General features: G+C 39.5%; 1 protein-coding gene across 1 annotated transcript; it reads right to left on the reverse strand.

Moving 5' to 3' along the window:
- Positions 1–32,894: 32,894 nt before the first annotated feature.
- Positions 32,895–59,213, reverse strand: SNAPC1 (small nuclear RNA activating complex polypeptide 1). The gene is made up of 10 exons (XM_028097691.2): positions 59,015–59,213; positions 56,264–56,423; positions 55,969–56,109; positions 55,303–55,407; positions 50,713–50,871; positions 48,896–48,964; positions 48,121–48,183; positions 44,930–45,080; positions 36,338–36,436; positions 32,895–33,103 (listed from the first exon to the last, which is right to left on the reverse strand). The coding sequence occupies exons 1-10, from the start codon at positions 59,140–59,142 to the stop codon at positions 33,042–33,044; spliced, it is 1,137 nt and encodes a 378-aa protein (XP_027953492.1). The 5' UTR covers positions 59,143–59,213; the 3' UTR covers positions 32,895–33,041.
- Between the last annotated feature and the right edge of the window lie 1,735 nt (positions 59,214–60,948).

A 60,948-nucleotide genomic window follows, 5' to 3' on the forward strand; every position in this document is an offset into this window, starting at 1 on the left:
GAGTAACAGAAGGCAGAGGGAGAAGGAGACTCCTCACTGAGCAGAGAGCCCGATGCAGGGGCTTGATCCTAGTACCCTGGGATCAAAACCTGAGCCAAAGGCAGACACTTAACCAACTGAGCCACCCAGGCGCCCCTAGCCTGGGTTTCTTATACAAGCCCAGAAAGTGGGCAAAATTACCTTAGTAATGATTGAGTTCTTCCCTCCAGCTGGGCAACTAATTCAATGTAATTTAGAGAAATAAAGGAATGTGACCTAAAACAATGATAATATCGTAATCTAAAATTAATACCTACTACACAACGTTCACTCAAATCCCCGGGAAAACTACAAGATCTCCCAGAACATCCTTGAAACAGCTTTGGGACATAACATTGGCCCATTTTGACTTTGGAACACACATTACCTGATATGCCAGGATGCTCTTACACAGGAAATAAAAATTTCTGGCACATATATATCTGTTTAAAACTTTTAGGAAGTCTTCTTTTTGCATGTGCTGTGACATGTCTCTTCCAATCGTACTGGTCCTCAAAGGCAAAGGCAGAAACAATCCAGGGTGACCTATTCCAGCTTTGCAAGGTACAAGGATGTAGGGGGAAAGCAGACATTGGGGAAGTACAGTTCTCCAGCATGGCCACAAGGTGGCAGAGTGACCCTGTCACTAGAAGTGTACTGTCTCCTGGTAACAGTTTGGAACTTAGGATGTTGGAAAATCCGAGAGACAGTTAATATAGGATAGTTGAAAAGCCGGCTCCTAGAAGACTTTCCTGCTGAGGGATTTACCCTCATATCATTAATATTCCCATTTTATAGAGACGATAAACACTTAATTAGATATTGATTTGAGACTAACGTATTCAAAGAAATTTAGAAAATCCTAATGAAAGAAATGAAGACAGACACAAAAAAATGAGGATATGTTACCTGTGACTGACTGCCTAAAAATAAGCTTATTTCCCTGGCACCCTCACGTAATTCTGAAAGCTGCCATCCACTCTACAGTTAAATCCCTTTTTTCTTAAAATAGGTGAGGAGGTTCTGTTGCCTGCAATAAAAACCCTGGTTACTACAGAAGACAAGGAAACAAATGGAATTTCTTACTCGCTCACCCTATTACAAACAACAGCAACAATAGCAGGAGGAGGAAGAGAGAAACATGAGAGAAAAATGAGAGGATGAAGAAGGAACGGCTGAGGATTTTAGACTGGGCACATCTCACGTTCCATTTTAAGTTGTTTGTTTTCCTGAGATATAAACTTCTTCCTTGCCCCAAACCATCATCCTGCAGTTTCCATGCATTCAAATGTCTTTCACGTGAATGGATCGTACGTGTCTGCATTAAGAAAAATGGATTCAGCTCTGCACCTGGGTCAGGGCAATGTAGACCCAAGAACCGCCAGTCCAACTGCCCTACCAAGAGACACCGAGAAGCAGGAATGAAAAGCTAGAAGAGACTGCGATAAATCAAGCCCCAGGAATTTGATTTCTTTGACATGAATGAAGAAGGATGTGAGAGTCAAGAACTGGAGCTGACCTCTGAGTGACACAAGAAGACGCGGCTTCAAGCTCTGTGGTTCTCCAACTTGGCCTTCATCAGATCCACCTGGAAGTGATTAAGGCCAATTGCTGAGTTCCACACACTCCCCACTCAGGAGGTCTGGAGGGGGATCCCACCAAACATTTCTAACAAGTTCCAGGGGATGTTAATGCTCTGGCCCACACTTTGCAAACCACTGTTCTAGATCCAGAAAAGTAAGTCTCAGCCACACGAACCCAGGTTCCTGGGGCGTGTGATAAGTTGGGAGAGATAGCACACATGTCTGTGAGCCAGGCTGAGAAAACTTTTGTTATATTATCTACAGCTTGGAATTTATTTTTGTAGAAAAGTTTTGCTAGATGCTGTGTATCAGTGCAGTGCTAGTGAAAGCACAAGTTGGTGTGATCTCTCTGGATGAAAATTTGGCAACATCAGATTATCAGATAAGCACATCCTTTGATTCAGCAGTTGCCTAACTGGGAGTAAATAATAAATAAATGTCCATTAAAAGACAATTGTTAAATCATAAAATAATCATCTTCCATGATACAAGATTCACAATGTACTACGAAGTGAAAGAGTGGGTCCATGTAGTACCTATCACTGTACCAGTACTAGTACTAGTCAGTCCTGTGGAAAATGCCAGTCTAGGAAATGATTTTTAACATCAGTGAAGGTATTAATTGCACTGCCTCCTTCACTAAAAATCTTTTGTGATAGCAAATAATGTAATGTAACAACTTCTCTTAATCTCAATATCTTCATACGTTCAATGGGGATAAAAGTCAGGATTTATAACAGGTTTCTTTAAGGCCTTAAAGAAATTAAAACAAGTGCTTCGAAAACAGAGACATCATCAAACACCTGCCCAGTTTTATGAAGATGCTAGGATATGTGTCATCATATTAAAACAGCAAATACCATATTGCTTTTTCAAGTAATAGTTAATTGCAATATAGCAATGTGTTTAATAAGTAATTTTAAAAGAAAAAGCAGAGGACCAAGGAGTATTTATATGCCAATACAACGGGATGTATGGACGAGTGATCTCCCCCAAATGTGAATTCAGGACTCTGGCCATAGTATACACACCTGATATGAATGTGCACTTCCCACCACAGGCACATAAAATTACAACAAAAAATAACCAAAAAAACAAATGGAATTACATAGGTGAGCTCCAAAAGACAAATATTCCCCAGATTCCAAAAACCAAAGAAAATCAAAGCCAGAGTCTCAACAATCCACTGGGTTTTTTGTTTTTTCAAAATTTTATTTATTTACTTGAAAGAGAGAGGGGACAGAGAGAGAGAGAGAGCACACACAAGTGGGGGGAGGGGCAGAGGGAGAGGGATAAGCAGACTCCCCGCTGAGCAGGGAGCCTGATGTGGGGCTCAGTGCAGGGCTCTATACTGGGCTCCATTCCAGCACCCCAGGATCACCTGAACTCAAGGCAGACGCTTAACTGAGCCACCCAGGTACCCTTCCACTGGGCTTTAATCTCAGATTTAGGAGCGATAGGTCTACACAAGGAAGAACAGGTATTGAAGTTCCATCCACACCTCCCTGCCAGAGAGAAACCCAACACATTAAAGAACAGTCATGCAAGGGAAAAAATAAGACTGTACAAAGCCTGCTTACTAGCCCAAACAAAGAGCAAAGATGTTTGCTGAGTGCCCCAGACCTTGAATTTAAAAACAAAACAAAACAAATCACCCATGAGAAATAGAAATCCTAAACTTACACAAGGTAAGGGGTCTAATTTTTTTTTCTACATTCATAGTTTAAGAACCCCAGATGGGGATGCCTGGGTGGCTCAGTCAGTTAAACGTCTGCCTTCAGCTCAGGTCATGATTCCAGCGTCCTGGAATCAGGTCCTATATTGGTATTGGGCTCCCTGCTCAGTGGAGAGTGTGCTTCACCCTCTGCCTGTGGCTCCCCCTGCTTGTGCGCTCTCTCTTTGATAAATATATAAATAAAATCTTTAAAAAAAAAAATAACCTCAGATGAATAGTTAATATAAAAAGTGATCCAAGACCACAAAATTCCTAGGGATCCAATAAACACAACATGAAAATCTCTGTCCTTCTACATCTCAATTTTGTTGTGAACGTAAAAAAATTCTTTGAAAAAAAAAAATCTCCATCCATTCATATAATGAAATTGAAATGAAAAAGAACTCTTAAAATCAACCAAAGGGGAAAGATAATGTATCTAAAACTAAATTATAAATTACATTTCTCATCAATGATAGATGCCAAAGGTGTGAAAAATAATATATTAAAATGTTGAGGGGCTGGGGCACCCGGGTGGCTCTGTTGTTAAGCGTCTGCCTTCAGATCAGGTCATGATCCCAGGGTCCTGGGATCGAGCCCCACATCGGGCTCCCTGCTCCGTGGGGAGCCTGCTTCTCCCTCTCCCACTCCCCCTGCTTGTGTTCCTGCTCTCGCTGTGTCTCTCTCTGTCAAATAAATAAATAAAATCTTCAAAATAAAATAAAATAAAATGTTGAGGGGACCACCATTTTTGGACAAGATGAGATAAATGTTAAAAAAGAAAAAAAGGAAAAGAAAAGAAAGGAAAGGAAAGGAAAAAGAAAAGAAAAGCAAAAAGCTCCAAGAAAAGTCTACTCTCCATAGCTCAGGGGTTCTCAACCTTGGCATTACTGATATTTTGGACTAGATCATTCTTTTTTGTTCAGGGCAGGGGTCAGGCTGTATCACATTTAGCAGCATCTCCAATCGCTCGACCCACTAGATGCCAGTAACAACTTCCCACTTGAGACAGCAAAAAATGTCTTCATACACTGTCAGATGCCACCTGTAGGGCAAATCATCCCCAACTGAGATCTCTTCTCTCTAGCCAAAGGACTTGGGGGAGGACAGCCTGAAAGGACAGAACCTCTTTTAATCTACTCGGCCTACTCTAAACAAACAGCATGAAAGAGCCACATCCCCATGCCTCCCCACCAGGCACTGTGGAGACCAAGGGGAGGAGGCCTGCTGTCCCCCCACCACCACCCTACACTAACAAAGCAGGAGCGTGCCTCCTCCTCCCAGGGGGTGTCGGGGGTTGCTGCAGACAAGGCAGAGGGGAGCCGTGTTGACCACCCCTGCTCTGCACTAAGATACCATCAGGAAAGAGGCAGTGGCCCTCCCTGTCTTCACTGGCACAGTGACTACAGAGGCCACAGACCATGAAGGAAGGCACTATCAACCACCACACTGTACCAAGTGGAGGCCAGCAAAGCAGTAGTACCCTGCCTCATCTCAGCTGGGAGGTGTGGGGCGGGGGGCGGTGAAGGTGAATGAGAAGAGGAAACTGGAAAAAGTAAACTTATAAATCTGTGTTTGAAGTCCTGAGCATATCCCTAAATGATCCATGCATAAAATCAATCTTTTTTTTAAAAGATTTTATTTATTTGACTGAGAGAAAGCATAAGCAGGGGGAGTGGCAGGCAGAGGGAGAGAGAAAAGCAGGGAGCCCGACACGGGGCTCAATCCCAGAACCCTGGGATCATGACCTGAGTTGAAGGCAGATGCTTAACCGACTGAGCCACCCAGGCGCCCCACATAAAACCAATCTTAACACAGGAAAGTTGTGAGAACTGAATTACAGTGAGAAACAGAATAAACAGGCCCAACATTCTAGAAGCCACAGGGTGAGGATGTCATCACTCCTCATGTACCCTCTGCCAATTCTGATGAACAGTCAAGAAAAGGAAAATGGAAAGACAAATACAATATTGGTATTATTTTGAAAGTAGTTTTGACCTCACCAACCCTCTAAATAGTCTTAGGGACCTCCACCACCCAGGGTTACTAGGTCCACACTTTGAGAACTGCTGGAGTAAAGTGGGAAATCAAGGAAAAGAAAAGTCTCGCACTAGAGAAAAAGACCGAATTTGGCAACCATGTGAGTATTACTCTTTGCAAGGCATCATGCTTATTCAATAGAATGACAAAATTGAGGAAATAAACTTAAAAGTGGATCTTTCCCTCAAAGAACATATAGACTAGAGAGAAGCCAAAAAAGGAAAAAAAAAATCAAGAGGCGTAGATAAAATGAGCAATGGATTCTGTTGAGAATCTGTTGGACAGTTGCATCTGTTGGAAAGTTTATAAAAGACTTCAAAGAGAAAACAGCATGTGATTTGGGCCACAGTAGGGGAGAGAATCCCTTTTAAGAAAATAATTTCAGGCTCCTCCCTTCTAATCATTTTATATAGGCTGATTTTATCAGATAAAAATGTAAATGTTTTATCTCTAGGACTCAAATCAATTTATTAAAACTAGGATACTCTTACCTTAATTACAAGTAGCTAATGACTGTGATTACATCTCTTTTACTGGAGAATAGCTTTCGGGTGGTAAGTAGCAACCAAAAAGATCAAGATGTTCAGAGTTTCAAGAAAAGGACATGCAATAAAAATCAACATTTACCATTGGAAAAAGAACCTCTTCAGAGTAGTTTCATATTCTAAACTCTGAGTCCACTTTAAAGCAAGAATTCAGCCTACAGTTTGTTGTTACACAGAACAATATTATCAGTAGTCAGGAACTCTCCAGTTTCCAGATATCTGTCATCCTCTCAATAAGTCAAAAACAATAGTTTGAAATGAATAAAATCATTTACAAGAATGCAACACAAATAGATAGAGGCTTAAAACCTTAATCTCTTATCCCCTTAATAATGCTTCACACACTGACAAGGCACCTTCATAAAAATCCATTTGCCCCCATGAGAAAACAGCTTCTCTGTGATAGAGTTCTCATTCCCCTTATTTTTCTCATTCTGGAACATTCATTGACCTTCAACCCTAATTTCATAGTTTTGTCCAACTCCCTTGATTTTTTAACTTTTCCAAAAATGAGACCTTTTGGGTGTTTCAATTTTTAAAAATTTTTAATAGTTTTCATAAAATTAATTCACAAAGCATATAGTCTTCTGCTTATTTGAAGCTCCCCTCAGCACCATCTCATTCAGACATGACTTCCCCAATAACAGCTCCAAGACCAAAAACTACCCTTCCCTGCCCCACCATCATTCCTGTAGCACAACAGCTCTCTGGTAGGAGGGAGGAGAACAATTTCTTTCCTGAGCAAGGCAATTATCATTTCAGGTTTTACCACCCCAGTGTTATCTAAAGTTTTAAAGAGGAATGTGATACTCCAAACAAAAAGCTAATTGAAGTAGATGCTAAAACTTTCACAGGGAATATGGCAGACAGACTCTAAGATGGTCTCCCACCTTCTGATACACCCTTATGTAATCCCTTCTCTTTGAGTTCAAGCAGAATCTATAACTTGCTTCTAAACAATAAAATATGTCAACGGTGATGAGATGTCATTTCCATGATTCTATCAATTAAGATTTTAATACCTATCTTGCTAGGAGACTCTGTCCCTTGCTAGCTGTGATGAAGTAAGTGGACATATGGAGGAGGTTCACATATTAAAGACCTGAGAATGACCTCCAGCCAACAAGAAACGAAGGTCCTCCACAAGACTACAAGGGTCTGAATCCTGCCAACATGTGATATGCAGGTAATATGTCAATGTAAGCCTGGAAGTAGATCCTTCCCCAGTCAAGCCTCAGGCCTTCAGATGAGAACCCAGCCCTGGCTGACACCTTAATTGCAGCCTTGCAGACTTCCGACTCCCAGAAGTCCTGCCCAGACTCCTGACTTAACAGAGCTGGGAGATGGATGTGTTGTTTTAAGGCACTAAGCTTGTGGTAATTTGTTACACAGCAATACGTAACAAATACAGGAAGAGCACAAAGAAAAATAACTATAATTATAATTGTAATTATCACCACTAAAATCTAACAGTTGATTCTATGCTAATGGACCGGTCAAGAACGGCATTATAATGTGCCTCTAAAAAGCCTGAGAACAGGATAATAGAGTCTGAGGGATTAAGTCCCCTCTACTTTCTGACAATGGAGAAGCAGGGGAGGGCAGTTGAAGGCAGCCTAGCTGCTGCGGACTCTACAAACCTGAGGTTGACAAAGCCAGTGTGGTTCAACCAAAGTTCAAAGGAATAATGAAAGGGAAAGAAAAAACAGATTGGCAGATAAGGAGAGTCAGAGCATGGGCTGAAATGTAAGGGAAATGGAATATCAAGATGGGCAGTGGGAGTATGAGACAGTGAAAGGTTACTCTCAGAACCTGGATGGCCAAAGTCAGGACCAGCAGGGACATCAGGGAGATGAGGTCATTGTGGGCATTACTAGAAGATTACACCTTTTTAAAGCTTGATAATGGGACAACCAGAAATTTCTTCAGGCTTATCAACATCACTGGACAGGATTTTTTTTTTTTTTTTTTTTTTTTTTTTGACAGAGAGAGAGACAGCGAGAGCAGGATCACAAGCAGGGGGAGTGGGAGAGGGAGAAGCAGGCTTCCCACTGAGCAGGGAGCCCAGTGTGGGGCTTGATCCCAGGACCCTGGGATCATGACCTGAGCCAAAGTCAGACGCTTAACGACTGAGCCACCCAGGCACCCCTGGACAGGCTTTTATAAGACTTCAGAGCCAGGAGGATATCAAACTCTGGGGAGGCACCCTGAAACAACACCCATCCAGTCCTACAACCATCCATCAGTCATGCCCAAGTGAGGAGCAAGACTACAAAGCCCAGAGAGATCACCAAGAGCAAGTCAGCTTAGAGGATCCCACTGCCCTCTTGCATCTTCCATAAGAGAGATAGCTGTTGTAGCACCTCTAAAACCCCATCACTGAAATCGCCTTTGGTTATCAAAAATTTTATGTGTGCACATGCACCACAAGCCCACATGCTCATGATACATGCTGTAAGCACACTTGTGCAAAACGATAAGCCTTGGGAAAGAAAACACCATTATTTAATACTTCTATTTTAAATCTGAGTTCTCTACTTTGTTTTTTTTGTTGTTGTTGTTGTAAAGATTTTATTTATTTATTTGACAGATAGAGACATAGCAAGAGAGGGAACACAAGCAGGGGGAGAGGGAGAGGGAGAAGCAGACTCCCCGCTGAGCAGGGAGCCTGATGCGGGGCTCGATCCCAGGACCCTGGGATCATGACCTGGGCTGAAGGCAGACGCTTAACAACTGAGTCACCCAGGTGCCCCTGAGTTCTCTACTTTGAGTGATTTCTCCTAGATTCAATTCTGTAGAGTCTTACATTTCTAAACAGATCATTTAATCTTCATTTTATATTCTTCACAAAGAAAAATGGAATCAAAGACTGGGACTCCATTTCTAAAGGACAGATTATTCCTGTAACATGAGGCATACACTATGGGATGGATCTTGTAGAGGGTGAAGAAACATTTATTTAATGCCTACTATGTGCACTATCTCATTTAATTTCTACAACTTCTCAGAGTGGAATAAAACAAAGCCCTGGAAAGTTAAACACTTTACCCGAGGTTCCCCAGACAGTGAGTGTTAGGTCCGGAGTTCAGACTTGGGCATTTATGAAGCTAAGCCTGTACTTTCTTCCACCATCACACTGAGCTCATCAACCTTTTCAACTGTCTATTGAGCTAAATCAATGGAAAATCTAATTTTGATTAAATAGATTGTAATAAAGTAGTATATAAATATACTAGTATGTAAGCCAGGGGAATTTTCACATAGGGTGGATAAAATCATTTTATGTGTCTTAATCTTCGTTTCATTATAAATCAAACTGTAAAATGTGACATTGCATTCTTAAAATTAGAACGCTCTAGAACATTATACTCTTATTTCCAATAAGAAAATCTATCATAAAGGGATGGTATCCATGCATAAATTTAAACTGCCTAAAATCAGATGTGCATAATCCATTAATGGGAGTATAATAGCTCTGTATAAGAAGTTTTTTTTTTGCAATATGTGCTTAATTTACCTCCTTAATTTATTAAGAGTTGTCAAAGAGTTTTACCATCATTTTAATATATACATCATCAATGTTAAATGGCATAATGGGGATCTTTTTATCAACTCATAATGCTAAATAATAGTCAATAATTTAATGATACCCTAGTGACCTAAAAGAACAAATGTCATCCAAATCTACCCTATGCAGAAAAAGGCTTATTCCTCCCAAGGGATCTGGCCCCATTTCTATACAAAACATTAGAAAGTCAGCTCCACAAAAAAGGCTTCTCTGGGCTTACCAAATCAAAAGCCACGCTGAAATTAAAACATACGGAATTCTGGGCACCTGGGTGGCTCAGCTGGTTGGGTGACTGCCTTCGGCTCAGGTCATGATCCTGGAGTCCCGGGATCGAGTCCCACATCGGGCTCCCTGCTCAGGGGGAGTCTGCTTCTCCCTCTGACCCTCCCCTCTCTCATGTGCTCTCTCTCTCTCTCATTCTCTCCCTCAAATAAATAAATAAAATCTTAAAAAAAAAACCATACAGAATTCTAGCCATTCAGTAGGAAGTCAGTCATTCTGACTTTCAGAATATTTCAACAGGGTCACATCAAATAGGTAAATTCAGTCCAGAATACTGTCTCCAGGGGCACCTGGGTGACTCAGTCATTAAGTGTCTGCCTTCGGCTCAGGTTATGGTCCCAGAGTCCTGCGATCGAGCCCCACATCGGGCTCCCTTCTCTGCGGTAAGCCTGTTTCTTCCTCTCCCACTCTCCCTGCTTGTGTTCCCTCTCTCGCTGTGTCTCTCTCTGTCAAATAAATAAAATCTTTAAAAAAAAAAAAATACTGTCTCCATATCCATCTTTATGTTTTCTTCAAGAATTTAATTCTTGGGGCGCCTGGATGGTACAGTCATCAAGCGTCTGCCTTGGGCTCAGGTCATGATCCCAGGGTCCTGGGATCGAGCCCCGCATCGGGCTCCCTGCTCGGCGGGAAGCCTGCTTCTCCCTCTCCCACTCCCCCTGCTTGTGTTCCCTCTCTTGCTGTCTCTCTCTCTGTCAAGTAAATAAATAAAATCTTTTAAAAAAATTTAATTCTTTGTTTAAAAACAGGAGGAGTTTGGAAAACGCAACAAGAACAAGCAGCTTCTCAGATCCTTTTTTCTAAACCATTTATAATTACCAGGCTTAGTCAGCTTTCAAAGTTAAAACAAGCATACAACCCATATATGTCAAATCGATATGCCCTCAGAACTCTGGGTCCTATTCTATAATACCAACAATATCCAAATGCCATCATCTCCCGTTGCAGAATTGTTACTTTTCCTAAGTGTGCTAGCAACATGGGCGTTACGGGAGGGGAAAAGTTTGCACGGAGGCACATTGAGGCATCAATGGTTAAAGGAACATGATAGCTTGCATTTGCTTTCAGAATCCTTCTCCCAAAAAAGTAGTGGAGAGATAGATGCAATAAGATTGGCAAAAACACTGAGTACATGGAGGTTTATTACACTATTCTCTCTTCTTTTTTATGTATATGAAGTTTTCTGTGATTAACAGTTTTGTTAATTTTATGATCTCAAACCAAAATTAGGAGTTCAGGATTAAAGGTCTTTCAACATGATTTTTTTTTCAGAAAGTAAACTCAATAATAATAGACCACGATACCTAGAACTACACATTGTCATCCCACCATTGTCATAAGTTGTTGGGTTTTTTCTTTTTTTTTTTTTAACCAAGAGTTGCAAGAATAGTACAAAGAATTCCTAGATTCCGCAAATGTTAAAATTTTGCCACATTTTATCTTTCTTCCTTGTATAACACACATATACATATAAATGCACACATATGTACATATTTTTCTCCTAAACCTTTTGAGATTTAGTTGTAGACATCATGTCCCCATACCCATAAATACTTCAGTTTCCCTTAAAAATAAAGACATTCGGGGCACCTGGGTGGCTGAGTCAGTTAAGTGTCTGCCCTCAGCTCAGGTCATGATCCCAGGGTCCTGGGATCGAGTCCTGTGTCGGGCTCCCTGCTCCGCGGGGAGCCTGCTTCTCCCTCTACCTGCCGCTCCCCTTGCTTGTGCTCTCTCTTTCTCTGTCAAATAAAATAAAATCTTTAAAAAAAAAGAATAAAGACATTCCCTTCCAAACTACAATAAAAATATCATATTTGAGGAATTTAACTTTGATACAAGGCTATTATCCATTATACAATCTGTATTCAAATTTCACCAATTACCACAACATTGTCTTTTGTAGCATTTTTTTTCCCCCAGTTTAGGGTCTGATCCAAAATCATCCACTGCATTTACTTGTCTCTTTGGTCTTCCTCAATCTGGAACAGTGTCTCATGCCATTTCTCATGTCATAGACTTTTGTGGAATGTCAGTTTGCATTTGTCTGATATTTCCTCTTAACTAGAACCAGATTATAGGGGCACCTGGGTAGCTCAGTCGGTTATGCGTCTGCCTTCGACTCAAGTCATGAGCCCGGGGTCCTGGGATCAATCCCCCTGTCAGGCTCCGCAGGGAGTCTACCTCTCCCTCTGCCTCTCCCCCAGCTCATGCACACACTCTCTCTCTCTCTCCCTCTCTCTCTCTAATAAATAAATAAAATCTTTTAAAAAGAGAGAAAGAAACAGATTATACATTTTTGGCACAAGTGGCATTTGCATCCTCCTCAGTGCTTCATATCAGGAAACACAGGATAGCAGTTTGGTCCCTTACCAGTGATATTAACTTTGATTATTTGGACAAGGCAGTGTACCCCCAGTTTTCTCTACTATAAAATTACCACGTTCCCCCTGCAATTAATGTGTCATCTGTGGGGAAATTCTCCAAGAATGTAAATATCGTGGTCTTTAAGTTTTCACACAATAGTTTAGCATCCATGGATGATTTTTGCATCAATCGTTTCTATGATAGTTGCAAAGTAGTAATTTTCCAACTTTTAGTTGGCCTCTATTTTTTTAATTGGCACTATTTGTAAGCTTTTTAATAATTATGAGAACTGGAAAGAAATTTACTCAAGAATGGGTCCATTTTCACTCAAAGTCAAGCAATTTTCTTTTAAATCCTAACCATCCTAAATCCTGAACAGTAACTCTCTGGCAGAAGCTCCAACCTTCACCTGCTAAGGGCCTGCATTTGATCTTTCCTTTCCTTGCTCTGTCTTCTTTCTATCCTGAACGCTAAGCACAGAGTGGGAATTGCTGATGGGGCAGGTGGGATGGAAAAGAAACTGCAGGTTACTGACCAAAAGTAGAAAGGAGGGAATGGCCACTGGTGGAGTTGGCCTGGGGGAACAGCTTGTGAATGGACCAAGCAAAAATGACACAAGACCAGCCAGGAAACCAGGAGCAACCAGATGGGGATATTTCCCTTATGAAGCCAAATGTTTATCAACAAGAGCCACAAAGACCCATCCACTTGAGACTTGCCTGAGATTTCTGGGGCATAATATAATTACATATTTCCAACATTGCCCAAACATGCCTCGCTGTTCCTGACAAACTATTCTCATAAACAGACTACAGTGACTTCAATAATAAAGACTCACGAGGAGAAATATTAATAATGAAACAAATGACATAAATGGAAGAAAAAGAAAAAATACTTCACTGTGATTTGGAAACACAAAATTATCCGGAACACTCGTTACTGAGGCAATCACGAAACATAGTTCAAATACCTAAGTACCACCACTTTATAGAATAAACTGGGCTGTTCATGCCAAGGGCATTTTTTCCCTACTGGTCTCTTATCTTTTTTTCCAATTACAATTCCTCCCAATGTTTTGGCCTTTTAAAGGTGTTATAACCTGAATGATCCAAATAAAAACATGAATAGCCCAAGGGGAATTTAGTTTGAGGATTACAAGTTTAGTTTAGTTTGAGGATAACTCACTGAGGTCCTCAGAGTCTCCATTCCTCCTTGGGAATGGGCTCTTAGGCTGTCTGGACATAAGGATATTTTCATTCTGTTTGTTACATTCTTTTTTGTGAAGGTTGTAAGTTGCCAGGCAAATATTTTTAAAGTATCTCTCTATTTTATATCCATTTACACACCACATTCATAAAGAAGGTCCTTCTGGATTCCTTCCAGAAATGACTGGTTAGAGCATCCAGATTTTGCCTGACTTTAGAACCAATATTTCTCTCAAGGGGAAATTTCCTGGGGTAGAAAAATGGGGAGAGCAGTTAGCTATAGCCCTAAGGCAGCACTATGCCCAGCTTTGATATGTCTTAATGAGGCCATGTACTCACTGCACAGTGACAGCACAGGAGTGCCGAAGAAGTGATTGTCACTCTATGTGCCTACCTGCCTCTTAGCTGCAGAGGTAGAGAGAAGGACGGGAAGCACAGTAGCTTCAACTTCACCTGGAACTTGTTAGAAATGTAAATTCCCAGGCAGCAATCCAATGTGACTGTATCAGAAACTCTGGAGTGGAGCCCAGCAATCTTTTAACAAGCTCTCCAGGTCATTCGGATACACATTTAAGTCTGAAACTTACTACATTAAAAAATTAGATAGATAGATAGATAGATACCAGAGCATTTTTTTTAAACTCTTGGGGTAATTATAATATGCAGCCAGGCTGAGGACTCTGTGTCTGCGAGGAGCCCTGGGCTCTAGTTTTAGGATCACTTTGATGGTAACTGTAAGAGGACTATGGGACTTGAAGTTGTAAACATGGTCAACAATTAGGGAGAATTTTTCAAGACACTGGCTGAGAATGCTTCCCTTCTCTTCATTTCCATAGTAGAAACACGTAGGAAGTCTCTCACATTACTTCTGAATAAGAACAAAGACAAACTAATTATCCTCTACACTCTAGAAACTTTTCAGATTTCCAGGTCCATCCCAGCAGAAAATAAACAGATTTAAGACTATGCCTAAAAATCAGTTCATGAGATAATCTGGTTGAATTTTTGGAAATTGATTCTTCAGTAGAGTTGAATATACCATGTAAGGAAGAAGAAGAAACAGTTATCTCAATAAATTGGGACAGAAGTATGGCAAGTATATTTTTTCTAGAATACCAAATGTATCATCTTTGCCCAAAATATAGAAAATGAATAATAGAACACTGTCCTACTGCATTTGTGATGCACAAATGTCTATAGATACTTCAAGCTCCTTTGTTTTTTGTTTTCCTTAAGAAATACAATAAGGCCAAATATAATTATCTTCCTCTTTGTTGAGTCTTACTTTGTTAACAAAAGCCTAAATCCATAATTTCTTTTCCTAGACCAAAAAAAAAAAAAATGTTAGCCAGACCACCCTTTTATAAACGAGGAGAGAAAAGGGGAGGCTTGGCCCAAATTAGCTGATGTTATTATCAAGACATGATCTAGATTTTTTTCATTTAAAAATGGGGAGAGCATGTTGGTATCTCCACACATATAAAATGATGGTAAATAGGGTGAGTAGCCACCCTTTACTGAGGGCCAACTCTGTGCCCACCACTGTGCAAAAGTCAGGTCAGCTTTGTCCTGACTTTAAAGATAAAGAAACCGAGGACATCTGACATAGCCCCACTAATAGGGAATTTCAGAGGTTTAAAATACAGATCTGTTTGGCTACAAAAACCCGGGCTCTCTGCACTATACCAAAGTTGTGTTCTCGGCTGGGATAATAGTCTGTTTAAAAGAAAAAGAGTAATTATTGCAGAAATGTGGACCCCCATCTTCTCATCTTTGTCCTGTCTCACCCCTCAAAAATGCCTTCCAAAGCTCCACTCTAACCAATATACCATTCATTCATTCATTCATTCATTCATTCATTCATTCAAGAGTTCCCTAAAATGCGTCAGGTGTGTGATAAGGGCTTTGGACACAGCACCTCTTACAAGGTAAGTATGGGGCAGGTGTGACTGATGGTTTTACTCTGACCTCCCTTTGAGACCCTATTAATATGCATCCAGCTTCCAATACTTCTTACTTAACCAGCTTTCATAGACGTGATTCCATTTCCAAAAGCACTGAGCCAAGAAAGCAGTGGTGCCAAGATGTTCCAAGGAGGCCAGCTCAACGCCTTCCAACACTCCCATTCAGTAGTTTTAACCTATGTCCACTCGCTAACCTCACTCACTGCCCGTGGTGACCATATGCGGTCTCTGGCCAGCCCTCAGTTGCCCGCTGGGGACATGGCCCAGGTGGGGCCACTGGGCAGCGGACCAGTCAAAGCCACCCTTCTCCTCAGAAGGCAAGCGCGCAAATCACCCAAACTCGAGGCGAACCTTGAACTGACAGCGCCAAAAGCTCGCCGCGCCTCGGTGGCAGGGCTCCCCAAAGGCTGGGGTTGGGCCTGGGGGGCACTGCCCCCAAAGGGCTCGATGACAGGCCCCGCGGCATCGCCGTGTCCCCTCCATATCGGAGCACGCCCTTTGGCCACATCCCTCCTGGGCAAGCTGCCAGAACCACCTGCTCCTCTCAAGTCCTGCCAGGCAGCGGAGGGTGATGGGCAGAGGGGCAGGGGTTCGCCCGGGGAGCGAGGGGGGACCCCGGCCGCCGCTCCCGCGAGCCTGGCACAAAGGCAGGCGTCAGAAAGAGGAGAACTTCCCACCCTTGGGCCCCGCGGCCTCCCACCCGGGGCCTCGGCGGCCCGAGCGCACTTACTGCCAGTCGCCATGGTCCGGCGAGGGGGGCTGCTGGGCGGCCGCCGGCTGCTGAGGGACCCGGCGCGGAGCCGGCCGGGCGCGCGCTCCTCGCCAGGCCCCGCGCGCTCGGGAGCCGCGCCGCGCACAGCCCCTCCCGCCGCGCGCCCCCGCCGCGCCGCCCCGCGCCCCCGCCCGCCGCTCCCTCCAACCTGCCGCCCAGTGGGCGCCCGGAGAGCCCAGCCCCGCGGGCAGAGGCGGCCGAGCTAGGGTCCCGGCGGCTGACCCACCCCTCCCCGCCTCGCAGCATCTGGCCTCCCTCCCTAGCCCTCCCCTCCCCCATAGATAATGAAGGCAGCAACCTGGAAACACGCTCCTGGCCACGCAGGGTCTGCTCCCCAGGCTGCCTCTCCAGGCTGCCTTTCCCACTACGTTCCCCATTACATCCTTGTTTCCATGTCACCTTCACAATTTCCACCTCATCTCTGCCCAAGCTTCCTGCCTGCCGCTTGGGACCCAAGAGTCAGCGCTCAGCCCCAGCTGGAAAGCGCAGAGCATGAAAAGAGAGTTGAGAGTGGGAGGCAGCGCTCAGCCAGGTGCCAGACAGCGGTCCTTCCGCAGGAGAACTGCTGGGAAACCCGCTCAGCGCCGCGGTCCCGGTAGGTTCCAGGGGTCCTGTGTCCTTCATGTCACCATCTGTTTTGTCTCCAATGTGAAAATAGCATCTGGCACATAGTAGGCTCTCGCAACTATGGGTGGATGGATTGATTGTATGACCGGAGGCCTGCATGAGTAAATGAGTGATTGACTATATGGCCAACTGATTGGATGCCGACTGGATGAGCAACTGATTGACAGATGACCACGGGCCAAACCACAGCCCCGCCAGCTAAGAATGGACGCTTGGGTAACTGGATCAGCCAGAATGAGTGAGGCAGGCCGTTTTGTGGCCTCACGGGCCATTCATGCATGATTCAGGAGGGCTCTGAGCTGAAGCTGTCTGTGACAGTTGTATACATCTTTTTGAAGTTCACAAACCTATTTCTGATGGATTCTTGGTATGTCAGCGGCAGTGATACATGACAGCCCCAGATCCTTTATGTAAAGAATCAAATAGCTCAAACATACGATCACGTGGCAGGCTATTTACTCCTTCCAAATATAATCTATTTGATGCATTTGAGGATTCACATTCACCCCAATCAGTAGGGATCGCCAGAGGGATCCTCTTAGCCCTGGGCTAGGAGACAACGGGATAAGACACAGTCAGAAGCAGCTCCCATCTGGCTGGGAAGGTGCAGGGAACAACACAGGAGTCCCTTCTGATCAGTCCACAGAACATAGATGAAAGAGGTTGACAATCCAATCAGGTTCTACATCCAGAGCCAGTACCTCTGGAGTGGGACCGAGGGGCATCAGGTTTTTGTTAGCTTTGAATCTTTGTAGGTTTAACACAGATGATTATGAAGCATACGTCTAGTTAACAAGCACAGAGATCTGGCTCATCGGTCTTTCAAAGGAACCCTCCGTGGTAGGTCCCCAAAGCAAAAAGACCTGAAATGGATCAGATGAGGAAAAGAAAAGGAAAGAAAAGACTTAAAAATGCCCCCAGAGTGTGGAACCTATTTGAAGCTCACAAACCAGTAGGTTAAGCTGCTGTGAGGGGGACAATCACGAATTGGGTTTGAACTCAATTGAAGGGTCAGTAGAACATTCATGAGACTCTTTATTTATTAATTGTACTACTTTTCTAAGTCAGAAAGAGTTTGAAAAGTGGTAACTCCAAGTATAAGTTCAATAAATGTTTTCTGAGTAACTGACCTGTTAGAGAGCAGGCATATTAGCCTGGAGCCAGGTGAGGGATGAGAAGGGGTTGAGGAGTCAATGGGGGCCTCAGGTATAGATAATTCTCTCCAAAAGTTTGGCAGTGCAGGGAATGAAAGGGGATGGAAGAGCTTCAGGGGAGGGTGGGATTGAGGTGAGACTGGTTTTTGTTTTGTTTTTCTTTTTTAAGGTAGAGGATTTTTCAGCAGGATTATTTCTGTCCTCGCATTCAAGTATGTAAGAGAGAAACAAATGTTTGCTTTTCCTTAACTGAGTGGACTTTCTGGCCCCTGTCCCCATTCCACCTGGTTTTAGGGAGCTTGATTTTAGTCAGTTCAGGGTAAACTCCATTGATGCGGGTTTTCCTCAGGCAATTCAGTTTTCTCGCTCCACTTTTTCTGGGGTTTGCATCCAGGTTGGAGGAAAGAGCTGGATAGCATCAGGGATGTTAGGAGGTATCTGCCCCTCAGGCACCATCTCCACACTGTGATGGGCCTCTTCTGTCTGGAGTGCAGAGCCCATCAGCAGTGGATGGCCTCCAGGTGTCAGTCCATGAGGGTGCAAGGCTCCTCTGTCCTCTCATCCTCTCAGAGTCTCGCCGGGCCTGACGCTTCCCCTTGAAATTTCCATTGTTCTTGTGGGAAAGTCTGGCTATTTGGCCAGGCCATTCTGGGGCAACAGGGAAATCTATGAAGGAGTCGCAGGCCTTTATGAATGGGCCACACAGCCTCGCCTTTCTTACCATCCCCTTACTGTGGTGGCGAAGAGGAACTCTGCGTGGTTTGCCGACAAGACATTTAATAGAAGACAAATGTCCCTGTAGGACTCAGCTTCTCCAACCTATCTGGAAGTTCTCTCATCTCCCTGGGTCCTTGGCAATGGGACTTTTCTCAGAAGGGGAGTGGGGGTTGGGGTGGGGATGGGTGTAGGATGTTTGCAACTACACCTAACTGCAGAGGGTGGCTTCAAAGGTAGAAACATCTGACTGTCTCACATAACAAGGAATCCAAAGGTGGTGAATCCAGAGTCAGTGAAAACTCAGAATCTTTCTCTCTTCCTACTCTGCCATCCCTCACTTTGTGGACGAGAAGACTGCCACAACACAAACACCTCATATCCTCACATGGCATTCCAGAAATTGGGGGGTGGGGTATTCCTTTTCGTCTCCCTTTTTTTAATCAGGGGAGACAGTCTTTGTTAAAAAGCCCTCAAAAGCCTCCTCCTTCCATTCCAGCTGCAATGGGAGGCTGGGAAAGCAAGTGTTTGTTAACTTCAAATTCTACGACACGAGGTGGGTTCTGTCGGCCAAGGAGAATGGGTAGGGAAGGGCTGTTGGGCACCCCATCGGTGTCTGCCATTGCCTTCTCACAGCTCAGTAGGATCTCAGCTCCTTGTGCTCCTTTATAACCCTTCCTTTCTCCAAGGCTGAGGAAGTTCATCTCCTAAGGGCTGGAAAACAGACTCTTAAAACCTCCTATATTCTTGCAAATCTGTGTGTCTTGTTCATGGACTTTCACTTCTGAAACTCAAAAGCCACGCTTCTGGTTTCTTTGGTGTTCTATACAACCTAAGGCTACAGGTGCCAAACTCTAGTTAGAGACAGGGAGACCCACCTGGTAAGTGAAGTTATATAACAGGAATGAAGAAAACACACAAATCAGTATCAAGCTAGGATATTCGTACAATTTCAAGGGGAGAAGAAGGAGTGCATGGAGAGGAAGGGTCTAAAATCTAGGGGTGCCTGGGTGGCTCAGTCGTTTAGCATCTGCCTTCAGCTCAGGTCATGATCCCAGGGCCCTGGGATCGAGGCCCACATCGGGCTCCCGGCTCGGCGGGAAGCCTGCTTCTCCCTCCCCCACTCCCCCTGCTTGTGTTCCCTCTCTCGCTGTGTCTCTGTCTGTCAAATACATAAATAAAATCTTAAAAAAATAAAATAAAATTTCGAGGCCGGACGGGGTGTTGGTGGACAGGATGGTGGGCACCACCAACACAGGCAGAGAGTTCCGTCTTCGGTGCACTTTCGGTCTCAGAAGCGTAGGTGGAGGAATAGAGAGTGACGATGCAAAGGGATTCTGGGGTTGGAAGGGAGAGGTTGAGGGGCTCGGGCATGCTGTATGGTCCCCAAGTTCTGGATCATGTAAGGGTGTGTGCTTAGTTACCAAGAAGGAAGGAAGCAGAGAGGAGGTGGAGGACGCAGAGTGGAAAGCTGGGAGGGCATCTAAAGCCCGAGGAGAGGAGGCTGCAGGGAGGGCCTACCTGGAACTGGGCCTCGGGAGCAGGGGAGGGAAGGCGGCCACGTGCAGGGTCTCTCCAACATGGCGGAGTAGGGCGGGCAGTGGAAAGGACAGGACTTGAAGCCCAAAAAGAGGGAGGAAGTCTGGGTCGCTGTGCTCCTGAAATGGCCAGCCACGAGGGTCAGGGCGGCTGGAGGGGTAAAGGGAGCCACAGAGGGAGTCCGGTGGGCCTGGGAGGGTGTGGAAGATGTCTCAGGGCCTGGAGACCAGGGGGAGGGCGGGTAGGAGGACAGGCGCCAGGGATCTGCGAGCACATCGGCTCCTTGGACTGAGCCTACATAAAGGGGGTCGGGACAGAGAAAGGTCAGGCCCCGGCAACTGCTTACGAAGGGTTTCAGCTAAGGTCACTTGGGGTGATTGCAGGGCTCTTTGGACTGATTATTTGCCATAATTGTGAGGCACATGCCAGCCCCCACATAGCTTGAGTTCATTTCCCAAATAAGAAAGGACGAACACCTCTTACCCGCACTGCGTGGAAATTACCATCCAGGCTCCCTGACCCTTGGCCTATGACCACATCCTGTTGACTTTATTAACTCTGGCTACAAACAAGAAGTGAGAGCAGGGCAGGGTGAGGGGCTGCAGCCGCCCTGCTGAGCGGGTCTGCAGCACGACGGAGACTATTCTTGGTTGAGATAGCTGTTGCTTTGTGTCTTTGTTAGACTAGGTGAAAACAGAAAAATTATTTTAACTATGATGTGTGCAAGTAGGCTGCGAGCTAATGAGCATTTTATCTGACAAGAGAGGACGTTTTTATTGTTTTGTATAAAATTTGCCTTTGATTTTCATTCAGTCTCTGTATCTGTCCTAAGCCTCTGAACTCAAATACTTCCAGAACATTCCCTAAGATGTGGAGTATGCTAATAAACAAATAAAGCTTTTAAAAAAAAATAGCCATTAGGTAATAAATAGCATCGTGTTCTGATGGAACCCTTGCAAGTCACACTGGAAATGGGCATAAGTGTGACCGGGCTTCTTCGGTGGAAGTCTGGTCTGGGAAGTGGAGGGCAAGGCCTGGTCTCAGCCTGTAGTTCAGTGATGAAAATTGCTGGGGCGCCTGGGTGGCTCAGTAGGTTAAACCTCTGCCTCCGGCTCAGGTCACAATCCCAGGGTCCTGGGATGGAGCCCACATGGGGCGCCCTGCTCAGCGGGGAGCCTGCTTCTCCCTCTGCCTCTGCTGTTCCCCCTCCTTGTGCGCGCTCTCTCTCTCTCTCTCTGTCAAATAAATAAATAAATAATCTTTAAAAAAGAAAAAAAAAAGAAACCTCCAGCAGACACTGGAGAGACTCACTCGCCAGAAAACCATAGCCTCCGGGTTGCCTCTGCCTCGCTGCAGGCTCTTAGCTAGTCTCTACCTGGCGTCCGGTCAATATTTAAGAATGTGTAAGGTAGGAATTCAGAAGAGGTGAGGGAAAATAACCAGTCTGGGAAAGGAGACGGTCTGGAGACCAGCAAGACCAATGGGTCAAAAGGATGGATTTGCTGTTCAAGGCTCTGTGATGTACACGGCGCTAATTTCTTTCTTTTTTTTTTTAGTACATTTTAGCAGTCATTCGAAAAAAAGTTCAAAAATGTTTGATCACCTCATTTCAGAAAGGACACAGTTATAAAATATTAAGAATCTCAAGCAATACATACTCACCCCGGTGTCAAATGTGCTTGGAGGAGGGTGAGGGCAGAGGCAGAGAAATGCATCTGAATAGCTATTCGGTTTTTGCCAAAGACAAGCATAGGCCAGCTCTCATCATCAGCTAAGGGCCTCAGACTCCCTGGCCCAGAATCACCTGGAGAACTTGTTACAAATGCCAATTCTCAAGGCCCAACCAGCACTCACTGGAGCGGATGCTGTAGCAATGGGACCCTAGGATCTGCATATTGAATGAGCTCCCCAGGTGTTTCCAGTACAACCTGAAATTAGCCAACCTCTGACCCAAGTAACAGTGGCTGGTGACAGGGGACTAAAACCACCCGAGAGCCGGAATGTCAGACCTGGGAGATTCTGCTCTGGCCTCCTGCATCTAACAGCAGAGAGTGGAAGTCCTGGTAAGTTAGAAATGCTGAGAATTCAGCCACTAGGAAATGATTTCAGTGTTAACAAACCTCTTCAATAAGTGGCCTTTACTCAGACCTAATTAAAGACATCCCTTTAAAAATGTAAGTCCATTCTTTTCTTTCAGTCCTGCATAAAGATAGAGAACTTGTCACAATTCTCAGTAATTAATTCCTTATATAGTAAGGAAAAGCTCCAAGAGTCATAGGCCCACGGAGTTGCTTTCTTCTCTCCAGGCTTAAGTAACTTCTTTGTCAAAGTACCTGTTTAAGAATAGGATAGGATTTTTCAAAGCTGTGTTTTATGTGAGTAACCTTTGGGCAAGGAGAGGAAATAAGACACCCACTTCACTCTACCTCTGAGCAGTTAATATTTTTTTCTTTGGGGCACAAGAGAATAGAGCCGAATAACCATAAGGGGAAATGGAAGTAAGTTTTAAAACATTGATTTGCAATATTAATGTATTTCAAGCTAGAATACATTTTATAGTTTTAGTAAATCATTTTGTGTATCATTCTCCTTAGTTCTGTCTTCTAAACCTGTAAACATCTTGACCTTTGGATCTTGGGCTTCCCTCTCACTGAACCAGTTTGTCTTCGTTCTCATGCAAACTTCTGAGAACAGTCCCGACTTCCCATCCACAGTGCATGGCTTCCAATTTAATCCTCAACCCACCACTAAAATTAGCCCTTTGCCTTTCTCTTTTTTGGGCTGCTATACCAAAATTATCATAAACTGGGTTGTTTAAATAACGTGTATTTCTCACGGTTCTGGAGGCTGGGTAGTTGAAGATCAAGGCACTGGCAGATTAGGTATCTAGGGAGAGGTCTCTTCCTGGTTCATAAAAGGCCATCTTCTGTGTCCTCACATGGTGGAAGAGGCAAGGGAGCTCTCTGGGGTCTCTCTTGTAAGCGTACTAATCCCATTCATGAGGGCTCCACTGTCATGACCTTCGCCTCCCAATAACCATCACATTGGGGGATTAGGTTTCAACAGAAGAACGTGGGGGGGATCCAACATTCAGTCTTTAGCACCCTTGGTAGAGGGAGTGGCCTAACTGCCAAACTCAAGGGATAATTTTCAATATGGCATCATACTGCTGTGTATGATGACACTACTAACCACTTCATCCTTAAGATTCTACTCCCTTGGCTTCTGTGACACTTCCTTTTTCTCCATTTCCAACCTACATTTCACGTCATCATCAGTGGTTCTTCTCCAGAGTTCCTCAGCCCCTCCAGAGTGCCCTTATATTTGGTGCTCCAACCCCAGTTCATTGCCCCATCCTACACACTCCCTCGGTATCCTATAATCTCTCCCAGGATCACCAACCAATTCTTTGCAATACGTTGCATGATCTCCCCTGAGATTGAGATTCACCTGTGTGGTGGGGTAAAGTGTAGACTCTGGAGCCAGACCACACGGGTCCATCCAATAATGTCTTCATCACTCACCAGCTCTGCGATACTGGGCAAATTACTTACCATCTGTAAAATGATGATAAATAATACCTCCTGGGACTTCTGCTTCTGACAGTATGACAAATCAGATACTTTCAAAGGGCCTTCTCACTCTTCCTGGATACATTACTGTAAAAATACATTTTCATGCATTCCTGCACTCACTAGAAAGTAAGGAAAATCTCCAAGGTGGAAAAAGAAAACAATGAGCTGAAGCCAGAGCAGGAGGCAGTATGTTGTAAGCAAGTGGAATAGACACCAGTGGAGTGGAGTTGACATGACATCTCCGGCAATCGAGAGACCAGACTTGGGGCTTAGCCTGAGATTCCAAGGACCTTACAAGTACCAGAACAGTAGTATTCCTGGCTCACAGCAGGCATAAACACACGTTCTCTCTAAAGAAAAAACATCTCAAATTAGGCACACAGGATTCCCACACGTCGGATTCGAGAAAATATAAGTTCCAAGTACAATGAGGATTAAAACCATCATGAGTGAGAGTTAGCAGAAACAACGAATTATAGACTGACTTGTAGAATTTCAGATACTGAAATTATCAGATATAGAATGTAAAATAATTGTTTGAAGTATTTAATGAAATAGAAATTGAACTTAAAAAACCAAAGAACAAGAGAGTATCAAAAATATCTGGACACATATAAAAATTTCAGAAATGACAAAACAAAGTGGAAGTTAAAAACTCAATGGAATCAGCCGTGGCCTGGCTTGTAATCAGCTGCCCTTGGTGCCACAAATTCTAGCCGAAACCGGCTTCCTGGAAGCCCATGCCTGCCTTGTTTGATTTCACCCAGGCTTTATAAATTACTAGAGATACTCTCCTCATTTCATCAAATATTGGAATCAGGAAAAATGTGTAAATCTACCAGAGGACAAAGAAATTTCTGACTCTTCAGCCCTAAGGAGATATTCTACATTTTTCATTTTCTTCTCTGAAGCAGTAAGTCCCAGTTATAGAGATACAGAAACATAAAGAAATAGGATCCTGATTCTGTAGAGTATATAGTTCTGTGAATTAATTATATTTGTAAACATAAAGGATTTTCAGAAAGAAGAGTAATAGAGTTATTTACCAGTATAACATACACAGTATATGGGTAATTTTGTTAATAATTTGGTATTTTGTTAGGTGTCCATGGGAACACTGAAGAAGATAGGCTATATTTTTTGATTGGTTGATTCATCTTAAAGTAAAAACAGAATGACTTTCCAGACATATGGTCTCTAAATAAAGGACAGCGTATTTCATTGTTTTTGTTTTTTAAAGATTTATTTATTTTTTAGGAAGAGAAAGAGAGACAGAGAGCTAGTGAGGGGAGGGGCAGGGGGAGAGGGAGAGAGAATCTCAAGCAGACTCCCTGTTGAGCACAGAGCCCCAGGCCTGGTGGATCCTGAGACCTTGACTGGTGCTGAAATCAAGAGTTGGTTGCTCAACCAACTGAGCCACCCAGGTGCCCCAGGATATTTCATTTTTAAATGCAATGCTAAAATTGGGGAAATTATCTGGTGGGAAAATTTTATAGGCAACTAGTTTAAGTTTACAAAGAGAATACTTTCAGTTAACCATGTGTAATAAAATGGTGTAAAAAGTTAGCAAGAAAGTCAGTATGCCAATTATGCTACAAGAAACTAAGATAAGTCAACCATTTAAAACATTTAACAAAGGCAGAAGAGTTAACAATTTGTGAGACTTTAAGAAAAATTCATTTCACATATATCATATACACTGTAAGAAGTTCAACAAATCTTTGGGCGTTGACTTCTCTAAAAATAGTTAAGCTAACATAGCCCAGTTAATTAGGTACTATGGTGATAAGGTATTTGAAATCAGCCTGTAGATAATGTAATTACATGAGGGCTTTCCCTTTTTTGTTTTTGTTATCTTAAATAAGATTTTTTAAAGCCTCATATTAAAGCGCTTGTAAGAAAAGACTGGTATACATAAAAAGGTTTCCCTCATAGCATAATCTGTAATTAGCCTGATGATCAGGCTTTACAGCTTGCAACCAAAAGCAAATTAATAACATAATTTGATAAGTCTGTAGTGCTTAGCATTTTGGGAAGATTAACTTCCTTGAAAAATGAGGGATTTTTAGCATTTTCAGAAGTGCACCAACTTCTTTCGAGACATTAGGTTAGTATCACACTAAATTATGATCAAATATACTTGGGTGACCTAAATGAGTTATTAAGTCTCCAAGAATACTAAGTGGAACCTTGGTAACCTGGGACACAGTCAGGGCACAAATCCAGTGAAGAAGTTTCAGTAACATGGGTGAATAGGAGGCTATCACCTCATTCGTTTCTATGATAAAAACGTAGGCAGATGCAACCCTTGAAAGGAGAGATCTGTGTATACGACTTCACCCCTGAGGGCACAGCTCTGTCTGGAACAGGGCAGGTAGAATTCAGGCAGAAATGCTGAGTCCTGCTGACCTGAGGAGTCAGAAGAGGAAGCCTGGGTTGTCAAAGTGGTTAGACATCAAGATGGGAAACCCCCAAAACAGGGCTGACAGAGAGGGCAACCCCAAAATGTGAGTGTAAAATGCCCTTACCTATTGGGCTGCCAGTAGGCAAAAACTCCAAAGATTTCAAGACAAGTTGAACGGCAGACAAGCTCAAAGTTCAAGCCCTGCCAGGAGAGGGTGATATGGCAAATACTCCACATCACTCTGTGAAAACGTCCTAAGGGCCACACTTTACAAGTAAGAGCCACATACCAGGACTGAGGTATTTTCCCTAAAGGTAGGGACAAAACCAAAATAGATCCACCCCAGCAAAGCCTACAATCAAATCTCCACAAGCTCAAGGTGCTCTATCAGTAATTTTAAGTGCTTCCTAGAAAAAAACGTTCTTCAGAGGGAGATAACAGAATCCAGAGTCTCTAACATGTATCATTATATAATAAAAAATTACTAGACAAAGAAGGAAACAGGAAAATATGACCGTTAGTCAATAGGGAAAAGAAATCAGCCAACAGAAATACATACAGTGATGACCCAAATGTTGGAACTAGCAAAGACTTGAAAATAACTAGGTAAGTATATTGAACAATCTGTAGTAAAAGATGGAAATAACAGGTAAAACAAAAATGGACAATATCAGTGGAGATATGAAAACCATGAACAAGAACCAAGGGGACATCCTAAAATTGAAAAAATCCAACACCTAAAATTTAAGTTATTAGAAGAGACTAACTTCGGATTGAATCCATTAGAATTAAGGACTCATCAGCTTGAAAACAAGTCAAAAGGAATCATCCTGTCTGAAGCACAGAGAGAAAAATTATTGGGGGGAAAAAAGCCATGATGACCTGTGGGACCATATCAAGCAGTCAACACACATGTACTTGGAATCCTAGACAAGAGTGAAACCTGTACGACATGTAGGACACACGAAAATAAACCACAGCAGGCACATCCTATCAAACTGCTGAAAACCAAAAATAAAGACAAAATCGTAAAAGCAGCCAGAGAAAGCACATCATATACAAGGGAATAGCAGCAAGAATGGAAACTAAGCTCACATTAGGCACAAGGAAGAAGGCTGAAGACAATAGAACAATCTTTAAAGTGCTTTAAGAAAAAGCTGTTAACCTAGAATTCTAATTCCAGCAAAAGTATCTTTCAAAAATGAAGGTGAAATAAAGACATTTTCAGACAAACAAAAGCTGGTAGAATGTTATCTCCAATAGAGCTGAACAACAAGAAATTCATATTCAAAGTTCTTAAAGGAAAATTATTCCAAATGCAAGCACAGATTTGCATGAAGATCAAAAGAGCACTGGAAAAGGTTCATATGTGGGTAAATGTAATACATTTTTTTTATTTTTTGTTTAAGCAAAAATTAAAATGTATAATGAGGTTTGTAACATACAGAAGTAAAATATATAATATCACAAAGGAGAGAAGGGGGTTTAAATGGAATTATACTGAGTGAATGTACAGGTGGGTTTTATTAAGGCACGGGTCACACTGCAATCTCAGAGCAAACCCAGACAATCTGGCCCCTGACCAATTTTCTCTTCACCACTGTGCCATGCTCCTGTTGTCAAGTGAAATTTTTGCCACTACTTGATTATTTCACTTAGTGGCAATATTGATGATAATGTTATAGCATCATTACCATTTTAATCAAATCATGGATGGACTGAGAAATGCTTGAGATTCAAAAGGCCTGTCCTGCGTGGCCTCTTCTAAAGAAAGCTGCCAGAGTTGGGTCCTTCCACATAATTTGCTGTGCCCTCTGGCTTGTGACCCTGCTCCACTGGCCACAGCTGTTTGCACCAGGACCTATGCCGTCGTTAAGGGCAGCCATCCTTTGGGTAGACATAAGGGAGGCCAAAATAATCCACTAGAATAATCTCTACCCAATCAGGAAGATCTTTTTGGTTTACTCAGATCCTCTTTCAGGAGCAGTAGGAGTAGCAGACAGAAACGCACAGAGAGAAGCTGGAAAACACATGAAGAAGAATATGCATACTGTGACTACGTAGCAATGGGCAGCCATTTCAAAGATGAGGACACAGCCCAGCCATGTGAGCTGCTGTGTCCTTACGTGACAAAGAGCCATTTTTCAGCTCTCCAAGCAGTGCCTTGGAGGAGATGGCTGCCTTACGGTCCTCTGTATTCTGAAAATAAGCCTCCAGCATTTAAGATAACACGAATGTGCCTTTGTTCCTTGCAACCAAAAGGGGCCTGTCCAAATTTATCTTAAAAAAAAAAAAAAATCCAGACCTGCAATATACAACACAGGAAACCAAATAATTCAGGGATAAAAAATACTACATCACTACACGAGAAGGGGCTATACGGTCTGAGGTTTTGGCATTTACTTTAATACAGGGAATTTTTAAAATGTGCAGTGAAAATTACTACATAGCTGTTCAGAAGATAAATGAAATTGTGAATAGTTAAGCACCCACAGAGTCTTCCCAATGCCATTTAAAAAGCAAGCATTCTTCCAACTGTAATTTAACTCAAGAATCAAGGGGAAGTTAGGAAAGTATTAACAACTCTGCTTATTTTCCTAGGCTCTTTACGTGAAAGCAAATTTCAGTTTAAGTTCATTTTTAAAGATACCTCAATTAAAGATATTGTCTCTATATATTTGTGAATCTTTTTGTCATAACCTAATAGGTTATTAGGAAGATGATATATATTGTACCTAATTCAACGTGAAAAAGGAAACCAGGAGGAGCTCCTTAAGTTGTTGATTGAGGTATGAGAGCTGTCTCTTGTCAATCTGAAAATCGGTGTAAACACATAAGCTTCCAATTATTGACTTAAGAAAATTGCAATAAAAATCACATTAAGTAGGGGCATCTTGGTGGCTCAGTTGCTTAAGTGTCTGCCTTCAGCTCAGGTCATGATCCCAGGGACCTGGGACTGAGCCCCGCATCGCATGGGGTTCCCTGCTCAGTGGGGAGCTTGCTTCTCCCTCTCCCTCTGCCCCTCCCCCAGCTCCTGCGCACGAGAACGCGCGCGCGCTCTCTCTCTCTCTCTGAAATAAATAAAATCTTTAAAAAAAAAAATCACACTAAGCACTAATAATCACTCTGGTTTCCTTGGCATCCAAGTATTTTTTAAAAGCGTAACACTTTCCAGCAGTTATTATTTTGAAGTTTAGAATTTCTTTGCACTTTCAAAACACTAAGCAATTTTAAGTATTTGTGACAAGTCTGTACAGTAGTTCGCTATTATCTTGAATTTACAGCTGAGAAAAGATTTAAACAAAAAGGAATTTTTTAAGGATATATAATGAATCAGTGGCAGAACTAGGATACAAATATTTGACTTTCTAGTTTCTAGGTCAGGAAAATTTGTCAAATCATTTAGATAAATGCATTTTGAATACATTTCCCTATTATACCACTGTTCTGGAAATCTCTGTAAGAAGACAAAGTCTTTGCCTGAAAGTTGATTCATTATTTCTCCTTTGGCAGTAGAAAATAGCTTGCAGATGGTACAACTGTGTGTTTCAGGGAACAAGCACTTTAATTGGGTATTTAAGAGATTGGGGATGTTTCCCTACAATAAATGTATCCACTCGCAGAAGACCTTTGAGGCATTAAGAAGGGGTTATAAAACCAAATGGGATCATAGGTGTGCTTACAATATAAACTCAAAAGAGTACCAGAAAAGAAAACAAACATGCTATAACTTACAGAGAACTACACGTTTCCAGGGTAGTTTTCTTCTGAAGACGTAAATTACAATACTTCATTTCCAGTTGAAAATATTTCCCTAATCAGTATCTGTACAACCTCCATTTCCTTTATGGTTCCGCTTCTTTCATTCATGGTTTGTTCTAGATACTCCAAGTAAACCTGGCATATAACATTAAAACTACTATGATTCCAAGTCTCTACTTTGAACAGTACTTTCCTATATTAAGATTTCTGAAAGTGGAAGTTTTAAAATACATCTTGTGGCTACAAACACTGCCACGTAACTCTTCTTCACAAAACACTAGTCATTATTTAATATTAAAATCAGGTATTTATGACTTGGTGCAGTTATAATCAGGGTGACAATACAAATAGCTTAATAGGTAGCTAGTATTATGACACATTTTAATTCTGAAAGCCCACTATTAAACGCAGTATTTTCTATTTGAATTCTATTTAATAAGCTTCAATTTCATATTTAAAGCAAATCAAGTGATTCACACCCTACCTTCATAATATATTCATGGAAAACTTGCTATCATCTAAAGCATACACTGTGTCAGATGTAGCCATATAACACCTCACGACTGTTTAGTATGATTTTGTTACTCTAGGGGCGCCTGGATGGCTCAGTCGGTTAAGCGGTTGCCTTCTACCCAGGTCATGATCCCAGGGTCCTGGGATCAAGACCCATATCGGGCTCCCTGCTTGGCAGGAAACCTGCTTCTCCCTCTCACTCTGCCTGCCCCTCCCCCTGCTTGTGTGCTCTGTCAAATACATAAATAAAATCTTTAAAAAAAAAAATGTTACTCTTAACTGTCTTTCTATATTTTCTGCTGTTAAGATTTAGGCTGTATTTGGGGCGCCTGGGTGGCTCAGATGGTTTGAGCGTCTGCCTTCGGCTCGGGTCATGATCCCAGGATCCTGGGATCGAGCCCTGCATTGGGCTCCCTGCTTGGCGGGGAGCCTGCCTCTCCCTCTCCCAATCCCCCTGCTTGTGTTCCCTCTCTCTGTCAAATAAAAAAAAAAGATTCAGGCTATGTTCAACTGGCAAAAATTACAGATTGGTAACAAGTGTAATGGAGATGTGGAGAGTCCCTTGTAAATACTGGTAGTAGGAATGTAAATTGGTAATCTTTTTGGAGTTCAATTTGGCAATAATTAAAATTTTTTATATATATGTATGTCTATATATACACACATACACTGTCCAACACACAAATTCATGTGTAGATTTATCTAACAGAAATACCAACCTAAAGTGAGCCAAGATACACACACAAAAGTCAACACAGCATTATTTGAAATAGTGAAAAATGAAATGAACCTGTGCAGAGAAGAGGCACCAGCCAAGTCTGAGATTGCAGTCCTTAGGCCTGCTTGCAAGGCTGGCCCTTGGCTGACATCTGGGAACTTGGCTGGTGAACTGTTCCCTACACTGAAATAAAGCTTTCCCTGAAAACCCAAACCTGTATATGAAGCCATTATGGAAATGACCTACTTTACAACCCAGAGCACCACCCTGCACTGAGACTCAACTGGTTTTAACCTTTCCTTACTGCTTAAGTCACTGCAAAATAGGGTTTTACTGCTTGCAGTCAGAAGTACTCCTCTAGCTTTCCATTTCTGTTGGCTTATATAAAATGACACTGAAATTATAGGCAAGAGCCCTAAATTTGTATCCCAGATGCATCACTTACTAACTCTGTGAATGTGGGCAAGGCACTTACCATCTTAAGATAGTTTCTCCATTGTACAAGTGAAATGATACTTTTTCTTTTGCGTAAGTATTATGAAAAAATAGAGGCCAATTCACTGTGTTAGCGGTACAATGTTTGTAAATGTTAATGATCAGACAAGTTTTAGCAAATAACCTAGTACACAAGAGGCCAATGTTATCTCCAAGTGCCTCAACACTAGAATGTTTAAATCCCAGAAGCTCTGTCCAACATCCACATTATGAAAACTGCCCCATCTACTACCAGGAATATCTGAAATCAGAGGAAATAATTTTGTTTAGTAGCTAATGTGATAGCATACATTCTAATAAACAAAAGTTTACTTGGGCTAGCATCAGTATTTTTATTTTAAAAGATTACAGATTTCACACATTTTTACTTACAGGACATTTGCAAAATTCCTGAATATACAATGCTAGAAAACAACATGGAGTATAATCAACTGTAAGACAGCCTGAGCCAACCACATGATGTGGAGATAGTCGGCTAGTGACAGCAATTCAAACATGGCTTAAGTGATCTCCATTTAAATAAGTGAGAATTAACAGAGGCACATCCACAAAGCTTAGAAATCTTTTTCTGTATCATCTATTCTGTACCATAGACACATTCTGGAATTTACATTGCCACTCTTAAAGGTTTTGTTAGAAATAATCAGTATTTAGTATTCAGTCAGTTAAGTGGCCAACTTTTGAGGATTCCCCCACCCTCTCCCTCTGCCCCACCAGCTGCACACGTGCACATGTGCACTCTAAAAATAAATCTTTAAAAAAATTAAAAAATATTTAGTATTTAAATGTTGTATTTAAATAACGTACTGAACTAGTCATACATGTATACATATGGACACATGCATACATATATCTATACATACACAAACATACACATATATATACATGTTAGGCCAAAGGGAGCTTTAAAACAAGCACCAAAGACTATTTAATTGATTGCAGAAGTAGAAACTGGGCTTCCTAAATATCAATCATGTAAGTACTGACCACTGAAGTTTCATATGTTCAAAAATAAAGCAAATAAGGCAAAAACTGTATTGCACTTAACCATACAATATATAAAACAGTTAATACACATCATAAATCCATTACCATACTATAAATGTAATTAGCCACTTGCATGTAATAAACATTACCTCAAGAACAAGTATTTTAAATTGCTAATATCAGAACTGTAAGAAGTATAACATCAGAAAAAGTTATAGGAAACAATAACCTGCAAATAACAGGATTATTTCTATTACATTCTAAATCCAAATTTTATTTCCATTTATGCAGATTTCATAAAAGGAAATGTTAAAATTAAATCTTGAAGTAAATTCTTATTTCTAATTTTTTGTTCCTTTATAAATCTAGAGCAATGTTAAGATATTGCCATTTCAGAGAAATAACCTATAGTTTCCCAGAAGAATTATTTTTAATACTGGCAGTCTTCCTGTTCAATATACAAAATATAAATCTTTTCTTCTGTCAGAGATGTCAAAATTAAGAATTCTTCACCGGGTTCTTTGTTCTGTATTTTCTTCTCCTCTTGGGCACAGTGAACTCTAAAGACATAAAATTAAGTCTGTCAGGTCTACAAAATAATACTTTAACTGATAATAATACATTTAAACGATACAGCTGTTTAATTGGAATGCCCTCACAACAAAGCTCCAACAAGAAATCCTAAACCTAACATATACATGATTCTTTCCTTCAAAATGATACTGCAGTTGAAAACTTGCTAAAGTAGATTCTAGTCTTCCTAAATCCTATTTAATAATAAGCTACTATGAAGTGGTTTCATATGGGTATGCTCTCCCTAAACTACAGGCCGGTGCAATGAGACAGAGTGATTAAGATTTGAATTTCACTTCAATTAAACCTGAAAATGAAACCCAAATCACTAGTACCATATATCTTATTTTTATTATTATGTTCAATTAGCCAGCATACAGTAAAACACAACATTAGTTTTTGATGTACTGTTCAACGATTCCTTAGTTGCGTATAACACCCTGTGCTCATCACCACATGTGCCCTCCTTAATACCCATCACCCAATTACCCCACCCCCCTCCCTTCTGTAACTCTTAGTTTGGTTCCCAGAGTCCAGAGTCTCTCATGGTTTGTCTTCTTCTCTGATTTCTTCCCAGTTTTCCCTCCCTTCCCCTGTGGTCCTCTGTGCTATTGCTTATGTTCCACATATGAGTGAAATCATATGATAATTGTCTTTCTCTGCTTGACTTACTTCACTTAGCATAATCCCATCCTGTACATCTTTTTGGCTATGACAGCAGATGCCACAACCAACACTCAAATAAGTGTTTATCTAGAAACAGCTGTGAACCTAAAAATTACAAATCATTAAAAACAAAGAAAACAGAAAATACAAAAACATGAAAATTATGAAAGATGTAAAGAAACAAAATATTCCCCACTAATGAAAAACAAAAGAAGAGTGATAGGAAAAGGAACGAGAAAAGACAAAGGAGAAAGTATGAAGAAAAAGAGATTCCAGGAATCTTCTAGGTTCCTAGAAGACAGCAGCGGCCAGGATGGAGTGCAGCAGGCCAAGAGAGCAAACTGTCCAGTAAAGCAGGTCAGAGGTCAGCAAAAAAGTTCTTTAAAAATATGAAAATGACAAAATCCCTAATGTGTTTGAATATCCCAAGAGGAGATTTACACACTGAGGAAGAGTTTGAAGATAAATTCATGTTAAGTCTATAGAAAAAATAAATTAGTAAGACAAAAAGTTATCACTCTCTAGGGAAAACAATAAATGTACAGAGTAAGAGTCATAGTACATTACATGGCTCTGTGGTCAATAACGTTCTACAAATGCAGAATACCTACAAAGCTGAAGTAATTATATTGGAAGGCTGGGGCCTGGGAAGCATACATGTGTTTGAAGTGGGAGGTGAAGAATATATTAAAGAAAACTATACCCTTGCCTTCCTCAGTGGAAAGTCAAGATATAATCCACAGAACTAAAACATAAAGAAGTGATAAAATACAAATTTTTTAAAGACATAAGAGGTAAATACCAAAACAATAGTCAAAAGTGATGAACTGTTGAACACTACATCAAAAACTAATGATGTACTATATGTTGGCTAACTGAACATATTAATAAAAAATAAATAAAAATTAAAAAAGAAAGAAATGGGAGTCAAAGTCAGAAGACTGTGGTTTCTTATAATGAATATAAAATTATCTGAATTAAGTCATGTATATGTCATTATAATTTAACCAAATTTTTAAAAATCACAGATTTTATTTATTCTTTTTAAAGATTTTATTTATTTATTTGACAGAGAAAGACACAATGAGAGGGGGAACACAAGCAGGGGGAGTGGGAGAGGAGGCCTCCTGCTGAGCAGGGAGCCTGATGCAGGGCTCGATTCCAGGACCCTGGGATCATGACCTGAGTTGAAGGCAGACGCTGAGCCACCCAGGCGCCCCACAAACTAACAGATTTTAAAATGGGACTTGCCAAAGATTCATAAAGGTGTGTTTGTTTTGTTTAACTGTTTACTCACAAAAAAAGTTACCAATCAAGACTGGAAAGAAACTACAGTCTGAAACTCATCACAAGATTGTAAAGGACTATTCTGACTATTTTATGCTGACATCAGCAAATCACAGAAGCACATTTCTGAAAGAACATTCCTTGTAAAATGTCTATTCTTTGTCTTCTATATACTTCTGTAACACCGTTTCTATCTACCATAATGAACTGGCCTGTTTTTCTCCCTAACTAAATTCTAAGGTCCTCGAAGGCACAGACTGATCTGATTCATTCAACAAATATTTACTTAAGTCCACTATGGGCCAGTCACTGTGCTCAGATCTATAATAACTGTGATCAAAATAAAATGGTTTTTAAATTCCAGTAGTATATATCTTTATACCCTGTACATAGCTAAGTGTTTGAAACATGACAGGCACTCCGCATATGCTTGCTGAATGAATATAAAACCAAATGAAAAAAAGTCATTAGGCATTATTAACACACATTATACTCATTATCATTGATGGATTACCAATTATCAAGCCTAGCCTGCTAAATATAACTTATTCTCTGTAATACTATAATTATTACTAGAGACAGTATTATTTAAACTGTTGTTTAGGGGCGCCTGGGTGGCTCAGTCGTTAAGCGTCTGCCTTCAGCTCAGGTCATGATCCCAGGGTCCTGGGATCGAGCCCCACATCGGGCCCCTGCTCAGCGGGAAGCCTGCTTCTCCCTCTCCCACTCCCCCTGCTTGTGTTCCCTCTCTGGCTGTGTCTCTTTCTGTCAAATAAATAAATAAAATCTTAAAAAAAAAATAAATAAACTTGTTTAATAAACACTACAAATTATGAAAACTACAACACTAAAAGGTATAGCCATTTTATGTCATGCAATTTACAACTATTTAGTTACAATCATCATTCCATAGGTGAAAATTTTACATTCAAATTTGAAATAACTATTTTTTAACAATAAAATCTCTTTAAAGTTATATTCAGAAATTTGTATTTTGTGAACCAGACATCCTCATGATGAGGTATATTCACATATTAATGGTATTTTACCTATCCTTCACTTCCCGCCCCAACTGACCACTACCTCTCCTTTCCACTTATTTATTAACATTTACTTTTAAGTGTCATGATTAATACTAAAATTCTCTAATGTGTCAAAGAAAAAAGCATCACAAGAACACAGAGCTAACCACCATGCTCAAGTGTTCTAAATCTTAATGCTCTCCGAGCATAACTTTTCATCAGTATTTGACAAAATTTCATCTGTACCTGTTTCACTAACACTTTCATTGTCCTCTTCTTCTTCTGTAATTACAGGCATACTCAGCCTTAACGATTTATCTTCTTTATGTACATTCTGCATGTTATCTGGAAATAGTTGGGAAAATAATTTCATACAAAAACAAAGAATGTTAATCTTTGAGAAAAATTCTTACACAAAATAATGTCATTACTACAACATAAAAATTAGGTATTTAAATGCGAAAATTGGAATGGTAAAGAGAAATATGCATTTTAAAATACATATCTATTTTTAAGTATTATTATATTTGTATCTCTGCTTTGAAAATAATCTAATTCTTATCATTAAATGAAGGAAAGGAAGAAAAGGGAAAAAATGACAATATTATTTAAACTGTTATTTTTTATTTATTTTTTTAAGATTTTATTTATTTATTTTGACAGAGAGAGACACAGCGAGAGAGGGAACACAAGCAGGGGGAGTGGGAGAGGGAGAAGCAGGCTTCCCGCCGAGCAGGGAGCCCGATGCGGGGCTCGATCCCAGGACCCTGGGATCATGACCTGAGCCAAAGGCAGACGCTTAACGACTGAGCCACCCAGGCGCCCCTTAAACTGTTTTTAATAAACACTACTCAAGCTTTATCACACACATTATGGGTTATATCTGCAGATATCAGGGAATAATTGTGTGCCTTACTTCAACTTTAGTAACTAATTACAAATGTAATTCTAAAGGTAACAGCCTTGTTTTTCAAATGTATACTTTCTCTTCTCACTACATCTGCTCTACAAAACAGATTTCTCTAATCATAATTTGCCATTGACTTACCATTTTCCAAAACATTTTTCTACATCAACCTTCTGGTGCCTAAAGAAATATCCTAATCAAATTTATCAAATACCATTGTCTTATCAGGTCTCACTTAGCACTTAACTTTCAGGTCCCAACAGTAATGCCCACATACATTCTCACTCCTTATGCTGCCTTTATTCTTCTCTACAATACTTTCACCACCTGATCTATTATTACATGTTAATTTTTTTCTCTATGGTCTGCCTCCTCCCACTAGAATGTGAGTTTCACAAGGATAGACTTTGGCTTAAGTCAATGTATCCCCAGCACTTAGAAAAGTGCCTGGCATGCAGTAAAGCCTCAATAAATATTTATTAAATGATTAAATATGGGTTCAATGATTTTATACCACAGTATTTCATTTAGTACATATGTTAATACATACCTATCAGCACTTCTCAGAAGGCAAGAAATTAAAATGAAAATAAGCTTAAAGTTTCTGCTCTGAACACATATATGCTGAGATCTTAATGGGGTATAGAGTATATGGAATAGACTGCTCTAAGGTGGAGTTGAGTAAACTGCAGCCATAAGCTTCCATTTAAATACAATTTAAACTTGATAATAAAAAAATACCAGTTTCCTATTAAGTCACTAAAGCAGAATTCTGCCTTTACTTGCAAATCATAAATATTAATTACAGTAATTTATTACATGATTTTTAAGATGGTAGATAATGTTTTAGGAAATCTCTTTTTACATCTAACCACGTTTTTTAAAACTTGAACCTACAAAATTTTCCAGTTCACAAAATTGCAATCAGTACAATCTACCCAAAGTTACTGATACTGTTCTTCACAATCTTTTAGCATGTTCATCCATATCCATTATTAATGACTTTTCCCTAAATCCACATTTACAACTTGAAAGAGTCTATCCAACGTCAAGGTAAGGATTTCTGAGTTAAAAACAGATAGTTGAGGGGCACCTTAGTGGCTCAGTCAGTTAAGCATCTGCCTTCTGCCTTCAGCAAAGGTCATGATCCGAGGAGCCTGGGATCAAACCCCACGTCGGGCTCCTTGCTCAGCGTGGAGTCTGCTTCTCCCTCTCCCTGCACCCCACTCATGCTCTCTCTCCCTCAAATAAATAAATAAATAAAATCTTAAAAAAAAAAAAAGACAGTTAAGAAACAAGTCTTCATCTAGTCACATGATCATTGTGTTTTAGAGATGGATCTCTACATTAAGTATGTTTAAAAAATAAAAAGCAATGTTCTCTAAAAGCTCTTAAAAAAAAATACAGTGCTTCACCCACCTAACATGCAGCCAGGAACCAAGAAGTAAACATACAAAACTTCAGATGTTTAACTCAAAATCCACATATTAAATAAAGCTCGTGAACTTTAGTCACCAGTATGTTCCGCAGACCTTTATCCAGAACCTGATTACATTTATTTTACATAAAACTGAAGTGAACGGCCAACCAGTTTCTGAAACCATTACAGTTAAACAGCAGCAAAAGGGAAAAAAAAATGCTATAAGCCACAATGAGAACCGAAAGACACCTACCACAATAAATGTAACAGAAAAACTTTTAAAAAAATAAGACATAAAAACTGACAAATCTTGGATGTGAGAAAGAACCAGTTCTTAAAAGTTAATCTCAGAGTTTATGAAAATGTTTTAGGTAGCTACATTAAGTAATAAAATATAGTTAGTGAAGGAAGTGATATTTTGTAAATTACACCTGCCAAATATTTAAGATAAAAAGAAACTTTCATCGAAGTTCTTTCCTAATTTTGCACTTGCTCCTCCTTTGTTCCTCAGGCCACATAAAAACAAAACAAAACAAAAAACTGTTTAAGAAAGCCGCTTGGCCAGCTGACCTCTATGCACTTGTATGAGGTTGATTACTAATAAAAACTGCTTGTGCAGCTTTCAAAACCCAAGTTATCTTTGATACCTTAGAAAAAACAATCCTGCAGAAGTTAATTTTTAAATATAATCAAACTAATCAGTCTTTTCCTCATGTCCTCTGGTTTGGGTTTGTTTGGGTTATTGATTTATACATAATAAAAGTCACCAGGATTTTCAATGTACAGATTTAGGAGTTTGGACAAATGCAGTTGTGCAGTTACCACTGCAACCAAATACGAAACAATTCCATCATATCAGGAATTTCCCTGCCCTTCTGCAGTCAACACCGACCCCCACCCTCAGTACCTAGCCACCTAGGATGTTTTCTGCCCCTATAAATTTTGCCTCTTCCACATTGTCCTTACGCCTTTTGTGTCTGTCTTCTTTCTCTTATTTGGCACAAGGCACATGAGTCACCCACGCTACTACATGTATCAGCAGCTGCTTTATTCTTGAGTAGTATCCCACTGCACACTTATTCCATGGTTTGTTTACCCAAGGACCAAGTGAAGATATTTAGGTTGGCTATCATTTTTCACAATTATGTACAGAACCACTATAAACTTTTGCATACAACTTTTTGTGTGAATATATAAGTTTTCATTTCTTTTGGGTAAATACCAAAGAGTAGGACTGCTGGGTCATAAGTTAAGTGTGTGTTTAGCTTTATTAGAAACTGCCGAACAGTTTTCCGAAGTGACTATACCATTCTGGAGTCCCACCAGCAATGTATGAAGGTTCAGCTGTTCTGTGTCCTATTCAGCTTTCGTTATTGCCTATTTTCTTGTTCTGTTTCTTGGTTTTTGTAGTCATTGCGACAGGGAGTAACAGAATGCCACTGTGCTTTGAATTTGCATTTCCTAATAACTACAGATGTCAGACATCTTTCAAGATGTTCATTTGCCATGCACATATTCTTTTTGAAGTATCTGTTCAAATCTTTTGCCCATTTTTTAATTGGGTTATTACTAAGTGTTGACAGTTCTTTATATATTTGGATACAAGACCTCTATCAGGGTTGTATTTTGCAAATATTTTCTCCCACTCTGTGGCCTGTCTTTTCATTTTCTTAAAAGTGTCTTCCAAAGAATTTTAATTTGAGGCAAGTCCAATTTATCAATTTTTTTCTTTTATGGCTTATATTTTTTATGTCATATATAAAAAAATCTTTGCCCAATCCAAGACATTTTTTATGTTTTCATCTTTAAGTTTTATGATTTTAGTTTTTATATTCAGGTCTGTAATCGATTCATTTTAAGTTAATTTCTGTATATGATAAGAGGTCTAAGTCGAGGATCTGTTTTTTGCATATGGATATAAGATTGTATCAGCGCCATTTACTGAAGACTATCTTTTTCCACTGAATTGCCTTTGCACCTTTGTCAAAAATAAAATTGACCATATAAGTACAAATCTATTTCTAGATTCCCTATTCTTTTCCATTGGCTTGTGTGTCTACCTTTTTGCAGATAGCACACTGTCTTGATTTCTGAAGCTTTATAGTTATTTCTCAAAACTGTTTTGGCTACTCTAGTTTCTTTCCATTTCCATATACACTTAAGAATCAGCTTGTTATCCTGGGATCGAGCCCCACATTGGGCTCCCTACTCAGAAAGGAGCCTACTTCTCTCTCCCCCACTCCCTCTGCTGTGTTGCTGTCAAATAAATAAAATCTTAAAAAAAAAAAAGAATCAGCTTGTTTATTTATATAACTGTTGGGATTTCTTCTTGGGATTACATTTAATCTCAGAACAATAGGTGACTTAACTGTACTGATTGGTCTTTTTTTTTTTTTACTTTTTTATCTTATTATGTTATGTTAATCACCATACATTACATCATTAGTTTTTGATGTAGTGTTCCATGATTCATTGTTTGCTTATAACACCCAGTGCTCCTTCAGTACGTGCCCTCCTTAATACCCATCACCAGGCTAACCCATTCCCCCACCACCCTCCCCTCTAGAACCCTCAGGTTGTTTCTCAGAGTCCATAGTCTCTCATGGTTCGTCTCCCCCTCCGATTTCGCCCCCTTCATTTTTCCCTTCCTACTATCTTCGTTTTTTTAACATATAATGTATTATTTGTTTCAGAGGTACAGGTCTGTGATTCAACAGTCTTACACAATTCACAGCGCTCACCATAGCACAATACCCTCGCCAATGTCTATCACCTAGCCACCCCGTCCCTCCCATCCCCCACCACTGAGATTAAGAATTCCTCATATCAGAACAAACAATGAATCATGGAACACTGCACCAAAAACTAATGATGTAATATATGGTGATTAACATAACAATAAAAAATTAAAAAAAAAGAATTCCTCATATCAGTGCGATCATATGATACATGTCTTTCTCTGACTTATTTCGCTCAGCATAATACCCTCCAGTTCCATCCACATTGTTGCAAATGGCAAGAATTCATTCCTTTTGATGGCTGCATGATATTCCATTGTATATATATATATACCACATCTTCTTTATCCATTCATCTGTCGATGGACATCTTGGCTTTTTCCATAGTTTGGCTATTGTGGACATTGCTGCTATAAACATCGGGGTGCACGTACTCCTTCGGATCACTACATTTGTATCTTTGGGGTAAATACCCAGTAGTGCAATTGCTGGGTCATAGGGTAGCTCTATTTTCAACCTTTTGAGGAACCTCCATACTGTTTTCCAGAGTGGCTGCACCAGCTTGCATTCCCACCAACAGTGTAGGAAGGTTCCCCTTTCTCAACGTCCCCGCCAACATGTGTCCTTTCCTGACTTGTTAATTTTAGCCATTCTGAGTGGTGTGAGGTGGTATCTCACTGAGGTTTTGATTTGGATTTCCCTGATGCCGAGCAATGTTGAGCACTTTTTCATTTGTCTGTTGGCCATATGGAGGTCTACTTTGGAAAGATGTCTGTTCATGTCTTCTGCCCATTTCTTGATTGGATTATTTGTTCTTTGGGTGTTGAGTTTGATAATCCATGAAGCCCATATTATCTCTCCATTTACTTAAATCTTCTTTGATTCATTGTTTTGCAGTTTTCAGCATACAGATCCTGCACATACATTGTTACCTATATACCAAACTATTTTGTGGTTTTTGTGTTATTATCCTTTAACATTTTTTTCAATCACTAATTATTCCATTGTTAGTATACAGAAATACTAACCTTGTACCTTGTGACCTCATCAAACTCACTTATTAGTTCTCGTAACTATTGTGTACAATTTTTGAGACAGTTTCTGTGTAAAAAATAATTTCATTTGCAAACAGACACAGTATTATTTCTTCCTTTCTAATCTAAATGTCTATTATTTCCTTTTCTTGCCTTACTTCACTGGCTAGGGCCTCCAGTATGATGTATAAGAGAAGCAATGAACAGTCATCCTGCCTTGTTCCCAATTTTAGAGGGAAAGTATGGTTTCACCATTAAGTATGATGCTGGCTGTAGTTTTTCAAAGAAGTCCTTTATCAGGCTGAGGAAGTTCCTTTCTAATCCTAATTTTCTCAGAGATTTTATCATGAATAGATGCTGGATTTTGTCAAATATTTTGTCTACATATACTGAGATGATTATATAGTCCTTCTCCTTTATTCTGCTAATATGGTAAATTATGCTGGTTTATTTCCTAAATAAACCAGCCTTATATTTCTGGGATAAACCCAAGTTTGTCCTACTATATTGTCCTTTTAATATACTGTTGGATTCAATTTGCTAATATTTTGTAAAAGTTTTTACATTTATGTTCATGAGGGATATCAGTCTTTGTCTTTTCTCAAATTGTCAGTAAGCTGGGAAGTGTTCCTTCTTGTGTCTTTTGAAAGAACAGCATAGTATTCCTTCCTTAAATGTTTCCTAGAATTTCCGGCAAAGTCATCTGGGAATTTAACTTTTTTAGTAAATGTAGAACTACTCAAATTCTCTATTTCTTCTTGTTGGTTTTGGAAATGTGTGTCTTTTAAAAAATATACCCATTTTATCTAACTTAACTAACTTATTGGCATAAAAGTATTCATAATTTTTCCCTATTATCCTCTTAATTTCTGTAAGGTGTATAGTGGTATCCCTTACCTTACTAAATTTTGTGTTCCTATGTTTTTTCCAGTGAATTTTCTTTAAAATATTTTTACGCATAAAATCAGTCATTTGTAAATCACGGTAATTTTATAATTTTTCTGAAATCATGTCTTACTTCACTCTCCTGCCTAATTACATTGACAGGCAATAGTAATACAATTGTGATACTTCTATGTATTATCAACAAACAAGAGGTGGCCTTTTGTCAAATAACACACATTCACATACATACTTTTCTTGCGTTAAAGTATCACCAACTATTTTTATCTGGAGCAGAGGCTGACAAATTATGGGCCCAGGCTAAATCTGGTCTATCACCTGTTTTTGTAAATACAATTTTACTGGAACATATTCCTTTGTTTATGTATTGTCTGTGGTTACTTTTGCCTTACAATGACAGAGCTGAGTAGCTGTGACAGAAATCTTACGGCCTAAGAAGCCTAAAATATATACCCTCTGGCTCTTAACAACAGGTTTGCTGACCCCCTAATCTAGAGGATTCCTTTTTTAATCAAGAATGGATGCTAGATCTTATCAGTCTTCTTGGGTTACTGTTAAACTGAATTCACATTTTCCCCTTTAACCTATTTGTATGGCAAATTATACTGATAAGATTCCTAATTGCACCATCCCTGCATTCTGGAACAAAATGCACTCAGTCAAGTTGTTTTATAGCTGGGATTCTTTCAATACATGTAACAGGATTTTTTTTCAGTAATACTTGTAAGTGAGATTGGTCTAACAGGTTTCTTCCCCACATCTGCAGCCTTGTAAAAAGACCTAAGAAATTCTGCTTTTGAAGTATTTCCTAATTATCCTTAACAAACGTGGTCTCTCCTCCTCTGAATTTTCAGTATACTTCAAGCAACTGTTACCAAACTTAATCATATCTGGACTATGTTAAAGGTAATTAACTTCAATTCTCCTTCTACTGCCTCAATATAGGAAGGGAAACATTTATGTTAAAAGGCCATAACAGGGGCACCTCAGTTAAGCGTCTGCCTTCAGCTCGGGTCATGATCCCAGGGTCCTGGGATCGAGACCTGCATCGGGCTCCCTGCTCCGCAGGAAGCCTGCTTCTCCCTCTCCCCCTCCCCCTGCTTGTGTTCCCTCTCTCGCTGTGTCTCTCTCTCTGTCAAATGAATAAATAAAATCTTAAAAAAAAAAAAATTAAATAAATAAATAAAAGGCCATAACATATCTTTATATATTGCACTAGTAGCTGGGAGTGTGTTTTATACTAGGCATTGAATATTTACTAATGTTTCTAATGCCTTTTTTTTTCTTCTGAGCCTGCTAATGAGATTCCAACTTTATGTATGGTGAATATATATTACTCGTGTAATTTTTTAAAAATTAAACTATTAAAATATATAGTCATTTCTTTAAGAATCAAATTCCAAGGTTTTTATAGACATACTAATTTAAAAGAAAAGGTACATCTTAATTAATGCAGCTAAAGGGAAATATAGTTTATAGAATGTATTACTCACCTAATTCTACACATAAGTTTAATTCACACACAAAAAGTACTTATTAAGTATGCTCTGAATAATTCTAGACTGATTCTATAAACAGCTATTTCACTTTTGGACAAGTTATTTAATCTGTATGGACCTAAATTTCATCATCTATGAAATAATAAATTTGATAACTCCTAGGGTCCCTTTAGGCAGTAAGACTCTAAGAATCTAAGATAATTAATTTTTTATATTAAATCTCTCTCACAAAGTTCTCAAACAAGTATCTAATCCCTTTTAATAAAAGGGGGGTGGGGAGGTTGTAAACAAGATCCATTATCCCTTGTTGAGTCTCAAAAAGACTTTAAAAAGTTACCTCTATTTCTGGAAGACATCTTCCTTCCTGCTGATTTCAATGTTTCTTTGTTTCTTTTTTTCCTAGTTGCTTTGATTTGTCCTTGACCAGATGCAGAATCAGAGTCAGAAGAGTCAAGTTTGACTTGACGATGCCTTCTTGACTTGGATGCCTTGAGAGTTAGAAATGCAATTAACCACAATGAATCACAAAATGAATCCAACTGATAGACAACTTAGGAAAAGACAAAATACACAAAGATGAGGAAAAATAAAAGTCATAAAGTACTTTACCATTATACTGGCTTGCTTAATACTTGTTGCATGCATATATACATATATATATATATATATATATATATATTATCTTTACAACAGGATAGGCCCCCTGCAACTGTCATCACCATCTACTCAAATTGGGTAAAAAATATTAATTGTTGGGTTAAAATGTAGTTGTTGTTGCATGGCTGGGAAACAGGTGTAAAGGATGAGTACTGTCTTTTACTGTCTACTAACCTATTCTCCCTTTCTTCTAAGAACAATTATGTTCCCTAGTTACCACCATGTCTTTTGAGTGGAACCAATTGATGCCTGGTTCCAGGTATGTGCCACTGACCTAGTCAAAAGGTTCACATCACCATGGCCACTGATTTGTTCATGGGTGGGCATGTGATCTCTATCACAGATCAATTTTAGAATTCCGTGTAACTATTAGGAAGGAAAATTCTCCATTTCCACTGAACTTAAGGCTGGGAACACGCAAAGCTGGCTGTCAGGAACAACACTTGAAGACAGTGAAAGCAACACAAAAGGTGAGAAACGGAGGGACAGTGCAAGGACATTTTCGTTATTATCAGTCAATGAATTCCCTTGCTTAAGCAGAGTCCTTACAGGAGTTTTCAGATCCAGGTATTAACAATTATTAAAAAAAATTACCATGCATTAAATGTTAATTGTACCTCAATAAAGAAAAAACCTGCAGCTATGTTATGACGCACTCTTGTAACACTTTATGGGAATTACAATTTAATTCTCATAATCTCTTAAGATACACATTAAACATCAATTAGCACTATATAATGTGGAACAGTTCTGGTTTAAAGCAATTTGGATTAATTAACTTATTGTCCTTCATGCTTTAATTCAACAGTATTTTGTACTCAATTTACTGTGGGGTAACAAATATGTAACACTTAACTATCTAGAATTACTTTTAATTTTTTATTTATTCCTTTTCATTTCTACAGCTAGAAAATGATAGTAATTTCCCACAGAATAAAGACACTTCTAGGGGTGCCTGGGAGGCTCAATCGTTAAGCGTCTGCCTTGGGCTCAGGTCATGATCCCAGGGTCCTGGGATCGAGCCCCATATCAGGTTCCCTGCTCAGCAGGAAGCCTGCTTCTTCCTCTCCCACTCCCCCTGCTTGTGTTCCCTCTCTCGCTGTATCTCTCTCTGTCAAATAAATAAATAAAATATTAAAAAAAGGAAGAAAGAAAAAAAGAAACACACCCCTAGGCTCATGAAAACAATCGAGGAAGAAATATGGGCTTAAGCACATAAATTTATCAGTTCTCTCTCCTGAAATCCCACTAAAATAACAGTAAGAAAATTTCTGAATAAACTCACAAAACAGAGATAACAGAAAACAACGCAGCTGCTAAAAAAAATTTAGTAGTAGGAACAGTGAGTGATAGCTGACAATAGGAAGAAGAAATCTGAAATCTAATTGCCTGTATTGAGAAAGTTACTATAAAGCAAGCTGATCCAAGTGGATCAGGAATTAGAATCATCAGAAATTTGTCTAAAAAAATGGTAGAGGGGCGCCTGGGTGGCTCAGTCGTTAGGCGTCTGCCTTCAGCTCAGGTCATGATCCCAGGGTACTGGGACTGAGCCCCACCTCGGGCTCCCTGCTCAGCGGGAAGCCTGCTTCTCCTTCTCACACTCCCCCTGCTTGCGTTCCCTCTCTCGCTGTGTCTCTCTCTGTCAAATAAATAAATAAAATCTTTAAAAAAAGTAAAAAATATTTTTAAAAAAACGTAGATATGCTGAAAATCTACAAAAGCAATAGTGTCCCATTTCCCAACCTCAAAACTACACAACTGACCTCCTATAGAAAACAGGAGGCTTGCTCTCTGGAGAGTTGCTAAACCAGAGATGTTGTAGGCCTGAGGAATGGTATAGCTGAGGAAGAGGACAAAGCTTCTTGCTGAAAATAGGGAAAGTATGTGAAACCTGCATAAAGAATGGTAAGCCTCATGACTGATTCTCTCTGTAGGCTCCCAAAACATTGGTGGTTGGGCTTATTTACCCTTCTTTCCCCCAGACAAGGGAACGGAAGACTGCTCTCTGGTAAAAATGATGCGATCCAACAAAAAGAAATACCGAGGGTAACAAGTCATATCTTCACATGACCACTCTTAAATAAGATCTGAGGCTCTTTAAACACTTGAAAAAAGCCACCAAAATGAAACAGATCAAAATAAACCAAACGAGGAACTCTAGGGGAAAAGGCATAAACTTCAAAACACTGTAATTAACATCCTCAAGGACATAAAAGATAAAGATATTGCATCAGGAAAAAAAATACATTTTTTTAAAGAAAAGATTCAGAGAAGGAAAAAAAAAAGACTTTAGCAATAAAAAAGAAAGTCAGCAAAAATAAAAAATTTAATATAATGGTTCACAAGACAAAGTTTAAGCAATCTCCCTGAAAATACAGATTGAAAACAGAAAAGAAAAATAAAATAAAAATTCAAGAGAAGGAGCAAAAATGCAGCAAATACTATCAAAGAAACAATATAAAAAACTCCTCAGAACTGAAAACAGATCAAAAGGATGCCTGTCATGACAGCCAAGGACAATGATGGAGAAAAGATCCACACCAACTTAAATTATCATGAAATTTCAAAACTCAAGGGATAGAGAGAAAATCCTAAAACCTTCCATGATCAGGAATACTAAAAGCTGGAAGACAATAAAAAACAAAGGCATCAAAATTCCAGGTAAACACCAGAAGAGATAACTGAAAGAGAAAAAGCTGAAGATGGATTAGGAATGTAGGCGTGGAAGTGGTAACCAGGAGACTGCTGGGTTATATAAGCTCAAAAGTATTATTAAACTTTTTAAACTATGTACATGTATTACTTTGATGAAAAATAATAATACTGTTAAAAAACCATCAAGTCAATTACCTTACTAAAGAAATAACTTACCTGAACAACAACTGAAAAGGCCTTTGATTTTATTCTCGCTAAAGATTCTGCCCTTTCACATCTCTGGATAAAAAATAAACAGGAATGGGAAAAAGAAACATAAACATTAAAAGAAATTATGGATTCCCAAGTATTTGTTATCAGAAATAAGATGTGAGACGGAAGGTAGGGTCATTTATTGGACACACATTGACCAAAGACATATAAACGCACACTACATTCTCATAGCAGGTCCACAATACCATCCTTATGGCTACTGATTGTTATTATTCAGGATTTAGGGAGGATAATATGAATGAAAGCCTTAGTGATCAGGCCATTACTCCCTCATCTGCCTATGCCCAAAGATGGCTCTTTGTCTCATCCACTAAGATGGATGAAAACTCTGGAGGCAGGAAGCAGTAAATAGTAGCTAGAGCTCCACACTGGTTTAAAGTCAGACAAGAAGTTAAGAAAAGATATACTATAAAAACCCTACTGTCTATGTAAGGACGAAGAACACCCTCCACCATTATCCTCCCCTTTCCCTGAAGAAACACTTACTATCGTCACTCCCAATCTACACTTGAAGTGTCTTTCATAGCGTTTCCAGTAAAGAACAGACTAAGGCTTCAGAGAACTGATGTTTCAGAATTGTCTGAGATAACTATGAAAATACTGAAAATACTGACCAAGGGTCATGATACTTGTATACAGAATCACAGCCACGTATCAAATGAAAAGAAGCTAACTAAACTATTGCCCTGTGAACAATCATATAGTGAATTTTTCTGACCTCTGATTCTTGTGAATTTCCTTCTCTCTTTTCTTCTCCATCTTTAACGTTTGATTTTAAGGGTGGATTCTGAAAGAAAAAAAAGTTATATATACACATTTATAATTCATATTAACTAAAAATCAACTGCAAATCATTTCAGAGCAATGAGAAACATTTAATTACTACAAAACTAAAAGATCATTTCACATTATTACAGCATGGTTCACCACCTGACATTAAGATCAAGGTTAGGTTTCAGAATAGTTGTAAAATTTATCAATGAAATGCCTAAATCCTCCTAACTAATGAAGGAAAACATACACCTCATATAGCAGTAAGAAAACTGGTTTATTCTCCTTTCCTTCAGGTTTTCAGAAGTCTTAGTAATGCTAATTAGAGTTTATTAAAAGACAGTACTACAAAAAAAAGGATACTATAAGAGAGTACCTAATAGATTTTTACATGAATTGCCTAGGTCATTTGTGTAACTCATTTGTAACAAAGTATTCAAACAGTCTAAAATGTACTGTCTCTCATTAAAATAAATGTGGGTAGAAGCAAATTGTTTCCTCCTTTCTAAGACTGTCATCCCATCACTTTATCTTTTCTAAAATTTAAGTTTTGAGCCAGCTCCCCTTTTTTTTTTGAACCAGCTCCCTTTATACAATGAAAACCAAAAACTGGCAGCCAATCTTTCTAAAAGACAATATATAAAATAATAATACCTATGTAGCATTTGTGAAAATACTATTATCAGATACATAGTAAATCATCAGAAATTGCTTATGTTTTACTTTTATTTTTTCCCAAAACAATTTACTAAAATAAGACGGAGTAGTGGTTTCAAAGTTAAATTTAGCAAGGCTGGCCACGAGGTTTCCAGAGTAAAAAAGTTTCTCTAGGTGAAAAGGTTACTGTGAAAAATGGGGAGCTCTAGCTAGCATCAGTATTTGGATCAGAAAACTAAATTGAAGATTTGTGTTGATGAGTTTGTAAATGGATAAACCAAGGCAGGGAGAGCATGCCCTATCACAATGGAAGAAGCCACAATTCAGGCCTAGCAGTCTGCTGTGATGCAGAAAGATGGAACCAGTGTTACCAAACCACTGACTTAAAAAAAATTTTTTTTTAGATTTACTTATTTACTTTAGCTAGAGAAAGAGTGTGGGCATGGGAGGAGGGGCAAAGGGAATCTCAAGCAGACTCCATGCTGATTCTGGAGCCCAACACGGGGGCTCGATCTCACAACCCTGAGATCATGACCTGAGCCAAAATCAAGAGTTGGATGTTTAACCGAGTCACCCCAGGTGCCCCCAAACCACTGACTTTTAAGAGAAGTTGGATGTCTGGAATTTTAAGTGAAGTCACAAAAATTTAAATTCTAGTGACTAATTCAACTTTTTAAAACAACATTAGGATCAACACTGTGTCAAACAAACCACACCTGTCTGTAGGATTTGACCCAAAGACTGCCAGTGTGCAACCTCTGGAAAATGCTAAATTATAAAGATAATAAATCTGTGGTATATCAAGATTACTTATTCCTCTACAGTTACACTGATATTATATATAATGTATATTATTTAACACATGTTATAGAATTGTTATTAACAATTGTTTAATTATACAATTACGTAACAAAATCTGTAAGGTTAAATAATACCACATAGCTGATAACTGGCAAAGCCAGAGCTAGAAAAATAAAGCCCTCGAAATCTTAACTCCAGAAGAATATAGCCACTCAACTAAGCTGCCTCTCAATTTTATCACCCATGTCAAGCCATTAGTGTATAATGCAAATACAGTGGGGAGGTATCAAACAAGCAGTCACATACCTTTCTGTCTTTGTGCCACTGCTGATGCTCCAAAACTATGTTCTTAATATTGTCAAAAAAATCATCCTTTATCAAGCTGAGGGCTTTGTCTGGATTGGATTTATCGCCTGAAATTATATGTTTCATGTTCTGATAATGATCATGAACATTCAGCATTTCCTAAAAGTGAAAAGATGAGTCTTTTATTTCTAAAATTTTTGAGGAGAAACTTAAAGGCAAAACCAACACAAGATAAAATGACTAAGTTGATAAGGAATAATATGCTACAATATACTGAAAATAATACAGTCATGCAACGAAAATAGTACAACTTTATTAATGAAGAGGCTGCTTTCCAGAGATAATGGTTCACTGAATTTAACTCAACAAACATTAATATACACTGTATGGAGAGATGCAGGGAAAAGACAGGACATAACAAAAATTATTTGTAGTATACCATTAAATATCACTAATGATAACTAAGATCACATTTTTTAAAATTTTGTATTATCGTTTCAAAGATATTTACATAATTCTTTATGTTCAGCCATAAATTCCTATGTAACAACTCTCATACAATCCTCCACAGAGATGTGCTGACTTTCACAAATCTCACAGCCCATGTGCCTGTAAGCTTCATCATTTTTTCACTAGTAAGATCCAGGATTAAAAGAAATAGAAGGCAACTTATAACAACATTTGAGGAATCATTTATTACTTAGACGTTCATTCCCCAGAACCTCCAGCGAAATGGGCAGATCTATGGGGTAAGGAGAAAGATAACACGTTATAGGCAGACTTCAGAATTCAGATAAAACTGGTATTGAGACTTAGCTCAAAGACCAGCAAAGAACTACTGACACTTCCATCATAGATGACCTCTGCAACATCTGAGTCATCCTCAAGTTAGGCTTATCCATTCATTTCTAGTAGGTTTTGATGGAAGTGACAGATAACTGTTAAAGCAATGAGAAACTGCTGGGTAATGGTGAGTGCTCACATATGCAGGATCTTCAAAGGAGAACAGTGTCCAGCCATAGGGAGCCCCTAACTTTTTTAAAGCTTACAGTGTACTGTACTCCTATATTTTACTACATGCAATACAATACAGGGGAAAGACCACTAGCTGGACCTGATTTTGAGCCTGCGTTCTGTCATTTGCTAGATTGACTTTGAGCAAATCCCTCAATATGGGAATCATATTCCACATTTGTACAAAATTAAGTGATGTCATCTAACCCAGTATAAAAGTATTTATTAAGTGTGCTTATGCAAATGGGAGTGTTCTATAAAATGTAAAGCACTATACAAAGGTAAAGGATTATGAAATAAAAGAAAGTACATGGACTTTAAAGCCTTACAGGCTCGGACATTCAAATCCAGTCCGCACCTTACTGTACTGTACTTTATGGAAATTACTTAACTTCTCCGAACCTCAGTCTCCTTGGTTTTTTTTAAAGTTTTATTTATTTATTTGAGAGAGAGATAGCGAGAGAGAGAGAGAGAGAGAGAGACAGAGTGCACGAGCAGGGGAGGAGGGAGAAGCAGGCTCCCCGCTGATGTGGGGCTCAATCCCTCATGACCTGAGCCGAAGGCAGACGCTTAACTGACTGAGCCACCGAGGAGCCCCTCCTTATTTTTAAAATTAGGAAAATACCACCTCCTTTAAAGGGTTACTAAGATTATTAGTGAGATAACAACATAAAACGTCTAACATAGTTCCCGGCATATGTTGAAAACTCAACAGTTCATAGCCATTATTATAACTGTAGAAATAAAGACTCAGAAATGAAATGACTGGCTCAGGGTCATATTTAAGTAGCAGAGTTAAAATTAAAAATCAAAAGTTTCTTTTTCCCCATATACTTTTTTTTTTAATTCAGTTATAGTTAACATACAAAGTTATATTAGTTTCGGTTGTACAATATAGTGATTCTACAGAAATCAGAAGTTCTGGTCGTATTCTTTTCATTTTATTATGCCTCCTTAACCACAAAGCTAGAACTAATGAGTGGCAAAATGATGACAAAAATTCAGGTGCTGACAGGCAGACTTAATAGCATCTGGGCAGAAGGAAAGTAAGCAAGTATTGAATGTAAGGATTATCAGTGAGAATGGATCAAAGACTACACTAAGACAGGATAGAGTCAACTGAGGTATTAAGAGATAAGGCTCTCAAAGAAGATCTGAGGGAAGCCAAAGACCCTAGTCAGGGTGACTTCATACAGGAGCTTCTAGGAATAGGCATTCCGTAGCTTGGCCCTTCTGACCCTCCTCCCCAATCACCCTAAAAGGACATGCCTTTGTACATCACCTCAGCTCTGTTCTCTAAAATCTTCCATACCTGTCTGCTGACATATACAATTTTTCTTTTTTAAGAGGAACCTTTAATTCAACACCTTCAGAACCTTTAATTCGTAGAGTAAAAGAACTTAAAAGCAAAAAGCATGTTTAAGAAGGTATGTTGAAAAAAAATTAACATTCTACCACGTTAGTCCACAACCAAAAATTATAACCAATTGGATTCAAATCATCTTTTTCATTAGAAGAATACGGATAAGAACAATGTAATGTCTTGCTGTTCTAAAACACCCTCTGCCTCTTTATGATTTAACCTCAGTACTTCCTGGCAAATCCTTTCTGGTATCCCCAAACCTTTTGTTCTTCACCATGGCTATTCCAAACTTTCTCTATTCTCAATTCCTTGAACCCCCAATGCCCTCTCTTAAAACTTAGACTATCAGGTCTGTTTGCCTTCTACTTTTCTTCTTCACAATAAATCATATGAATCCATTTTCACCTCCTTTCTCCAAGTTTTAAAGGAAGAATTATGCCTTCTCCTGCTCAAGGTAATCTCTCCAGTGGGTTTCAATCACAGACTGCCTACCTCCTCTACAGCAGGAACCCTGCACCTCCTTCTTCCATATAACCTCTCCTAACTCACTCCTTACCCTAAGCCTAAATATAAACTTGAAGTTTAACAAATAATTAAAAATTGTTTAAAACACCTATTTGGCAGGAATATTATGAGGAATAAAATAATCTATACAAAACATCTTGTTTAGCTCCTGCACTATACTATGTCTTTAGACATTTAGTAAATAGCTTCCTTCTAAGGCAGTAATACTTACCTTTTGGTGGGGGGGTGCGGGGTGGAGCATGAACACCTTTGAGAATGTGAAGGTAGTTATAGTACCTCAACCAAGCATCCATACGTATGACAGCTTATCATAAAACATAGGGAGAAAAGGACACATGGACCATCTGAAGGCCATCCATGGATCCTAAATTAACAATTCTTGCCTAAAAATAGTTACTTTACAGAGCACACCCAGAGTACTTTCAAAAATCAATTTGCTAGGCTGCCTGGGTGGCTCAGTTGATTAAGCGTCTGATTCCTGATATCAGCTCAGGTCATGATGTCATGCGTCCTGAGAATGAGCCCGGCAACCTGCTCCACATTCAGTGGAGAGTCTGCTTGAGATTCTCTCTCCCTCAGCCCCTCCCCCAGCTCTTGTACACACTCTTTCTCTCTTTCTCTCAAATAAAATAAATCTTTAAAAAAAAATCAATGTGCTACCTTAATTACAAACATAATAGATGAAATCTGATAGGCTGAAGCTATTAGAATATGATGGCATCTAAAACATAGAGAAACATTTGAGCATATCAAAGATCTGATCCCTCTTTCACTCCTGATATAGGAAAAGATTGAATAGAGTTGAAGAAAAAAAAAAGAAGTAACATTTATCAAGAGCCTACTACATGCCACAGGCCATCCTCAGCATTATTCAGAGATAAATCATTTTCAATTCTCACAACTGGATGAAATAAGGATGGTAATCCTAATATTAAAGAGGGGGAAACTAAGGCTCAAACAAATTAAAAAACCTGACCAAGGTTGCTACCTGGTTAGACTCACTCGCTCATGAGAACTCTTTCTCTCTTTAGGTTTAGATATACCCATTCTTTTGAAATGTGAATATATTGTAGATTACAAGGCTGTAGTCAGTCCTGTAATGGGTTTTGTTTTAACCTCAGGGCAGTGCTTTTCCATGCATGTAAAATTCTATTGAGTCTCACTACTGATCCATGTGAAGGAAGATTTTTTTTTCTCAATACTGAACAACTGAAATAAAATACCAAAATACATTAGCAGGTAAAGCTGCTCTTATCCATAATTCTTGATTTCAAATTTTTGTTTTATCACAATTGCCTCACTGTTTTCAATGGGTTTTAAATAAACATTATAAAAAGGAACTTAGGAAATGAATACATAATATTAAAAAATAAGTCACTTTAAATTCTTGTTTTACGACCTATCTAAAGTCAAATACAAATGATGGTTTCAGTATTTGAATCTAAATATCCTGAGTCCAAGTACAGTCTTCTACATCTTTTTGCTTGAGTTTCAAGATTTATTCCATAAATTTTCATATATTTAGGATGTATTATTTCTGATACTTTGGAGGAACAATAAGCATTCTATGGTAGGTTAAAATCGTTAGAAAAATTTCAGTATCCCACAGATGAAGGTATAACTTCAATATATAGTTAACAATAAAACAATTTTTTTTTTTATTTCAAGGGCATAAAAAACAAATTTACCTCTAATACATCAGAAGTGATAAGTTTCATTACACGATCATTTGGGTCCTTAAATTCTTCTGTAACTTCAGCTCGTTGAATTTTCTTCTTCATCCTATATGATAGCTATATGATAATGAATGTCTTTTAAGAGATTATTTTTTAGATAATCCATTTTCCAAAGACTATTAGACTTTTATAATAACTTTTAAGATGACAAGCCACATGCTTATAAATTCAGATGATATTCAGACAAGTTACATGGTTTGCCAGCTGATGTCAGAACCAGAATCAGGACTTAATGCTCTTTCTAGTGTCTCAATTGTCATTAAGACTGAAGAAATATATTTTATTAGTGGAAGTTTCAACTTTTCACCAACTGACATTAAAATTCCTTGGTCCTCTTTCAGTAACCTGATGTATGAATAAAGAAATAAGCAAATGGCAGATGCCAAATCTAATTTCCTCTTCTAACAATTTAATAGACAGCATTTAGAAACACACTACATTTAAAAGCAGAGACTAAATTTTTGTTTGCAAAAAAAAAAAAGTAATCAGAAAGCATTTTCTCCTATTTTAGGAAACCTTTCTATAAGTATTAGAAATTACATATGGAGACTGAGATACTTTATAAACAATGAAGCATAAATTCTCATTTTGAAAAATGATCTATTTTAGACAACATACCAATTTGGGCATTGCTGTAAAGTGAAATGCTTTGTCTAGTCGTAGCTTCCTAAAAATATATGCTGCATCAAAATGTTGCGCATTTATCAAATCTTGCTGAAATTTTAAAACTTCATCCCAATCCTTCAGGGCAACTCTAATCTACAAACAAGAAGAATAAAAAAAATATTACTAAAGGTAAATCTTTTTTCACAAATGTATTCTAATTGTGAAACACTGGCATTCCTCTTAAAATCAGTTGGTTGTAAAAATATTGTACCTATTTCCTATTTTGCTGAGGGAAAACAAGTATTACCTTTTGTTTTGGCTGACACAGTTGGGTGTTATATAATCCATACAGCAGATACAAAGCACCAACTCTGATCTGGAAGGTGTATGGAGGTAAAAAATATTGCCAAGCCAAAGTCAGTGCTTCTTTTGTAAACATGTTCTTTTCTAAATTTCTCATTCTACCACTAGAAAACAAAGAGAAAATATATTATGACTCTAAGTAAATAAGTAATGAACAAAAATTAGAAGAGGTATATCCTAGAAGCTGCTAGAAACTCAACGGGCATTCCACATCTGATCCTTTCATGATCAAGCATGACCTAATTTTCTGCTGTGCTTCTCACCCTGAGGCATAGACATACACTAGGTAAACATAATACTCTTTGTAAAGCATCAACTTTACTTGCTGAATTGAGGAGCAAAAAGGGAGGGGTTACAAATTATTCCCGGGTAAGAATTTTAAACATTTAACATATTAACATATTAACAAATTAAAATAATTTAAACAATTAACATATTAAAATAATCATGGTTATATTACAGAATAAAATTTAAAAATTACATGCATTTTAATATATAATGGAGATTTTCCCCAATACTCTCAGGGATTCAGCCTACACCTCATTTGTCTTTGAGACACCTAGATGAAAAAGTTAGAGAACCACAATACAACCTAACCCTTGCCCTCCTCCCAATTCTGCAGGGTAAAGCTCACCAAAGTAAAGAAGGAGCAGAGTAGAAAAGCAGATCACCCTATACTCCCAAAGCCTGGGCTCTTCAAATAATAAATATACTAAAAGAATGCAAAATACCTACTGTGGTATTAGCAACCAAAGCAATTTCTAAAGAAATAACATCACTACTCAAGTAGTCCCTACTTTTTTCCTCATTTTAGTTTTTGCTCATTAGCTAAATATTGAAGTAACCCCAGCAAAATTTTCCTTAACTGCGACTTTTCAGGGGAAATGCACTGAAAGACCATGGGTTTTGGATACAGGCAGACATATAGGTTTCAATATCTGCTCTACCACCTACTAGCTGTGTGATCATGAAGATTACTTAACCTCCTTAAGCCTCAATTTCCCCTTCTATAAAACAAGGATAATTATATACCTGCTTTTCAGAGTTGTTCTATGGATTAAATACATTAAGCTATAATCACATCATATTTAATAGCCATTAAAAAATTAGTTCCTGGGGCACCTGGGTGGCTCAGCTGGTTAAGCTACTGCCTTTGGCTCAGGTCATGATCCCAGGGTCTTGGGATCGAGCTCCACATCGGGCTCCCTGCTCTGTGGGGGAGCCTGCTTCTCCCTCTCTCTGCCACACTCCTGCTTGTGCTCTGTCAAATAAATAAAATCTTAAAAAAAAAAATTAGTTCCTTTCCAGGGTGCCTGGGTGGCTCAGTGGGTTAAGTGTCTGCCTTCGGCTCAGATCATGATTCTGGGATCCTGGGATAGAGCCCCAAGGGGAGCCTGATTCTCCCTCTCCCCTCGTGCTCTCTCTAATAAATAAAGTCTTTAAAAAGAACTAGTTCCTTTCTTTTCATTAACTGTACAACAAATAGCTCTTTATCCTCCAACCATGCAATGTACAAACTACATAAGTAATTATTATATTAAGACAAAAAAGAGAACTTTTATTTTTTCTTCAGGAAAACATAGAGTTTTAATCACAAGAACTCATTCAGCCAATTATTTAGCTTTTGCAATATTATATATGTTATGCTAATGGATACCAAATTCATACAGTCACCGTCCTCAGAGCTCTATGGAGTGGAGGGAAAATTTTAAAGCAATAATAATAGTGATGAATACTTACGGAGTACTTAGAGTGCACTTAACATCTATTAGCTCATTTAACCCTCAGACCTACAATATGATGTATTATCGCCGTCTCCATTCTACAGATATGGACGCTCAGGCAAGTGAGTTCCCCAAAGTTAAGTTACTCTGTGGACTCTGATTCAAAATCAGGCAGTGGGACTCAGTAATCTGCTCTTAACTACTATACTTTACAATAACCTGTGGTAGAAGTCCACAGATAAAATAAGCAGAGTGCTCTCGGAAAAACAGAGTATGAACGCCTTACTTAACTCTAGGAGGGGAAAGGAAGGTTTTCCTAAAGAACTGTCATCTGAGATTAAAACTGAGTGAAGGAAAAGGTGGCCTAGCAGAAAGAGCTGGGGGAAGAAAGCTCCAGGCTTTGGAAACGCCTGAAGAGGGCCATAGGCAGAATGGAGCAATTGAGTGCATGGAGGATGGAATGGAAGATAAAGCTCCTGAGATGGGCTGAGGCCGGTCAGAGAGCGTCTTGCCTGGCATATTAGGGAATTTGAGCTTTATCCCAAGGGCAGTGGAAACCACTGGAGTGGTAAGCAGGGGAGTGACAGGCTCAAATCTGCACTTCTGAAAGACAACTTTGGTTGTTGTATGAAAAATGAATTCGGTCGTGCAGGGGTTTGTCCTTGCTTAGGTGTTTGTTTTGTTTTTAAACATGGAGGATAAAGCACGGAGGAAGGCAAATGATGGGAGATGCGCAGGGTGAGGCAGAGGAGGTGCGAGAGGAGGGTTTAGAAGGACAGCCAGGCAGAAATAACATTCGCCTGGGGACGCCGCAAAAGGATGCAGCCGAAACCAATGAAAGTGCCCAGGAAGAAGGCCCAGGAGAGCTGAGGGCAGCATTCTGAGACTGCCGCCTTTCTCAGCCTTTCCCAGGGGCGGCGATGCCTCCCCCGACCAGGGAGAGGGGCGGGCAGCGGAGTAGAAACACCCACCAGAAGATGGTCCCGAACTTCATACTTCTCCAGAGTTCCGTAAAATCCTCGAAACGCACACTATCCGTCTCCTGGAAGCGGCTGAGCAGCGCCTCGCAGTCAGTCTGTAAGCCTGGAGGAGTCCCCATACCTGCGAAGCCCACACAAAACGCGCCAACTAGCCCGCCCTTGTCGCCGGGGAAACCGGGGCCCAACCTTCCACCCCCTACCCGCGACGCACTTCCGCTCCGTGACGTACTATCCGGCCCAGTTAGCTCCGCCTCCAGCCGGCCTCGCGCGAGCCGAGGTTTTCTTACTGCGCATGCGGGGGTGCCTGTCGTTTTTACCTGCTCAGCTCTCCTTAGCAGGGAGCTAAGGTCAGTCCTTTACATTTCATTGAAGAGGTTTATATCTCAAGTGTCCTGTGAGCCCAAGAAGGATTTTAGGTCTGCATTAGGCTAGTTTGTGTTAATTGGCTTTATCCTTACTATCACTTTACTTTAAAGTGACCCTAGTGTGACTAGGCAAGAACAGTTCCCCATCTTCAACCTACCTCCTTGTGGAAGCAGGATCTGAAGACGGTTTACTAAGAGGAATGGACTGGACTCTTTCTGTCACAGTCCACAGCCACATAATATAGTGCTTAATGTGTTTCTCGTTGTAACCGTAGCAGTCTTCTGCAACCACAAGTTGAGAAACTTGTGAACATCTCCCCGCCACCACCCACCCCTATGCTCATAATAATCTAGCACAGTACTTAGCCGAAAGTATTTATTCATATTTATTGATTATTTGGCTTATTGGCTCTCTGTACACTCCACCTCTTAGCTTCTCCCTGGAGCTAGATATGGAGCTGTATTTTGTACTTTTCACCATTTTCAGATTGCAGGACATGCTATATTTATTCTTTAGGACTGGTATCCCGATATAATAGCATTAGATGATCTGTCCGTAGATCTGTTCAACTCACGTAACGTTCCTGATTGTTGATCTATTTTTTAAATTTTATGTAATATGTATACAGAAAACCTTATGTAAAACCTTATGTAACATATCTGAGATAAGAAGCATAGCGATGAAACAAATATACGTGTACCTTCTGCCTGTGTAGAACAGGAGCACTACCAACTCTGTCGCATTCATCTGTGAACTCCTCCCCTAACCTATTCTTCTACCACTACCTTAGTAATAACTACCTTGTTTTGCTTCTCATTCTCTTGTATATACTTTATGACATGTGTATGGACAGTATATTGTTCAGTTGAGGTTGGTTTTGAGTCTTATGAAAATGGTATTTGCAATTTTTTTTTTTAAGTAAGTTCTATGCCCAGCTTGGGACTTGAACTCATGGCCTAGAGATGAAGGGTAGCATGCTTTACCAACTGAGCCAGCCAGGCACCACTCCCCTTTCTTTTATTTTTTTTTTTACTTTACTTTTTTTTTTTTTGCAATTTCTAATATATGGTCTTTGAATTATTTTTATTTTTTTTAAGATTTATTTATTTATTTATTTATTTATTTATTTATTTATTTATTTATTTCACAGAGAGAGACACAGCGAGAGAGGGAACACAAGCAGGGGGAGCAGGAGAGGGAGAAGCAGGCTTCCCGCGGAGCAGGGAGCCTGATGTGTGCGGATCCCAGGACTCTGGGATATGACTGGAGCTAAAGGCAGACACTTAACGACTGAGCCACCCAGGCGCCCCTGAATTATTTTTTACATTAAATAATGTTTCTAAGATTTATTCATAGCTGTAGTTCATTTTCACTGCTGCCTAATGTTCTGTTGTGTGAATACATAGTTTATCCATTATTTCCTCTCTGCAAATTTAGGTGGGTTCTAGATTTTACTATTATAAACAGTGCTACCATGAACACTTTTGTACATGGCTCCTCTTATTTGTAGGATTGCCAGATAAAGTAGATGAGGCCAAGTTAAATTTGAATTGCAGATA

The sequence above is a fragment of the Eumetopias jubatus genome, unplaced genomic scaffold (assembly GCF_037043125.1).
Source record: "Eumetopias jubatus isolate StellerSeaLion01/CBP00866 unplaced genomic scaffold, mEumJub1_p1.0 scaffold_7, whole genome shotgun sequence".
NCBI classification, from domain to species: Eukaryota; Metazoa; Chordata; class Mammalia; order Carnivora; family Otariidae; genus Eumetopias; species Eumetopias jubatus.

Coding starts and splice junctions, on each gene's coding strand:
- SNAPC1 (XM_028097691.2), bottom strand. CDS start 59,142: ATGGGGACTCCTCCAGGCTTACAGACTGACTGCGAGGCGCTGCTCAGC. Junction 55,408..55,968: donor TTACAGCAATGCCCAAATTG/GTATGTTGTCTA, acceptor ATTATCATATAG/CTATCATATAGGATGAAGAA. Junction 48,965..50,712: donor AGTGGCACAAAGACAGAAAG/GTATGTGACTGC, acceptor TTTTTCTTTCAG/AATCCACCCTTAAAATCAAA.